This window comes from Hordeum vulgare, chromosome 6H, assembly GCF_904849725.1.
Source record: "Hordeum vulgare subsp. vulgare chromosome 6H, MorexV3_pseudomolecules_assembly, whole genome shotgun sequence".
Taxonomy (NCBI): Eukaryota; Viridiplantae; Streptophyta; class Magnoliopsida; order Poales; family Poaceae; genus Hordeum; species Hordeum vulgare.
Window position 1 is genome coordinate 185870757 of NC_058523.1, and position 72089 is coordinate 185942845.

The window sequence follows — 72089 nt, forward strand, 5'->3', positions numbered from 1 at the left end:
CCCTATAACTAACCTTGTGGCGAGATCGACTAGCTGTGGACGAGGCCTTATCTCAGGAAAGGAGCTCTTCTAGCATGCCTTGATCCCCGGGAGAGTGAGAGGACAACATATCAACCCATCTCCAACGGCTGTTGAGCTATGGGGCCTCCCGCCACCAGATATCATCACCAGCTCTGGATCCAAAGGTTCCTGGCTCGGGTTAAAGTCCTCCCCTTTCCTCGCCTTCCCCTCCTCCTTGTATCTCATGAGCTTGTTTTGGGAGGAGATGTTGGTGAACTTCTGTGGACGATTGAGGTCACACTCAGAGAATTCCTTGGCCTTCTTGTAGGAGGCAGTATGGGCCATGACATAGTGGTCGTACAACTCTGGCACCTCCCTGCTATTGTGATGTGCCTAAAAGAGAGGAACAAAGTATTAGTAAAGGGATCAAGCCAGCATGAAGAATGAATTGCTTGAATCATGAAGCAAACCACATACCCAGTCCCATCTGAACTGAGATAAGTTGGTGATGCCTTGATGGTGTGGCACACCAACCATTTGAGCACACCGGTCCTTCGCATTGTCGTGGATGGCTCGCCATTGGCCTGTGCACCACTCATCCACCAACGCCTCCCAAAAATCCATCTTATCCACACACCATCTCGAGGGCACCTATAAGTTAGTAAAGTGAAATTTGAGCGCTACGCCTACGAATCAAATCAAGAGAACTAAGTACAAGGCCTTAAGAATAGGTAATTAGCTTTCTTCATATACTTTCTATGACATGACGGCTTGTCCTTTTGATACCACGCATGGCGTAGTAGTCTTGAAGAGCGTGGGGCTGAGCCTCGTGGCGTAAGTTCTGTAATAGCCGCTTGCACTCAGTCTAGATAACATTGGCCGCCGCTGATACATCTCCAATGTATCTATAATTTTTGATAGTTTCAAGCTATTATATTATCTATTTTGGATGTTTTATATGCATTTATATGTTGTTTTATATTATTTTTGGGAGTAACCTATTAATCCAGAGCCTAGTGCCAATTTCTATTTTTTCCATGTTTTTGAGTATTGCAGATAAGGAATATTAAACTGATTCCAAACGGAATAAAATCTCCGCAAAGATTTTTCTTGGACCAGAAGACATGCAACAGGCTTGGAGTAGGGGCAAGGAAGTTTTCGGGAGCCCACAAGCCTGCACGGCGCGCCATGGGGGTGGCCACGCCCCCTAGCTTGAGGGCCCCGTGCAGGTCTCCTAACCCTAATTATTGGCCTATAAATTCCCAAATATTCGTGTATCGCGAAAAAGAGCCACGAAAATATTTTCGGTAATCTGTCGGAGAGGGAATTGATCACGGAGGGCATCTACATCAACTACATGCCCTCTCCGATGATGTGTGAGTACTTCACCATAGACCTACAAGTCCATATCTAGTAGCTAGATGGCTTCTTCTCTCTCTTTGATCTTCAATACCATGTTCTTCATGATCTTCATGGAGATCTATCCGATGTAATACTCTTTTGCGGTGTGTTTCTCGCGATCCGATGAATTGTGAGTTTATGTTCAGATTATGCATGAATATTATTTGAGTCTCTTCTGAATTCTTATATGCATGATTTCATATATTTGCAAGTCTCTTTGAATTATTTGTTTGGTTTCGCCAACTAGATTGGTAATTCTTGCAATGGGAGAAGTGCTTAGTTTTTGGTTCAATCTTGCGGTGTCCTCACCCAGTGACATAGTATGGGTAGCAAGGCACATATTGTATTGTTGCCATCAAGGATAACAATATGGTGTTTTCATCATATTGCTTGAGTTTATCCATGTACATCATGTCATCTTACTTAATGTGTTAATCTGTTCTTCATGAACTTAATACTCTAGATGCATGCAGGAGTTGGTCGATGTGTGGAGTAATAGTAGTAGATGCAGAATCGTTTCAGTCTACTTCATATGGACGTGATGCCTATATGCATAATCATTGCCTTGGATATCTTGATAATTGTTCGCTTTTTTATCAATTGCTCGACAGTAATTTGTTCACCCACCGTATTATTATCCTTTATGAGATAAGCCTCTAGTGAAACCTATGGCCCCCAGGTCTATTTTCCAAACTATATTTTCAGATCTATAAACCAAAAATACCAAAAATACTTCGGTGCAATTTATTTAATTTTGTTTCACTTTCAGATCTATCACTATTTTATACCTATCTCCATCAGGTATCATCCTTGCAAATAACTCTAAAGGGATTGACAACCCCTTTATAGCATTGGGTGCAAGTGTTTGATTATTTGTGTAGGTACTACTATTGGAGCATTGCTTGTTCCTCCTAATGCAGTGATACCATGGTTCTCGACAAACAGAGGGAGATACTTATCTACATTGCTGCATTACCCTTTCCTCTTCAAGGCAAAACCAGCGCAAGATCAAGACGTAGAAAGAAGGATTTCTCGCGCCGTTGCCGGGGAGGATACATAGAAAGATCACCAAGTACCCATCACAAACTCATACCTTTAATTTACTTTATTTTCCATTTTCCACTGGTTTTCCTCTCCCCCACTTCTAAAACGATTTTCAGAAAATACCAAAAAGATTTGCCTTTTTATTCGCCCTTTTTCTGTTCGTCTTTTTGTTTGCTTGCTTGTGTGCTAGATTGCTTGCTTTGTCACGATGACTCAAGAGAATACCAAGTTATGTGATTTTTCCACTATTACTAATAATGATTTTATTATTAATCCAATTCCTCCCGCCACTAGTGCGGAATCTTGTGAAATTAATGTTGCTTTGCTCAATCTTGTTATGAAAGAAATAATTTCTGGCCTTCCTAGTGAAGATGCCGCATCCCATCTAAATAGTTTCGTTGAGTTGTGTGATATGCAAACTAAGAAAGATGTGGATAATGAGAATGTTAAACTAAAACTATTTCCTTTCTCATTACGAGATCGTGCCAAAACTTGGTTTTCATCTTTACCTAAAAATAGTATTGATTGATGGAATAAGTGTAAAGATGCTTTTATTTCCAAGTACTTTCCGCCAGCTAAGATCATCTCCCTTAGGAATGATATAATGAATTTTAAGCAAACTGATCATGAACATGTTGCAGAATCTTGGGAGATGATGAAACTAATGACTAGGAATTGCCCCGCGCATGGTTGAGCTTATGCATGATTATACAATTTTTATGCGGGATTGAATTTCCCTTCTAGAAATCTTTTAGATTCATCCGTGGGTGGTACCTTTATGGAAATCACATTAGGATTTGCTACTAAACTCCTAGATAATATTATGGAAAATTACTCTCAATGGCATACCGAAAGATCTCCTACTAGTAAAAAAAGTGCATGCTATGGAAGAAATAAATACTTTGAGTGGAAAGATGTATGAATTAATGAAACTTTTGCTAGTAAGAGTGCTCCTATTGATACTAATGATATGTCTTTCTCTTCTTTGATTGAAAATAATAATGAATCTATGGATGTCAATTTTGTTGGTAGGAACAATTTTGGCAATAACTCGTATAGAGGTAATTTTAATCCTAGGTCGTTTCCTAGTAATTCCTCTAATAATCATGACAATTCCTACAAAAATTCTTATGGAAATAATAATAATATGCCCTCTGATCTTGAGAATAATATTAAAGAATTCATTTGTTCTCAAAAAGGTTTCAATGCTATGATTGAAGAAAAATTGCTCAAGGTTGATGATTTGGCAAGGAACATTGATAGAATTTCTCTTGAGATTGATTCTTTGAAAATTAGATCTATTCCATACAAGCATGATAATAATGAGTCTTTAAAATCTATGAGAATTTCTATCAATGAGTGTAAGCAAAGAATAGCTAGAATACGCGCTAAGCGTGAATGGCTTGAAAAAGTGTTTTCTTGTGATAATATTGATGAAGATCTAGAAGTGATTGGTGTGACACCTAGTGAACCTTTGTTTTCTAGCATAAATCTTGAAAAAGATGGGACTGGAGATGATTCAACTTTAGCTAAAAGGTGTCCCAATGATTTGGAGTTCGTAGATCTTAGCGATAAGATTGATAAAAGTGGGATGGAAGAGGTCAAAACTTTAAATAACAATGAGCCCACTCTTTCGGATTTCAAGGATTTTAATTCTGATAGTTGCTCTTTAATTTATTGTGTTTCCTTGTTGCAATCCTTGTTGAATTCTCCACATGCTTATAGTCAAAATAAAGCCTTTACTAAACATATTGTGGATGCCATGATGAAATCTTTTGAAGAGAAACTTGAGTTGGAAGTCTCTCTACCTAGAAAACTTCATGATGAGTGGGAACCTACCATTAAGATAAAAGTTAAAGATTATGAGTGCTATGCTTTGTGTAATTTGGGTGCTAGCGTTTCCAGAATTTCGAAAACTTTATGTGATGTATTAGGATTATGTGAATTTGATGATTGTTCTCTAAATTTGCATCTAGCGGATTCTACAATTAATGAACCTGCGGGAAGGATTAATGATGTTCTTATTATTGCTAATAGGAATTATGTGCCCACAGATTTCATTGTTCTTGATATAGAATGCAATCCTACTTGTCCTATTATTATTGACATGAAAAAAGGTAATATTAGATTCCAATTTCCATTAAGGAAAGGCATGGGGCACTTACCTAGAAAGAAAATAAGATTACCTTATGAATCTATTATGAGAGCTACCTATGGATCATTAGGGAAGTAGTAATATTAAAAAAATTGCTACGTCACACAAGGATCTATCTAGGAGAAACCAGCAACAAGCAAAGGGGTAGAGCATCTTCATACCTTTGAAGATCGCTAAGCGGAAGCATTACTAGAACACGGTTGATGGAGTCATACTCGCAACGATTCAGATCGTGGAATATTCCGATCTAAGCGCCGAAGAACAGCGCCTCCGTGTTCAACACACGTGCATCCTGGTGACGTCTCCTACGCCTTGATCTAGCAAGGAGAGAGGAGGGGTTGAGGGAGAGCTCCGGCAGCACGATGGCGTGATGACGATGGAGCTGCGTGGTACTCCGGCAGGGCTTCACCAAGCGCTACGGAGGACGAGGAGGAGGAGAGGTAGGGTTGCGCCTTGGAGAGGTGAAATTTGTGTGTCTAGCAGCCCCAAACCCTTGGGTTTATATAGGAGGGGGAGGAGGAGGGTGCGCCACCCCTAGGGTTTCCCTAGGTGGTGCGGCAGCCCTTAGATGAGAGAGGGGCAGCACCCTAGGGTGGGCTTGGCGCCCATGGCAGCCCCCACGCCTAGGGTTTTCCCCCACTTAGCCCTATTTTGCGCCTTAGGGTGAGGTGGGTTGTAACGACTAAGATGCGGTCCTTTCCGATTTAGGGAACGAGGCCCCAAAATGGAAATAAGCGCATCTAAGCGTTCCGCAAGCACGTTAACATAGCACATACATAATAATAGAATGACAAATAGGGAATCATCTACCATCTCATAGAATATATCAGAGTTTACATCACACATTTATTCAGACAAGGTAGTTCCGCTACGGACTACATAACATGAGAAAAGGCTATGCTACCCTGCATGCTTGCCCACAATCACGACCAAGCCTCAGTCTTCGGGATAGTTCACGTACAAGCGGTCGTTCTCCTCATCGTACTGCCACGCCAGCTGCATGCCGTCGGGATCACCTGTGTCGGGCGTGCCTGTACCTGTTGGGGTGTGGAAGTAATCTATGAGCCACAGGGACTCAGCAATCTATGACCTCGGTGACAGAACTAGTCAAGTTATTTAGGTAAGGAAGGTTTAGTGTTTAGGTTGCATCATCCTAAGAATTTATGGTGGCTAACTTACGTAGAACAAGTTATGGTGGCGAAGACGAGCTGATCAATAAGTGATCCTGAACACCTACTTACGTCAATCATAACCCCACCGTGTTCCCGATCGAAGAGAGATCTTCGAAGGGGACAGTCACGGTTACGCACACAGTTGGCAGTTTTATTAGACTAGGTTCAAGTTATCTAGAACCAGATGTTAACAAATATTCCAAGTTGCCACATAACCGCGGTCACGGCTTTCCGAAAGATTAAACCCTGTAGGGGTGCTCCAACTTGTCCATCACAAACGGTCACGGGCCGCAAAGTAATCCCCTATCACGAATCTCGTGATCTCGTCGGATTCCTTAGAAGAAAACCTCAACTCTGGGGAGAATCAAAGCTTCACGGGATTCCTATACGCAAGATATATCGCTAAGGTAAGACAAGACTAGAAGGACCTCCTGACATGTCGACGACACCCATAAGAGCCGCGTATCTCAGTCTCAGGACACGCCGGATGAGCACAACGTACAGTGGCCTCATAGACATCTCCCGAGTTGCCCTGGGTTGTGTCGTGGTTTTGTCACGACATATGTCCTCGTGAAAGGACATAGTACTGGAGCCATCGCACCTTGGTGGCGACTCAAAGGGGTTGATCAGGAGAGACGCGGCGATTTACCCAGGTTCGGCCCCTCATGAGGAGGTAAAGGCCTACGTCCTGCTTTGAGTTGTATTGATGTAGTTTCGATTACAAGGAGGGTGTAACTCGCCAAACCTAGCACTCGATGATTTCTAACCTAGCCTCTGCTTCCCTGGAACTCGCCTTTATATACAGGTCGAATCCCTAGGGTTTACAAGGGTACTTTCCTTCCTACAAACCGTGACCTCTACGATCTCCAAATCGCCATCTTCCAAAGATCGGAGACCTTCCGGAGATTATAAACCGCCACATAACTTTGGGCCCTGCCAGGCCAAGGCCCGAATCACGCACAGATGAATCGCCTGATTCGGTGACCCGGCCCAACTAGGGCGGGTTATTAACAGGTAATATCCCCAACATTAGGCCCCAGATTGACTTGAATTCTCTTCACGCCAATATTTTCGCTCAGTTAAAGGCGATTCATCCTTCATCCTTCTCTATACGTCAGAAACTTTAACCCGCCATCTGTCGCGGAAGAACTTAAATCGCCAAACCATTTCTCGTTGGCATCTTCTTATCCCTTGGATTCCGGGAAGATTGACATAATCCAAACGGATCTTTTAATATCGTCATCCCAAAATTTTCGGAGCGCCATTATAGCGAATCTTTTATCCTCCGGCGGTTCCCGCTTACGGCGCCTCGATTCTAGCGCCTGCCCTGTTAAATAGGTAGGGGGGACAGCACTGGTGCTTTCCACCTACCAGTCTTGTCAATCTCCTCCCCATTATCATAGCGAGGAAACCTTACTGCCTTCCGAGGGCTTTGCCGCCGACCGCAGCTCCTACCGTCGCCCGAAAGCTTTGGCGCCGCCCCCAGATCTTTGTCGCCGTCAAGCTCCATACCACGGCCGAGCTGCTCGCCGCCATTGACCATCTCACCGCCGTCGACCACCTTGCTGTTGCTAGGCACTCCGTCGCCGCCGAAGATCTCCGCGCCCGACCAAGACTTTCGTGCTCCTTCAAAAGCCTCCGTCGCCGTCGACCACTTCTCACCGAACTCATCAGGTTAGGTCACCGCTCATTTAAGAACAGATCTCCATCCCTGTTCGAAGTTTCATCATTGCCATGTTATTGATGCCTTCGCGAATATCTTTTATCTGTCCTTGGCTGATTAGTATCAATGACGACAAGATAGCTAACGTTTGTAATACCTTCACTTATCCGCCCTTGATTTGCGTGTTTAGAGAAATATTTCATCAAACGAACAACATCATCTTATCCTCGTAGTGAGTTGCCGTGTCCAGTCATTTTTCTCATGTTTTTTCGGCTGTCCAGTAGATCCATAGTTTACCGCTCATTGTGTAAAAGCTGTTTGTAGTCTTCCCACTTCACCATTTTGAACAAATGTCTCCGATGCTTTAAGACACAACTCTCATGAGTAGCCAAACTTCGTAAGTCGCCATAGCAACCCGACCCGGATATTTATATGGCGGGTCAAGATTTTTCCTCAGTCCATGAACAAATTATTTGGCGAGCCAAATGAACTTATTTCACCTCTTACGGTAGATGTTCAAGCGTGTAAATTCACCCGTACTTTACTCCTTTGTAGCATGGGCACCATATTCAAAAGTGACTGGCTTCCCACCAAAGTCGACGATACCATACTAGCAGATTATGTGAAAACGGGTAATTTGGACCCTCAGGATGTTATCAGTTGGCGTACCGGGTTCAGTGAGGATCTCCCCAACCCCAAAGAAGGGGAGATAGTCGTTTTTGTCGAACACCTTGAGCGAGGTTTTAAGCCGCTCGGATCAAAGTTCCTTAGAGACGCCATGGCTTTCATGAACGTCCGCCTTCAGGATCTGGGACCTAATTCGATAAGTAACCTATGCCAGTTCCAAGTGTTCTGTGAGGCTTACCTGCGGATGGAACCCTCAGTTCCCTTATTCTGGTACTTTTTCCACTTAAATCGCCAAACGGAATTTCACAATGGCCCCAGCCTGGAACTTGGCGGTGTAAATGTTCAGCGCCGCAGGGATAGCCCGTTTCCCTCACTCTTGATGCCAAGCCATCCCAAAGGCTGGGGCGTGTCCTGGTTCTATTGTCGAGAGACCTCGCCTGCAGGCGAAAACAAGCTTCTGGGCTATAGGAAAGATCGCCTTCCAACGAATTTCAAGCTTCCGGACAAGCTCACCGAAGAGGAGGAATCAGATTTTATCCCAGTATTGTCTGAGTTAAGATCTTTGACAAACAACGGCCTTACTGGGGTCGACTTGATCCGCTGCTGGGTCGAATGGCGCATCCTCCCTTTGAGTCGCCGAGACGGGCTAATGTGCGAATTTGATGGCACCTTAGATCATCCTCAATGTTATTTCCGTACGGCTTTAACAGAAAAGGATATTGTCACCATCATCAAGAAGCTGACCGGCGAGCCTGCGGGAAAATGCGGCCAAATAGGCCTCAAACCCTTCTGCAAAATTAATCCGACCCCAAGGTAAGCAACTTTAACCCGCCTTTTGTCTTTACTTCGTATGTTTCATTCGAACTATGGCCTTTAATAACATATGCCATTCCAGAAAGGTAATAAATTTTGGTCCAAGAAACCCAAAAGGCCAGCCATGAAGCAAGCTAAGCCGCCCCCAAAGAAAACCAAAGGAAAGGGCAAAGCTGTTGTGGCCGAGCCATCCGAAGCCGATGAATCTCAAGTCGGCGACGCACCTTCAGAGGTAAAAACCTATCCTCTTTTCACTCGCCATCCGCTACTGTTAACTTTGTATTTATGTCTCTGCCTCTTTTGAATAGAATGAAGACAACAAAAGCCAGGAGGATTCTGTAAAAGTAATTTATGTTTCCTCCGATTCATCTCCTTCTCCACCTAAGCCGGCCAGGCGAATTTGTGGCAAAGTTCCCTTCTCACATCCAAATGCTTGTTTGGACCCAAATTTTCTACTGAACAAAGCACAACATACTTCAAATCAGAAGACCCGAAGTCATTCCGGTGATCGGGTGTCCGGCTTACCAGCAAAGAACAAGAGGAAACCAAATGAGGTACCCATGAACAACACTTCATGTTTCTTTGGATCACATCTGTAACCTGCCTATATCTTTGACGTATAATTCTTGCAGAATTCTCCTCCTACGTCTGGCGACTCAGTAATGTCGACACTTCTGCCCATGATTCGAGTCCCTGGGTAAGTCCTTTGATAATTTTACTTTGAATCTGAGGGTGATAAATTTTCAGTCCTTTAATGTGCCTCTCCCTTTTTTAGGGCACAGGCGAAGAAGAGGAAGACCAGCGGGTCAACTCCTATCATAATTTCAGAGACCATCAAAGAGTCAGCGCCGATCCAAGATAACCCGGATCAAGACGAGCCTGAGGATCAAATGGATCTTCCTAGCTCGCCCAGGGAAACAATGGATGCCCCTAAGCCGCCAAGCCCATTGACAACAGCAAAAGACCCGGATGCTGTCATTATCACTGGTACCAGCTTCTCTAAACCGGCCACCACGGTTTTGTCAAAGAATGTGCCATCATCCTCTCAAACCATTCCTGAGTCTGGACTCTCCAAGGCTTAGCTTTCTGAATATGAACATCTGGAATTCAAAGAACTCTGCTCTGGTTTTGCAAGTCTCCTGGAGGCGAGTTATGAGATGGAGAAAAGCCTGCTCCGGATGCTAAAAAATAAACATGAGGTAAGCTTTGTTATATATTATATTATCTCTATTAACCCCCAAGGGTCGGGTCATCAGTAAAAAGATGAGCCGGGACTTGAGAACTTCGAAAAACTTTCGACCAGTAACCCCCAAGGGCCGGGTCATCAGTAAAAAGATGAGCCGGGTCTTTATAACTTAGAAAAACTTTCGACCAGTAACCCCTAAGGGGCGGGTCATCAGTAAAAAGATGAGCCGGGTCTTTATGTTGTATAATTTTGTGAGAAAAAATTATACATTAGCCCCCAAGTGTCAGAGATATTGCTTGCAATAGTTCTGAGACTTTCCCTTTATCATGTATTTCAACAGGAAACTCTTATTCAGACTGAATCAGCACTTGGCGACTTGAAGAAAAACTTATCTGATCAGCAAGATGCCCGAACCAAGTCGGAGGAGAAGTATCAACTGGTCTTAGCTGAGATGGAAAAACTAAAAGCCGAGTTAAAAAGGGCTCAAGCTGACCAAGATGATGCAACAAGAAGAGCAGAGAAAGCTGAAGCCAAGCTGGCTACTGTGCAACAAGAGCTATCTAGCTTGAAACGTCATATCTCAAACATGGCGCAAGCCGTCTTTGGTAAGATACTCGAAATTTTGATCTTTGTTAAACCAATAACTCTTATCCTGAGTTGCTAATTATCATTACCCCTTGCACAGGTCCGAGAGCTGCCAACCTTCAAGATGATTGCGTGCTGATGCTGAAGGCAATTTACATGCTAACATAACAGCTGTATACCGGAAGTGTACTAACTGTAAAAGCAGTGATGGGCGCCAAGGAGCACATAACCTCCATAAAGAAGATGCTTGGCTGCCTATCCACGCTTCCTCCCCAGATTGGCGAGTTGACTCGGTCAGCCGCCCGGAAGGGAGTGCTGACAACATTAAGTCGCTGCTTAGCGTATGCTCCAGAGCTCAACCCGGAAGAAGTAGCGGCGGGCTTTCCTCAACTCAAGGATGACGGGTCAGAATTCATCGAAGCGGACTATCAGCGTGTCGTCAAGGACTCCCGGCTGGCGGCGACTCAACTTGCTGCAAGTCTGGACTTATCAAAGTATCAGGCTGCTTATGATAGCAAGAACAAGAAGGTCAACCCTCCAACTTTTGTGACGACCAGCTTAACTCCACGGCGACCCAAGAACCCTTTTGACTTGGACGCAGATCTTTCATCAATACTGACCGATGAAGATGACTTCCCGGCTTTGACCAAGTGTAATTGGGTACTGGGCGACTTGCAAATTGAGGTCGGCCAAAGCTCGCACCAAAACGAACCAAGGGCGCAAGCAGAATAAACTTCATTGATTTGGCCCTAAGAGTCATGTAATAGGTCTCCTTTAGGAATCAGTACTGCTTTTGTGATACTCCCGAAAAGAAACCTTATGTCGCCCTTAAGGCGATTCAAAATACTGGATCCGCCGTTTGAAAATTCTTTATAATGCATAATCTGCCATGGATGAATTGATTTTGATCATCAACCTGTTTTAAGCTTGAAAAACATATGTGAAATCAAATAAATAATAAATGATAACAAATATTTTCAAGATGAATCAGGAAAAATGTTTGGAAAAACTTGTGGCAGTGCCAGGAAGGAAAATAAAAAATAGCAATTTCGTCGGCTCATAAGGTCGCGACAGGATGGGGCGAGTCAGAAAACTCAAGCACCACCATAGATGATGGTTTCGTCGGCTCATAAGGTCGCGACAGGATGGGGCGAGTCAAAAAGCTCAAGAACACACCCTAAATGATGGTTTTGTTGGCTCATAAGGTCGCGACAGGATGGGGCGAGTCAGAAAGCTCAAGCACACACCCTAAATGATGGTTTCGTCGGCTCATAAGGCCACGCCAGGATGGGGCGAGTCAGAAAGCTGAAGAACACACCCTAAATGATGGTTTCGTCGGCTCATAAGGTCACGGCAGGATGGGGCGAGTCAGAAAGCTCAAGCACACACCCTAAATGATGGTTTCGTCGGCTCATAAGGTCGCGACAGGATGGGGCGAGTCAAAAAGCTCAAGCGCACACCCTAGATGATGGTTTCGTCGGCTCCTAAGGTCGCGACAAGATGGGGCGAGTCAGAAAGCTCAAGCGCCACCCTAAGATGATGGTTTCGTCGGCTCATAAGGTCGCGACAGGATGGGGCGAGTCAGAAAGCTCAAGCGCTACCCTAAGATAATAACTCTGTCGGCTCATAAGGTCGCAACAGGATGACAAAATTGAACTCAATGAGGAAGCCCCAAAGTCGGGAAGCATTTTAATTTTATTACTTCATAATGAAACTGAAAAACTTATAAAACGCAGAGCTTAAGAGCTCAAGTGTAATAAGGCCGCAAGTGGGCAATATTCCAGGGGCGAGTTGACTCAGCCTCCGTGGTCGGCCGGTTAGGCCGAAGTTCCACCAGATAATAAGAGCCGTTGCGAAGATTCTTGCTGACCACAAACGGTCCTTCCCATGGTGGTGACAACTTATGCATGCCAGCACGATCTTGTATCAACCGAAGAACTAAGTCACCTTTCTGAAAGGTCCGGCTCTTAACCCGGCGGTTGTGATAACGCCGTAGATCATGCTGATAGATGGCCGAACAGGCCGCTGCCAAGTCACGTGCCTCCTCTAAGGCATCCAAGGAGTCTTAACGCGCCAACTCTTGTCTTGCTCCACATATGCGGCGACTCTAGGTGAGTCATGCCTTATGTCAGTAGGAAGAACGGCTTCTGCTCCGTAGACCAAAAAGAAAGGTGTGAAACCCGTGGACCGGTTCGGGGTGGTCCAGATACTCCAGAGCACTGAAGGCAATTCTTCGACCCAACATCCTGGGGTTTTCTCCATGGGAACCATGAGTCGGGGCTTAATTCCTCGTAAAACCTCCTGATTCGCCCGTTCCGCCTGCCCATTAGATTGTGGGTGAGCGACCGCGGAAACATGAAGCCGGATATGTTCTCGACGGCAAGACTCCTGCATCGCCCTTGGGACAGGTTAGTACCATTATCAGTAATGATATTGTGTGGGTATCCAAACCGGAAGATCAGTTTCTTCAAGAACTTGACCGCTGTCTCCGCATCGCTAGTTCCAATAGGTTCTGCCTCAACCCACTTGGTGAACTTATCAACCGCCACCAGCAAATGGGTTTTCTTGTTGGATGACATTTTAAAGGGGCCGACCATGTCTAACCCACAGACCGCAAAAGGCCAAGTGATGGGAATCATTCTTAATTCTTGAGCCGGCACATGAGCCTGTCGTCCATAACACTGGCATCCCTCGCACCGACGAACTATATCTTCTGCATCTGCATGAGTCATCAACCAAAAGAAACCATGACGGAATGCTTTTTACACCAAAGAGCGTGACCCGGCATGATGCCCACAATCTCCGGAATGAATGTCATTTAAGATTATGCATCCTTCTTCGAAGGAAACGCATCTTTGAAAAACTCCAGAGGCGCTCCGCTTATATAACTCGCCATTGATGATCACCATGGATTTGCTGCGCCGAACGATTTGACGGGCCGAAACTTCGTCTGTTGGTAACTCGCCTCGGGTGAGATAAGCCAGATAGGGAAGAACCCAATCCGGCGTGACGTGGAGAGCCGCCACGAGCTGAGACTCAGGATCTGGTATTGCCAACTCCTCCTCCGATGGTAAAATCACGGATGGTTTATGCAAAATATCCAAAAAAACATTGGGAGGAAATGGCTTTCGCTGGGAACCAAGACGTGAAAGGGCGACAACCGCCTCTTTGAGGCGCCGATCAATGTGGTCAACCTAATAACCATGAAAATGACCCGCCACGTCAGACACAGCTCTTCTGTAAGCCGCCATCATGGGGTCCCGAGAATCCCAGGTACCCGAAACTTGCTGCGCCACCAAATCAGAGTCGCCAAAACACGTGACTCGCGTTAGCTTCATCTCCTTGGCGAGTCGCAAGCCGTGAAGCAAAGCTTCGTATTCCGCAGCATTGTTAGTGCATGGAAACATGAGTCGGAGGACATAACAAAATTTATCTCCTTGAGGGGATACCAATACCACACCAGCCCCCGAGCCTTCCAGCTGCCTAGATCCATCAAAATAAATAGTCCAGTAAGTAAGATCAGGCATGTCTTCCGAAGCATGCAACTCCGTCCAGTCATTGACGAAATCAACTAAGGCCTGAGATTTGATGGCTGTGCGGGGGGTGTACTGCACGTGATGCGGCCCAAGTTCAATCACCCACTTGGCAATCCACCCTGTTGCCTCCCGATTCTGGATGATGTCCCCAAGGGGGGCAGAGCTAACCACTGTGATAGGGTGTTCTTGGAAATAATGCTTAAGTTTCCGACTCGCCATAAACACCCCATACACTAACTTCTGCCAATGTGGGTACCGTTGCTTGGAAAGGCTTAGCACTTCGCTGATAAAATATACCGGGCGTTGCACTGGGTACTCCTTCCCTTCCTCCTTTCTTTCAACGACCACTGCCACACTTACTGCTTTGGAATTTTCCGCAACATACAGAAGCATGGGCTCTTTCTCAGTCGGGGCGGCCAGGACCGACGGGTTAACCAGTTGCCGTTTCAAGGCTTCGAGCGCTTCGTCCGCCTCATTTGTCCAAACAAACTGGTCAGATTTCTTTAGTAGCTGATAAAGAGGAATCGCCTTTTCACCCAGGCGACTTACAAAGCGACTTAGAGCCGCGATGCGACCCGCCAGCCATTCAACTTGATTAACGTTTGTCGGCTTTCCAAGGGATGTAACTGCTTCGATTTTGTCCGGGTTAGCTTCAATGCCACGCTCAGACACCAGGAAGCCCAACAATTTCCCTGCAGGAACACCAAAAACACACTTGGTGGGATTCAGCTTCATCTGATATACCCGCAGATTGTCGAAAGTTTCCTTGAGATCCTCCAGTAGCGTCTCCCACTGGCGGGTTTTGATCACAATATCGTCGACATAGGTGTGGACGTTGCGACCAATCTGGCTGCGAAGGCAATTATGGATGCAGCGCTGATAAGTTGCCCCCGCACTCTTGAGTCCAAAAGGCATGGAGACATAGCAAAAAGCCCCAAAGGGGGTTATAAAAGCCGTTTTCTCTTGATCCTCCACGGCCTTCTTGATCTGGTGGTATCCTGAGTAGGCGTCCAAAAAGCACAATCGTTCGCATCCCGCCGGCGAGTCAATGATCTGGTCGATGAGGGGAAGAGCGAAAGGATCTTTCGGACAAGCTCTGTTGAGGTCCATGTAATCAATGCACATACGGAAGGTACCGTTCTTCTTGAGTACCAAAACCGGGTTAGCCAGCCATTTGGGGTGAAAAACTTCCATGATGAATCTAGCGGCTAAGAGACGGGCGACCTCTTCCCCGATCGCCTTGCGTCGCTCCTCGTTAAACCTGCGAAGATACTGCTGGATGGGTTTTGCCTTTGGATCAACATTAAGATGGTGCTCAGCGAATTCTCTCGGCACACCAGGCATGTCAGAAGGTTTCCATGCGAAGATGTCCCGATTCTCACGGATGAATTTGATTAGTGCGCTTTCCTATTTGGGATCCAGACCCGTCCCGATGGTGAACTTCTTGGATGAATCGCCGGGAACGAAATCGATTGTTTTAGTGTCATCCATTGGTTTAAACTTGAGGGGCGACTCAGCATCTGTCGTTGGCTTCTTTAGGGGTGACATGTCCGCCGGGTCAACATTGGCCCGATGGTGTTTGAGCTCCTCTGCAGCGCAGGCGACTTCCGCATAAGCCGCGTCCCCCTCTTCACATTCCTTTGCAATCCTTCTATCCCCATCAACCGTGATGGGTCCCTTGGGACCGGGCATCTTGAGCTTAAGGTAAACATAGCATGGGCGAGCCATGAAACGGGCATAAGCCGTCCGCCCAAATAACGCATGGTAGGGGCTTTTCAATTTGACCACCTCGAATATCAGTGACTCGGACCTGTAATTCTGCGCCGTTCCAAACGCCACTGTGACTCTGACTCGGCCTATGGGGTACGCCGACTTGCCCGGGACGATTCCGTGGAAAACCGTGGTTGTGGGCATCAGCTCCTTTTCCAATAGGTTCATCCTTTGGAAAGTGTCAAAATACAAGATATTAATGTTGTTGCCACCATCCATTAGCACTTTGGACAGGGTGTAACCCCCAACTTGGGGAGCCACGACCAACGCTAAATCGCCAGGATTGTCAACTCTTGGCGGGTGATCCTCTCTACTCCACGATATGGTCTGTTCAGACCAGTGCAGGTACCTGGGAAGCGCTGGCTCAGACACACTGTACGCCGGGTGACTCACCTTCTTATCACGTCTGCAAGCATTGGTGGTGAAAACGTGATACTACCCATTGCTTAACTGTTTGGGATTGTTGCGGAAACCTCCGTTGTCATCCTGACCCTGCGGAGCCCCGTGTGGGGGCGGCTGCTGAAAGGCTCCTGGCGGGTTATACCGTCGCTGGTGGTGCACCGGATACTGTCCGCTACTTGGCTGCGGGCTTCCTTGAGCCCCCTGTTCACGAAAACCGCCAAAGGGGTTCTGTCGCTGGTTGGGTGCAGCAAACTGCTCCTGCCGTTGGTTCGGGTCATCGTTTTGGCTTTTCTTGATCGCCTCCGCCCGAAACTCCCGCATTACGAAACAGTTCTCCCAGGAGTGAGTCGTCGGACCGTCTGCCGTGCCATGGTGCGGGCAAGGGCCCTTGAGTAGATCTTCATAGTTACGCGGCCTCTTCCCACTAATTCCCCTGTTTTTCTTCTGGCGTTGGTTGCCACTATTGGCGTTGGTATTGGCGACTAAATCCGAGGGTTCCTCTAGCGGCCTTCGCTTGCCATTGGCTCCTTGATTGTGGCGGTTACGTCCCTAGAACCGGGTATGATTTTTGGATGACTCACCCTTCTTGGGCGAATTAGCTTTACCGTCCTCACCGGGATCTTTGGTGTCATCCGCTTCGGCATACCTAGTGAGGGTGTCCATCAGCTCTCCCATGTCTTGGACCTTTTGCTTGAGTCGCCCCAATTTTTGCACCAAGGGTTCGTAATGGCAATTCTGCTCGAGGATCAACACATCCTGAGCCGCCGTAATACCATCTGACGAATGGATAATTTTCGCAACACGCCGTGACCAATGGTGGGCCGACTCATCAGGGCGCTGAACGCAGTGCTGCAGATCGACGATCGTCATCGGACGTTTGCACGTTCCTCGGAAGTTTTTGATGAATCGCTCTTTCAACTCGGCCCAGGTCTGGATGGAGTTGGGAGGTAAGTTTTTCAACCAAGTACGTGCTGACCCCTCGAGCATCATCGTGAAGTATCTGGCGCAAACTGCCTCGTTTACGTCGAGCATGTCCATGGAGATTTCATAACTCTCGACCCACGATGCCGGCTCAAGGTCCGGGGTGTAGTTAGGCACCTTTCTTGGTCCCTTAAAATCTTTGGGCATCCTTTCGTTATGAAGGGCGGGGGCCAAGCATGGCACCCCCACTCGCCCACCGCTCCCGGCGAGAGGGGCCGGGGCGACTTGGATGTTTGGGAGATCCTGGTCCGGCGGGTTCTGATGATCAGGCGGGTTGTCCTGAGGGACAGGTCGCGGCACGCTGTTCACGGCGGGCTGGTCCTCTGGCCGACTCCGGGTGTAACTCGCCTGGGAGTGGAATGCAGCCTATCTAGGCTATGTGAGAACTGGGCATTTTGAACACCGCCATCTTCAACATCTCAATGGCGTTCCTTGCTTCTACCTCGGCAGGAGTGTTGTCGTGAATCGGCAGAGATTCCAGATGGCGAGTTGCAGCAAGGACGTTGTCCACTGGGTTGGAAAAGTAGCCTTGAGGCGTCCGGAATCGGGGAATGCGATCCTCAATTGTCTGAACCGGTGGGTTAGGCGGTTGACCCGGTCCTCCCCCCGGGGCGGCTCCCGCCCCAGGGGTCCGCGGAGTATCGAACAGGCGGGTCGGGTTGAGATCATGGGGCAGGCGAACTTGGTGTCTCTGTTGATGGACGGCGTCGGATGCGCGGTGGTGTCTTTCGAGACGCCAGTTGTCAGTATTCAAGCGAATCCTTTCGGCCGCAATTTGAGCTTGTCGAGTCTCGATCCTGGCGGACTCCACCTCGGCATCCCGATGAGCCTTTGCCACCGCCTCTCTGAGTTTTGCCAGCTCCGCGTTTATCTCCTCCTGGTTTTCTGGCGTGAGGGGAGTCGCCATCAGCCTTGTGATTTCCACCGCTAATTCCACCAGGACAGCGGTCAGGCTTATAGACGTCTCGCCGGTTCCATCGCCTCCTGTAGGGTTTTGCGAGGGTTGAGTCGCCCCCGCCATATAAATGGCGATCTGGCGGCGGGTTTGGTCAAGGACTTCGGGGTCCATGGCCAGCGACAAGCCCCCAAGACAATCCCCATGTAGAGACCGGATTGAATCTGAATCGCCCACGGATGATTCGTCATGAGTCTTGACTGGTGTAGTTTCCTGGGTCGCCGAGCGTTCTGGTTCCTCCGATCCCTGCATGAACCCAACAAAGACCGGGCGAGTCAGATTTGGCATCGCTACTGGGTGGACGTACCTGGCCGGCTCGACGATGTCGGTGGAGATGTCCGGCTCAGGCACGGATGATCCGATCATGCTGATGAAGATGTTGATCTTGCCGAAGGGGACCCTGTAACCAGATTCGGTCGAATCCGCCTCGGGCCCCCATTGCTGGTTGTCGATGTAGGTCTTCCCGCAGCGGCTCCGGGTAATGAGCCCCGTCGCGTAACTCCCAAACCCTGGTAGGGCTCCCTTTGAGAACTCAACTCCACCGTGCGTAGGCCCCACGGTGGGCGCCAACTGTCGTGGTTTTGTCACGGCAGATGTCCTCGTGAAAGGACTTAGTACTGGAGCCATCGCACCTTGGTGGCAGCTCAAAGGGGTTGAGCAGGAGAGACGCGGCGATTTACCCAGGTTCGGCCCCTCGTGAGGAGGTAAAAGCCTACGTCCTGCTTTGAGTTGTATTGATGTAGTTTCGATTACAAGGAGGGCGTAACTCGCCAAACCTAGCACTCGATGATTTCTAACCTAGCCTCTGCTTCCCTGGGACTCGCCTTTATATACAGGTCGAATCCCTAGGGTTTACAAGGGTACTTTCCTTCCTACAAACCGTGACCTCTGTGATCTCCAAATCGCCATCTTCCAAAGCTCGGAGACCTTCCGGAGATTATAAACCGCCACTCAACTTTGGGCCCTGCCAGGCCAAGGCCCGAATCACGCACAGATGAATCGCCTGATTCGGTGACCCGGCCCAACTAGGGCGGGTTATTAACATGTAATATCCCCAACAGGTTGGCCCCGCACACGACTCCAGTTTGGACCAACACTCATGAGGAGCACTGGCCCGGGTTGTTGATTAATTCCTCGGTGTAGCTATTCCCTATGCAGATTAAAATTAAGTGATTAGCAAATTAACACCAATGTTGGGTCCTGTCGGACAAGTCTTAACACTACACGACTTATCAAGGGGGTCCTCATAACAACCCCGAACGTGGTAGGAGCGATCAGTTATGGAATCAAACACCGGTAGCCGGTAACTATGGTGGCAATAACGGAACAAAACACCCGGAAAAAGGCTAGGCCTTCCTTTTTTACCAAGTATATAGGTCCATTAAATAAATATCAGATTTAACATAATGATATCAAACTCATGTTATCACATGAGACAAGGCACCTGCAACTAGCAACACTAACATTAGAAGATGAGCAAAGCCTACTTAGCCATTCAATATTTGCTAGGAGGGGAAAAGTGTTTGGGTTTCATGGCAATATCAGGAGGCAATTATTTCAGTGGAAGGAAGCGAGGATATGACAAAGGAAACATGAATCTAGCATAACAAGTCTAGAGATGGAATCAAGGTCATATCATCTTGCCTGTGATGTCCTGAGCTTGGAACTGCTCTTGTTCATCCTGCACGTACTCTCCCGTATCCACATACTCGTTCTCCGATCCCGGTGCTACCCAACATAAAAATAGCATCCAATGAACAACAACACAACAATATGCAACAAGCACATGATGCATGAGATGAAGATGAACATGCATCTCTATTCTAGCTACTTGCACATGCATGAGAAGAAAATGCAAGCTACTGGACAGAACTGCACTCTAAACTATTTTCACATGCATGAGGATGACATGAACAGATGCGCGAAAACAATGCAAAAACATATAAAGAACGTTACGAACGGAGCTATGGATCAAACGAAAACAACGAAACAAGAAATGGAGTCCTACGGAACAAATCCAACACAACACACTCCAATGGCATTCTTTTCGTATTCCCAGGTTGCCAAATCACAAATCAAAAAAGTATGGATGGGGTGGTGCAAGGAATATCACCACACCATCAACTATGCACTCACAAGCATCAAAACATCAAAACTATACAATCTGCCATAAACAGCATCATAGTAGTTTGACAGCTACATGAAATGCACCTACAGCCACACAAATCTGCCTAATAAGATATGTGGGAGAAGCTATTCAAAAGCTCTACAAGAATGAGCAAAAAGATAATACAAAGGAGTTTCACACAGAAAGTCCTACAGCTGCTAACTTGGACAAAAATATCAGTTTTGAGGGACTTAGTGAAAATTCCAGATTCTCACTAGCTGTTTATGCTCTGAAGCATTTTGACATCACCCAAAACAATATCTACAGGACAACAAATGAAATGAAAATTGACAGAGGGCTAGACAAACACAAAAGCTACAACTTTCTAGTAAATAGCAAAGGCTGATTCCTAACACATGGACTTCTACACGCACTACAACAGGAGAAGAAAATATAAGCAGATTCTCACACTTAGTGGATTTTCACTAAACTGGAATTTTCAGCCACATGCCTACTTTGACTAAGCACCACTTGCACATATGAATTCCTAAGCATGAAAAAAAACCAAGATGCTATAGAGGGGGTCACCCTCTACTGCCACAACAAGGAAACAACCTCTTGGGATCACCACATCTCATGGAACCAAGCTCCAAACATTGAACAAAATAGAAATATGAAATTCCCAGAAAGTGTTCCAAAGTGGAATCTGAACCCACCATTGGATTCCTGGGATGATTCTACCCCAAAAACATATATAATACATAGGCACTTGCATAGAACAAATGGGCACAAAGCTAAGAAGAAAAAATATACATGGAATCACATGAGGTGAATAGTGCATCATCACATGTGCTACTCACTAGAACACCACCTACACATGCACTTGCATACTCTCATAAACCCAATGGTTACATGAGTGTTTAGACCTCATGTATTTGTGCCATAGCACATCACCATTCACACACACATACATCAAGCACATGCATAAAGCACCTACACATGCTAATTATCACACACACCTTAGCTTACACTCATATATGCATTCCTACACCTACACATACAACTTGCACATGTGATCATCAAGGCACTCCATGCCTTGGGCATGTGTGTGGCACACACACACACAAGCACACACAACATCAGACACACACATGATCAACTATACACACACACAAAGTATGTGGGGGGGAACCCACACACACTCACATACACTCACTTGCACTAACTAGTGCTCAAGATCATCACCCATGAGCACAAGTATCACACACACATAATAACTACACTACACACATGCTAAACACACTCACATACATGTGATCTTGATCCACCTACACTAGCACAAAAAATCTCTACACATGCACTTCTACCAAACTAGCAAAAATAACTAGGCACACCTATTGTTTGAGAGCTAAAAAATACCACATGAAGTGCCCAGCTTACCACAGCAAGTATGCAAGTGAACAAAGCAAAACAGAAAAGAAAGGGACAAAAAATATAAATGGCTTGGGGTGGGTTTCGAACCCTAAACCCCCTGTATCACCACACAGGAGCACACCACCCTGCTACTGCCATCATATCGACAGAACAGAGGGGTTAACAGGGTAAGACACTCCCTGCAGCTACTGTGCCAATAAATCCACAAAACAAAAGGGTGCGTCGAGGGGATTCGAACCCCCGACCTGTCCACTACACCAAAACGCCACTACCACTCTGCTACTGCTTTGGATCTTAACAGAGTAGGGGAATAATCTCTTTTGAGCAACCCCCTTCCACATCTGCTCTCCCCGACGGTGGCTGGAATAGGGGAAGTACCTCGCCAGCGTTATGCACCAAATCAAACTACGGCTCGTCGATGGAAGGAAGTATAGACTCCCACAGTTACATCCTAAACTTAGATCGCCTCGGGGTAGTCTACAGCAACGGCTCGACGTTGCGCGGCGGCGCCGACGAGAGAGAGAAGAACACAGCACGCTACGGGCTCCTAGGCGCAAGATCTAACTACGGGGAAGGGTAAGAAGCTTGTGCTCACCCCCTAGACGAAGTCGTCGCTCCTGCCGGAGGGCAGGTAGAGGAAGAAGACGCGGCGGAGGGGATCGACAGAGAGGAAGCAGGCCGCCATCGATGAAGGGGAAGCAGTGCCGATCCGCCTCTCCTAGCTGCGGGAATGGGATCCTTGAAGGTCCCGCGTGCTCGCCGAGGGGTTGGAGAGGACGCAGGTGTACGGCAGCGACGGCGAGGACCTCCATAGCTTGCGGCCATGGCGGAGGAGCTCGATCCCTTACCTGATGTCGTCGACAAAGAGGGAGGAGGAGATGGGAAAGAGGTGGCGGCGCAAGGGGAGGAACCCTAGGCTTGCACGGACGACAAGGGGTTTTATATGGAGGAGAAGGAGGTGAGGGACGCGCGCCTCGATGTCCGTGAGACGGTGTCTGCTTGCTGGCGTGCTGTCTCTGTCTCACTGACAAACTGACGGAGGAGGAGGAAGAGGGACGCCGTCTACAGGAGAAAGGCCACGCGCGAGAGGAGCTGGGCCAGCTCGTGGGAGGAAGCCCACTAGGTGGCGCCAGATAAGAGAGAAATAAAACCTCCCGGGGTTTCTAATTACAAAATAAACAAAGAAGAGAAATAAAGCAAAGGCAAATCTGTTGGAGTTAAAAATAAAACAAAATACCCCTGTTCATAAGGGAATTATGACATGTTTAAATAAAATGGAAAAGAAATATTTGGAGCAAATAAATATTTACAAAACAGAATTTGTTTGATCTATTTTGTGAATATTTGCACCTTTAAAACATAGTTTCAAAATAGCAAATTCCTAGCATCACAACCACCACAAATAATACTAAAGCTTGGGCATATTTGAAATAGGGCTGGAGCAAGTGAATATTGGGCTTGAGATAAATGAGAGGAAGAGGGTTTTGAATCCTTTGCAATCCACATAGTGCTTCCTACTTTCAAACAACACCCACATCATCTCACATATCAACAACACATCATCACATCACATACCCTACATCACATGGATTCACAAGGCAACAACACAACTAGGCACGGAATGAATTGGATGCATGCATTTAAAGGAAAGCAAAAACAAGGTGACACATGAAATAACACATGCATTGAACTCTTATGGCAATGACAAGATGGACCCACATAGAGAAGGTTCCAAATATGGCAAGTTACACCCTTGGGGCATTACATGGGTGGCGCACCAGCCCACCTAGGGGCTGGTCCCCAACCACTTTTGGCCCATATTTCCTCTTGGGGCTGGTGGCCCCTCCCGGTGGGACCCTGGAACCCTTCTGGTGGTCCCGGTACAATACCGACAATCCCCGGAACACTTCCGGTGATCAAATCTCCACATCGCATATATGAATCTGTACCTCCAGACCATTCCGAAACTCCTCGTGACGTCCGGGATCTCATCCGGGACTCCGAACAACCTTCATTAACCACGTACACTATTACCATAACAACTCTAGCGTCATTGAACCTTAAGTGTGTAGACCCTATGAGTTCGGGAACCATGCAGACATGACCGAGACACCTCTCCGGTCAATAACCAATAGCGGAAACTGGATATCCATGTTGGTTCCCACATGTTCCACGATGATCTCATCGAATGAACCACGATGTCGGGGATTCAATCAATCCCTTATGCAATTCCCTTTGTCTACCGGTATGACACTTGCCCGAGATTCGATCGTTGGTATCCCTATACCTTTTTCAATATCGTTACCAACAAGTCTCTTTACTCATTCCGTAACACATCATCTGGTGGCTAACTCCTTAGTCACATTGAGGTCAGTATGATGATGCATTACCGAGTGGGCCCGGAGATACCTCTCTGTCACACGGAGTGACAAATACCAGTCTCGATTCGTACCAACCCAACAAACACCTTCGGAGATACCTGTAGTGCACCTTTATAATCACCGAGTTACATTGTGACGTTTGATACACCCAAAGCACTCCTACGGTATTCGGGAGTTGTACAATCTCATGGTCTAAGGAAAATGATACTTCACACTAGAAAAGCTTTAGCAGACGAACAATATGGTGTAGTGCTATGCTTAGGATTGGGTCTTATCCATCACATCATTCTCCTAATGATGTGATCCCGTTATCAATGACATCCGGTGTCCATTATCATAAAACCATGATCATCTATTGATCAACGAGCTGGCCAACTAGAAGTCACTAGGGACACATTCTGATATATTTATTCACACATGTATTACGGTTTCTGGTTAATACAATTATAGCATGAATAATAGACAATTATCATGAACAAGGAAATACAGTAATAACCACTTTATTATTGCCTCTAGGGCATATTTCCAAGAGTCTCCCACTTGCACTAGAGTTAGTAATCTAGTTACATTGTGATGAATCGAACACCCATAGAGTTCTGGTGTTGATCATGTTTCGCTCGTGGAAGAGGTTTAGTCAACGGGTCTGCGACATTCAGATCTGTATGTACTTTATAAATATCTATATCTCCATCGTGATGTATCCACGAATGTAGTTGAAGCGGCGCTTGATGTGCTTGGTCTTCTTGTGAAACCTAGGCTCCTTCGCAATGACAATAGCTCCAGTGTTGTCACAAAAGAGAGTCATCGGGCCCGGCGCACTGGGAATCACTCCAAGGTCGGTGATGAACTCCTTCATCCAAAATCCTTCATGTGCTCCTTCTGAAGCAGCTATGTACTCCGCTTCACATGTAGATGCCACCATGATGCTTTGCTTGCAACTGCACCAGCTTACTACCCCACCATTCAAAATGTACATGTATCCGGTTTGTGACTTGGTGTCATCCGGATCTATGTCGAAGCTAGCATCGATGTAACCCCTTACGACGAGCTCTTCGACACCTCCATAAACGAGAAACATATCTTTAGTCCTTTTCAGGTACTTAAGGATATTCTTGACCGCTATTCAGTGATCCACTCCTGGATCACTTTGGTACCTCCCTACCAAATTTATGGCAAGGTTCACATTAGGTTTGGTACACAGCATGGCACACATAATAGAGGCTATGGCTGAAGCATAGGGGGCGGTACTCATCTTTTCTCTATCTTCTGCCGTGGTCTGTCGTTGAGCCGTGCTCAACCTCACACCTTGTAATACAGGCAAGAATCCCTTCTCAGCCTTATCCATATAGAACTTCTTCCATACCTTATCAAGGTATGTGCTTTGTGAAAGACCAATGAGGCGTCTCGATCCATCTCTATAGATCTTAATGCCTAATATGTAAGTAGCTTCTCCAAGGTCCTTCATTGAAAAACTCATATTCAAATAGGCCTTTATGCCTTCCAAAAGTTCTATATCATTTCCCATCAACAACATGTCATCCACATATAATATGAGAAATGCTACAGAGCTCCCACTCACTTTCTTGTAAATACAGGCTTCTCCATAAGTCTGTACAAACCCAAATGATTTGATCACCTCATCAAATAGCATGTTCCAACTCTGAGATGCTTGCACCAGCCCATAGATGGAGCGTTGGAGCTTGCATACCTTGTTAACATTATTAGGATCGACAAAACCTTCCAGTTGTGTCATATACAATTCTTCCTTAAGAAAGTTGTTCAGATGTGCCGCTTTGACGTCCATTTGCCAGATTTCGTATTCATAAAATGCGGCAACTGCTAACATGATACGGACCGACTTCAGCATCCCTACGGGTGAGAAGGTCTCATCATAGTCAATCCCTTGAACTTGTCAATAATCCTTAGCGACAAGTAAAGCCTTATAGATGGTCACATTACCATCCGCGTCAGTCTTCTTCTTAAATATCCATTTATTTTCTATGGCTCGCCGATCATCGGGCAAGTTCACCAAAGTCCATACTTTGTTCTCATACAGGGATCATGTCTCAGATTTCATGGCTTCAAGCCATTTGTTGGAATCCGGGCCCGCCATTGCTTCTTCATAGTTCGAAGGTTCACTATTGTCGAACAACATGATTTCCATGATAGGGCTGCCATACCACTATGGTGCGGAACGTGTCCTTGTGGACCTTCGAGGTTCCGTAGCAGCTTGATCTGAAGTTTCATGATCATCATCATTAACTTCTTCTCAAGGCGGTGCAGGCACCTCAGAAACATTTTCTTGTGTTGCGCTACTCTCTGGTTCGAGAGGAGGTACAATTACCTCATCAAGTTCTATTTTCCACCCACTTACTTCTTTCGAGAGAAACTCTTTCTCTACAAAGGATCCATTCTTGGCAACAAAGATTTTTCCTTCGGAACTAAGATAGAAGGTATACCCAATAGTTTCCTTAGGGTATCCTATGGAGACGCAAATTTCCGCTTTGGGTTCGAGCTTCTCAGGTTGAAGTTTCTTCACATAAGCATGGCAGCCCCAAACTTTCAGAAACAACAGCTTAGGTTGCTGGCTCCATTTTTCTAGAGAACGGAGTCTTGGTCATCTTGCCCATGAGGCATGGTTCGCATGTGTCAAATGATAAAAAATCAAGAGACTCCAAAAGTCCATCTGTATGGAGTTTCTTCATGCGCTTGACACTGATATGACCAAAGCGGCATTGCCACAAGTATGTAGGACCATCATTATCAACCTTACATCTTTTGGTACTCACACTATGAATATGTGTAACATCACGTTTGAGATTCATCAAGAATAAACCATTGACCAGCGGGGCATGACCATAAAACATATCACTCATATAAATGGAACAACCATAATTCTCATATTTAAATGAGTAGCCATCTCGCATCAAACAAGATCCCAATACAATGTTCATGCTCAAAGCTGGTAATAAATAGCAATTATTAAGGTTTAAAACTAACCCCGAAGGTAGATGTAGAGGTAGCGTGCCGACGGCGATCACATCGACCTTGGAACCATTCCCGATGCGCATCATCACCTCGTCCTTTGCCAGCCTCCGCTTATTCCGTAGTTCCTGTTTTGAGTTGCAAATGTGAGCAACAGCACCGGTATCAAATACCAGGAGTTACTACGAGCGCTGGTAAGGTACACATCAATAACATGTATATCATATATACCTTTGATGTTGCCGACCTTCTTATCCGCTAAGTTCTTGGGGCAGTTCCGCTTCCAGTGATCGGTTCCCTTGCAATAATAGCACTCAGTCTCAGGCTTGGGTCCATTCTTTTTCTTCTTCTTCCCGGCAACAGGTTTACCGGGTGCAGCAACTTCTTTGCCGTCCTTCTTGAAGTTCTTTTTACCCTTGCCATTCTTGAAATTGGTGGTCTTATTCACCATCAACACTTCATGTTCTTTCTTGATTTCCACCTCCGCTGATTTCAGCATTGAATACAACTCGGGAATGGTCTTCTCCATCCCTTGCATGTTGTAGTTCATCACAAAGATCTTATAGCTAGGTGGAAGCGACTGGAGGATTCTGTCAATGACCGCGTCATCCGGAAGTTCAACTCCCAGCTGAGTCAGATGGCCGTGCAACCTAGACATTCTGAGTATGTGCTCACTGACAGAACCATTTCCCTCCATCTTACAGCTAAAGAACTTGTCAAAGACCTCATATCTCTCGGCCTGGGCATGAGCTTGGAAAACCAGTTTCAGCTCTAGGAACATATCATATGCTCCATGTAGCTCAAAACGCCTTTGAAGCCCCAGTTCTCATCTATAAAGCATGCCGCATTGAATCATGTAGTAATCATCACTGTGCGACTGTCAGGCGTTCAGAACGTCCTGGGCTGCCGCGGGAACTGGAGGGTCACCTACAGGCGCATCAAGGACATATGCCTTCTTGGAGGCAATGAGGATGAGGTCTAAGTAACGGACCCAGTCCACATAGTTGCATCCATCATCTTTCAGCTTGGTTTTCTCTAGGAACGCGTTGAAATTGAGGTTAACATTTGTGTTGGCCATTGGATCTACAAAAGTTGTAAAGACAATTTTAGACTAAGTTCATGATAATTACGTTCATCTAATCAAATTATTTAATGAACTCACACTCAGATAGACATCCCTCTAGTCATGGATGATGAGCATCTCCATGCTGATCGTATGATCCGTACGACTCATGTTCGACCTTTCGGTCTCCCGTATTACGAGGCTATGTCTGTACATGCTAGGCTCATCGAGTCAACCTAAGTGTTTTGCGTGTGTAAATCTGGCTTATACCTGTTTTATTCGAACGTTAGAATCTATCCCACCCGATCATCACGTGGTGCTTCGAGACAACGATCCTTCGCAACGGTGCACACTTAGGGGAATACATATTGTTGCGGCAACAAAAGTCCTTCCCTGGCGCGTAGGAATTCTTCTTGTTACTTCTCTGGTTTGCGTCGTTTTTTCCCTTGAAGAGGAAAGGGTGATGCAGCACAGGAGCAGTAAGTATTTCCCTTAGTTTGAGAACCAAGGTATCGATCCAGAAGGAGGGCCTCATCAAGTCCAAAGTACCTGCGCAAACACAAACAAGCTTGCACCAAACGCTTCAAAGGGGTTGTCAATCCCTTCAAGATTGTGTGCAAAGTGAGATCTTGTCACATCCCTGACACCTTAAGCAAGTTAGTCTTATGCTCATGTCTTCTTTGCATTGCATCTAAGAAATTCTCCAACAAGAACAAGAAAGTGGCAAAGGAAAAACTCAAAACCCTAGCCACTACTTTAAATAAAGGAAATCTCAAACTAGTTAAAATCAATGAATCCAAAATGGCCTCAAGAAAAGTTCAAACTTTCTGATAAATCATGAAAGTAAATGAGCAATGAAGAAAACATTTTCATTGACACTTCAAGCTTTTAAATTAATGCAAAAAGCTACTGGTTTCAAATTTTAAATTTGAAATCAGAAACTTTAAACTTTCAAAAATGGAAAACTCTTACCTGTCGCCCGTGCAGGCCCAGCCCACCAGGGGCACGGCTGTCTTCTTCCTCCTGCCAGGAGGAGAAGCAGCTGCGCGCCGACGCGCCGGCGAGCGCGGCCACGTTCCCTGGCCACCTCCTGCTTGCCCGAGCCACGCAGACGGCGGGGATGAGTACCCCGTGCACGTCTCTCCCTTCTCCACCCATCTCTGGCTCCCCTCCATCTCTCTCTCGCCCTCTCCCACCATGGCCGAGCCTCCTTGTCGCCGTCGATCGTCGTAGCCGTGGCCACGAGCCCCCTCCAGCCCAGCTGCTGTGCCCCAAAGCCCCGCCGTGCTCCTCCTCGTCCCCTGGAAGAAGGAATCAAGCCCGGAGGCCCCCTGTCATCGCATCGCCGCCATCTTCTCCACCTCCGGCTGCCGGACATCTCCCGTCGATTCGCTCCCTCCGGCGCACCCCCGAGCCCTACAACAACACTATCGGAACCGCCGTGAGCTCGTCATCATTTCCCCTCTCACCCCACGCTCTTACGCGCACCGTAGCCCCGTTCCCCACCAAGGCCGAGAGCTCCTCGCCGCCGGTCATGTCGTCGTCGTTGCTGTGGTGTCTCTTCCACGCGCTCGAGCTAGGGATCGAGCTCCTGGAGCCGCCAGGAATGTGATAAGACCATCAGCTGCCCTCCCCGTGCCCTGGAGCCATCACCCGCGGAAGGCCGAGCTTCGGCCGCCGCTTCGGCTCGTCGCCGGCGCCTCTCCCGGCGACCCTAGCTTCTCCTGATGCCCCTGCCAGATCGGCTGCTTCGCCAGCGTCCCGTAGCACCGTTTAGGTCGTCTCCGGCGAGCCCTCCGTCGCGGGCTTGGTCGCCGGCGACCACCCTCCGGTGGGCGTCGACGTGGCCGACCATTAGGGCGTAATTATCCTTCCCTCAGTCACTGCCAGAGGGCCCCACGCCTGGTCAAACCCCAATTAGGGGCTGGTCAGCGCGGGGTTAGCCCCTGGGTCACTGACCAGTGGACCCCACTGGTCAGGTTTGACCTGGCCCAGGCGCAGTTGACCTGCTGACGTCAGTAGTGATGCAATATTAGTATTTCTGTTTATAAAATAAATCCAGGAAATTGCTAAAACTTGTAAAAATCATAGAAATTAAAATATAACTCGGATGAAAATAATTTATATATGAAAAAGTATCAGAAAAATCCAAGGAATCTGATTATGGCATTTTCATGCATGTTTGAAAAAGTTACAGAACCCAAACATGTAGATTAATGAATAAGTCAATTCTTATAATTACTTTATAAATGGAATTTGGAAAATATTCAAATTTCATTATGAATGACATGATCACACACTGTCCTAATTACAAATCAGTACCTTAACATGACATCTCGTGCATGTTAACATCAAGTTGATCTGAGCATCAGGTCGAATCAATTAAATCGGTATCCGAGAATACCTCGTTTGAATTGATATTTGAGTGTGATTCAAATCAACTCTAAACCTAATACATGTTGATTATATTAGTTTGTCACCTTGCATTCTCATGCCATGCTCATGCATCATCTTGCTTGCATATGATTGTTATTGATTGTTGCCATTCATTTCGGTAGGCTCCGCACCCCCGGATTCCACCGAATATCCGGCTGACGGATATTGTCCCTCCTCTGAGCAACAAGGCAAGCAACCCTTTTGATCATCCCGATAAATCCCATGTTCTTGCTCCTGCACTTATTTATTGCATTAGGATCAAATGCTTCAAATGCTTTTGCCACGTTAGTTGAACCCACTTCCTTTGCATGACCTAACCTTGTCGCAGTAAATAGCCGAACCTTGCAACCTAGCATACCTGATAGTTGCTTGAGCTATGTTGTGCCTTATCCTGCTATGCATGCTATGCTTAGAGTTGTGTATGGTCTGCCAGCTGGGAGATGAACAGAATTGTGAGAATGTGTTCGGTAAGCAAAGGTTGTGGGTTGAACCTGATTTGGTAAAGGTACCGGTGAAAGGCTGTGTAGACACGGCGGGTTGTTTCATTGGAACCGTCCTTAGGAACTGAGTTTCGTGTATGTAATCCAAGACTAGATACTACCGCATGCTGGGCCCTGAAACATGACCCCGCTCGGCCTATTAATCGTTTAGTACTCGGTCCAGGAGTTGCAAGTAGTTTCTCGTGTTTATAGTAATGCTGGAGGCCGTGCATGGTGCTGACCTGAGAGGTGGACCGTGATGCGGTAGGCAGTGGCACGGTGTACCAAGTGGCACCCGGATGGTGGTCTTGGGAACCCTGCGCACATCGTTTGAGGCCGTCGCGGAAACCTCGGCCGGACTTCCGTACGGGTTACTCTCAGATAGGTGATAGACCTGGACTAGGTACTAGTGTGGTTAACGGTCATGGCCGACTCCCTCGCTAGGCTTCCGCTTGAAGGTTGCCGAGGTGCATGACGTGCACATGGCGATAAGTGGTGAGAGCGTGTGTGACGAAGTACACCCCTGCAGGGTTATGATCTATTCGAATAGCCGCGTCCGCGGATATGGACTACTTGGAAACATATGTCGTTCATAGATAACTTCAATGGCTACTCATAAAATTGTCAAGATAAGCGTGAGTGTCGTGGACGGCAATTCCGTATGGAGACGGAATGATTCCACGATAGTGTATTGTTGTGGTATTAGTGGACTCGTGTGCGAGAAATCAAGTTGTCAAAAATTATTTAAAAATGCAAGTTGTTTAGCCACGAGTCAAATGCTGGCTTTCCGCATGAAACCCCACAATACCCTTTTGATACCTTGCATGAGTAGTTAGTTATCCTAAAGTCTTGCTGAGTACCTTCGTACTCATGTTTGCTTAATAACTGTTGCAGAGGTTGCCAATGACCCTAATGGAGGGTTCTTCGTAGACATCGACGACGACGAGTAGCTGGTGTCCCAGCTACGATCTGGCCCTACGTTGGATCTGTAGTATAGTCAGGCCATGTGCCTTCTAGTTGCCCTGTCTGTACTCGGACAGTTTAAACTCTTCCGCTGGCTTTTATCTGAATGACTGCTATTATGGGTCGTGAGACCCTTAATGTGTAATATTATGTGTGTGGCTCTTCTGAGCCTCCTAAATAAAGCTTGTATGTTTATGGTTATGTTGTGATGCCATCGATGTATCTATACATATCGGTATGCCATGCGTACGTGTGTCGTACCTGATATGTATGGGGTTCGATTACCTAGTCGTGAACTTTAGTAGCACTCCTTACAAGGAAATGCCCCTTTGTGATCCAACGAGCCTTGGTAGTTCGCTACTGCTCCGAACACATTGGTTGACCGGCATGTGTCCTTCTTAGCTGTTGTGTCTGTCCCCTTTGGGAAATGTCACGCGATGTAATGGAGTCCTTGTAGCTTGCTACGACTCGTCTACATTCGCTGTTGACCGACACCGGCTTTGTTGGGTCATGTATGCCTGTCCTTGTGCGGTACTGCCACTTTGGTTTATGACTAGACATGTCGATCCGGGTTCTTTGACATTGGAATGCTAGCGACACTATTGCATACGTGAGTCAAAAGACGCAAACGGTCCCGGCTAAGGTAACGCTGCCGTCGTGGAGTTAACCGTGCGTGAGACCGCAAAGGGATGCGATGTGTTACATGCTGGATTCCTATGGCTTAGGATCGGGGTCCCGACAGATCTGAAGGCGGAAAGTGCAACGAAGTAAAAAGTGTAAGGCTAAAAATATGGTGTGGAGTAGACCCTGGGGGCCATAGTGTTCACTAGAGGCTTCTCTCATAATAGCAAATATCACGGTGGGTGAACAAATTACTGTCGAGCAATTGATAGAACCGCGCAAAGTCATGACGATATCTAAGGCAATGATCTAGTATATAGGCATCACGTCCGAGACAAGTAGACCAATACTTTCTGCATCTACTACTATTACTCCACACATTGACCGCTATCCAGCATGCATCTAGTGTATTGAGTTCATGACGAACAGAGTAACACTTTAAGCAAGATGACATGATGTAGAGGGATAATCTCAAACCAATGATGAAAATCCCATCTTTTTACCCTTGATGGCAACAACACGATACGTGCCTCGCTACCCCTTCTGACACTCGGTGAGGTCACCGCACGGTATGAACCCAAAACCAAGCACTTCTCCCATTGCAAGAATCATAGATCTAGTTGGCCAAACAAAACCCACAACTCGAAGAGAATTACAAGGATATGAAATCTTGCATAGGAAAGATCAGAAGAAACTCAAATAAGATTCATAGATAATCTGATCATAAATCCACAATTCATCGGATCTCGACAAACACACCGCAAAAGAAGATTACATCAGATAGATCTCCATGAAGATCATGGAGAACTTTGTATTGAAGATCCAAGAGAGAGAAGAAGCCATCTAGTTACTAGCTATGGACCCGTATGTCTATGGTGAACTACTCACGCATCATCGGACAGGTCATGGTTTTGATGAAGAAGCTCTTCGTGTCCGAATCTCCCCTCCGACAGGGCACCAGGACGTGCCCCAAATGGGATCTTGCGGAGACAGAAGCTTGCGGCGGCGGTAAAGTAATTGCGATTGTCTCTAGATTTTTTGGGAATATTTGGGAATTTATAGGCGCGAGATCTAGGTTAGGGGACCTCCAGGGGGCCAACAAGCCTGCATGGCGCCCCCCTGGCCGCGGGGTGGGGGCATGTGGGGCCCGTGGGGCTCTTCTGGCTTGGCTCCCAAGTCCTCCGATCTTCTTCCGTTCCGGAAAAAAAATTGGGGATTTTCTTTAGTTTGGACTCCGTTTCAAAATCTCCTCTGAAAGGGGTCGAAAACATGGAAAAAACAGGAACTGACAATTGGCACTGAGTTAATAAGTTAGTCTGAGAAAATAAATAAAAGGCATGGAAAACATCCAATGTTTGACAAGATAATAGCATGAAACCATCAAAAATTATGGATACGTTGGAGACGTATCACATATCTCAAAATTTAATGAGGGATCATCTTATCTTTGCTACCATCTTTCTAAGCAATAAGATGAAAAACATAATAAACATCACATGCAATCATATAGTGACATGATATGGCCAATATCATATTGCTCCTTTGATCTCCATCTTCGGGGCATGGCATGATCATCATTGCCACTGGCATGACACCATGATCTCCATCATCATGATTTCCCTCATTGTGCCTCCATGAAGTCGTCTCGCCAACAATTACTTCTACTACTATAGCTAACGGTTAGCAATAAAGTAAAGTACCACATGGCGTTGCATCTCGAACAATAAATTAAGACAACTCATATGGCTCCTGCCGGTTGTCATACTCATCGACATGCAAGTCGTGAATCCTATTACAAGAACATGGTCAATCTCATACATCACATATATAACATCACATCCTTTTGGCCATATCACATCACATAGCATACCCTGCAAAAACAAGTTAGACGTCCTCTAATTGTTGTTGCAAGTTTTACGTGGCTGATTTGCGTTTCTAGCAAGAACGTTTCATACCTACGTGACAGCCACAACATTGTTACGCCAATGCTATTTACCCTTCATAAGGACCCTTTTCATCGAATCCAATTCGATTAAAGTGGGAGAGACAGACACCCACTAGCCACCTTATGCACCAAGTGCATGTCATGCGGTGGAAATAGTCTCACGTAAGCGTACGTGTAAAGTCGGTCCGGGCCACTTCATCCCACAATACCACCGAAAAAAGATAGGACTAGTAAGGGCAAGCAATTGAGAAAATCATCGCCCACAACTTTTGTGGTCTACCCATGCATAGAATCTACGCATAGAACCTGGCTCGGATGCCACTGTCAGGGAACATAGTAATATTCAAAAATTTCCAACGTCACACAAGGATATATCTAGGACAAACCAGCAACGAGCAAAGGGGTAGAGCATCTTCATACCTTTGAAGATTGCTAAGCTGAAGCGTTACTAGAACGCGATTGATGGAGTCGTACTCGCAGCGATTCAGATCACAGAAGATTCCGAGCTAAGCACCGAACAATGGTGCCTCCGCGTTCAACACACGTGTAGCCCGGTGACGTCTCCTACACCTTGATCCAGCAAAGAGAGAGGAGGAGTTGAGGGAGCGCTCCGACAGCACGACGGCGTGGTGACGATGGAGCTGCGTGGTAGTCCGGCAGGGCTTCGCCAAGCGCTACGGAGGATGAGGAAGAGGAGAGGTAGGGTTGCGCCTTGGAGAGGTGAAACTTGTGTGTCTAGCAGCCCCAAACCCTTGGGTTTATAGAGGAGGAGGACGAGGGTGCGCCACCCCTAGGGTTTCCCTAGGTGGTGCGGAAACCCTTAGATGGGAGAGGGGCGGCGCCCTAGGGTGGACTTGGCACCCAAGGCAGCCCCCACGCCTAGGGTTTGGCCCCCTTAGCCCTCTTTTGCGCTTTGGACTGAGGTGGGTGGCGCACCAGTCCACCTAGAGGCTGGTCCCCATCCACTTTCGGCCCATGTTGCCTCTCGGGTCTGCTGCCCCCTCCCGGTGGTCCCGGTACAATACCGACAATCCTCGAAACACTTCCGGTGATCAAATGTCCACTTCCTATATACGAATCATTACCTATGGACCATTGCGGAACTCCTCGTGACGTCCGGGATCTCATGCGGGACTCCGAACAACCTACGGTAACCACATACACTATTCCCATAACAAGTCTAGCGTCATCAAAACTTAAGTGTGTAGACCATACGGGTTTGGGAACCATGCAGACATGACCGAGACACCTCTTTGGTCAATAACCAACAGCGAGATCTGGATATCCATGTTGGTTCCCACATGTTCCACGATGATCTCATCGGATGAACCACGTGTGATAGCCTGGCTTATTAGGGATGATAGACTACTCATATCAATAAGGAATTCCTTCTTTTCCGAGAGCCCATTCGAATAGAACTCCCAGGTTAAGCGTGCTTGGCTTGGAGTAGTTCTAGGATGGGTGACCGTTCGGGAAGCTGATCCCGGGTGCGCATGAGTGAGGACAAAGTGCGCGGAAAAGACTAGTATTGATATGTGGGGCCAGTCTAGATCCCGCCAGGAGTAACGACCGCCGGCGGGTGTGTCCGAGGCGTTAGAAGTTTGGTATCAGAGCCGACCCTCGCGGTCACACGGATGTTTGCAGACAGGTGTGCGGTCATGTTGTTCATGACGTTTGTGACCCGTCGTGGCACACGACATGGTACATGTACTGGACTAGATGCACAAACGTTTGTACCAAGAGGGAACGCTCCTATGGCCCTAGCCTGGCTTATTAGGGATGATAGACTACTCATATCAATAAGGAATTCCTTCTTTTCCGGGAGCCCATTCGAACAGAACTCCCGGGTTAAGCGTGCTTGGCTTGGAGTAGTTCTAGGATGGGTGACCGTCTGGGAAGTTGATCCCGGGTGAGCATGAGTGAGGACAAAGTGCGCGGAAAATACTAGTATTGATATGTGGTACCAGTCTAGATCCCGCCAGGAGTAACGACCGCCGGCGGGTGTGTCCTGGGCGTTACACCACGATGTCGGGGATTCAATCAATCCCGTACGAAATTTCCTTTGTCTACCGGTATGACACTTGCCCGAGATTCGATCGTCGGTATCCCTATACCTTTTTCAATCTCGTTACCGGCAAGTCTCTTTACTCATTCCGTAACACATCATCCCATGGCTAACTCCTTAGTCACATTGAGCTCAGTATGATGATGTATTACCGAGTGGGCCCATAGATACCTCTCCATCACACGGAGTGACAAATCCCAGTGTGGATTGGTACCAACCCAAAAGACACTTTCGGAGATACCTGTAGTGCACCTTTATAATCACCATGTTACGTTGTGACATTTGATACACCCAAATTACTCCTACGGTATTCGGGACTTGTACAATCTCATGGTCTAAGGAAATGATACTTGACATTAGAAAAGCTTTAGCAGATGTACAATACGATCTAGTGCTATGCTTAGGATTGGGTCTTGTCCATCAAATCATTCTCCTAATGATGTGATCCCGTTATCAATGACATCCAATGTCCATGATCGGAAAACCATGATCATATATTGATCAACGAGCTGGCTAACTCGAAACTTACTAAGGACACATTGCGATATATATATTCACACATGGATTACTCTTTCCGGTTAATACAGGTATAGCATGAATAATAGAAAATTATCATGAACAAGGAAATATAATAATAACCACTTTATTATTGCCTCTAGGGCATATTTACAACATGGATTGCATACCAAAGATGATAATACCTAGATCTATTGCATTATATCTAGCTAGGGTCGTTAAAGAATAGCGCTTTTGGGAGGCAACCCAATTTTATTTGTTTTTGTTTCTGTTTTTAAGTGCTGCACATATTATTACCATTGCAATAATTGTGTTTTCTTGTTTTAATTAGTGTTTTATCCAAGTAAGACCTTTGGGACAGTCAATGGTGTTTGCACGTTGATTTTGCTGAAAAATAGAAACTTTTGCTCTCAGTCCAGGAATTTTATAAACTCACTCGAACGTTATTTTGATCTGAGTTGCTAGCACTATATTGGTTTACAAATTTCCCATATTGTCCTACTTTTTCAGAAATTTTGGAGTTACAAAAGTATTCGAAGTAAACTGATTGCTACACACTTTTCTGTTTTTGACAGATTCTGTTTTTCTTTGTGTTGTTTGCTTATTTTGATGAATCTATGGGTTGTATCGAGTGGTATGAACCATGGAGAAGTTGGAATAAACTAAATATTACATCAATATAAATAAATAATGTGTTCACAACAGTACCTAAAGTGGTGACTTATTTTTCTTATACTAATGGATCTCATGAGTTTTTTGTCGAATTTTTTGTTGTGAAGTTTTCAAGTTTTTGGTAAAGATTTGATGGACTGTGGAATAAAGAGTGGCAAAAGCCTCAGCTTGGCCTGCCCAAGGCACCCCAAGTCATATTCAATGATACCAAAGAGCCTAATCTTGGGGATGCCCCGGAAGGCATCCCCTCTTTCGTCTTCAATCCATTGGTAAAATTACTTGAGGCTATATTTTTTCAACACATGATATGTGTTTTGCTTGGAGCGTCTTGTATGATATGAGTCTTTAATTTTTAGTTTTACACAATCATCCTTTCTGCACACATATTTTGATAGAGAGAGACACACTGAATTGTGAATTTATTAGAATACTCTTTATGCTTCACTTATATCTTTTGAGCTAGGCAATGTTGCTTTAGTACTTCACTTATATCTTTTAGAGCATGACGGTGCTGTGGAATTATTAAACTTTCATACCTCACTTATAATATTTTGAGAGTTCTTTAAACAACATGATAATTGGTTTAGGTTATGAATTTAGTCTTAATAAAATAGGCATCAAAAGGAATGTAATAAAAACTTTCATATTAAGTGCATTGAATATGATGAGAAGTTTGATTCCTTGCATATAGTTTTGAGATGTGAAGATGGTAATATGAGAGTCATGCTAGTAAGTAATAATGAATTAGAAAAAATACTTGTGTTGAATCTTGTGATTCTCGTAGCATGCAAGTAAGGTGAACCGTTATGTAATGAAGTCGGGGAGTGACTTTTTTAATGATTGTCAACCTTTATGTGGAGGTCGGGATCGTGCGACTGTTAACTCCTACTAACCCTTCCCCTAGGAGCATGCGTCTAATACTTTGCTTCGATAACTAATAGGATTTTGCAATAAGTATGTGAGTTATTTATGACTAATGTTGAGTTCATGGATTATACGCACTCTCACCCTTCCACATTTGCTAGCCTCTCTAGTACCGCGCAACTCTCGCCGGTACACTAAACCCACCTTCCTCAAAACAGCCACCATATATTTTCCTCAAAACAGCCACCATACCTACCCATTATGGCATTTTCATAGACATTTCGAGATATCACTAGTAGAAAAGAGGGCTTTGGTCCACTTGATGAAATCCCATTAGTCCCGGTTCACTTACGAACCGGGACCCATGGGGGCATCGGTCCCGGTTCGGGAGGCCAGGGCGCCGGCCAGGCCTCGTGGGCCATTGGTCCCAGTTCGTCTGGCCCCTTTGGTCCCAGTTCCAGACACGAACCGGGACGAATGTGCCTCGCTCCTGGCCCACAACAATTGGTACCGGTTTTTGGCTGGAACCTGGACCAAATGTTATCCTTCACTCCCGGTGCCGTCCACAAACCGGGCCCAATGCTTGGCCTATATATACCGCCCGACCGCGAGCTCGAAGCTTCTTGTCCAAGCTCCATTTTCCTCTAGTTTTGTGTAGCTTTGGCGGTTCGTCCGTGTCCCGTCCTCATCCTCACCGGCGTCGATCGCCCGCCCCCATCTCGGCGTCGGCACGATCGTGGTTAGTCTCTTCTTCTTATCTTCTTTCTAAAATAAAAAAGTTCTTACTTGTATGATTTAGATAGATACTTGTGTAATTTTCTTACTTCTATTATTGTTTGTTATTATATAGTGCGATGGTTTTGGTATCCGCCTCCGTCGGCCCTCGTCCTGTCTATGATTCGGATAAGGTATATATTATCTTTTATAACTATTTGTTTTATTTAGTGTTTATGACAATTATGCCGACCAACGTGACACGGATTTTTTAATCTAGGAGGTATGTGAACCGGAATTCGTAACGACATACAAATTCTTGCCTAGAAGTTAAATTTGGTTGAAAAAGAAAACAGTTACTTGAAAGAAAAATTACAAAGAGTTGAAGAGGAGAAGATGATATTGGAGTTGGATGTTGCCGATGTGCGTGACGATCACAAGATCAAGATGAATGCAATGCGCTTGAAGATTAGGAACATTAGAAAATATGTCATTCATACTGAGGCTTGGTATCATTATGTCGTTGGATCAATTTGTACCTTAGTTGCGGTTATGATCGCATTTGTTGTTGCATTTAAATTTAATAGTTTCAATGTATGTTCTAATTAGATGCTCTAGAGAGCTATATGTTGTTCAATAATGAGAACTATGTAAGTACGTTGCGTATTTAGTTTGGTCACTATTGTACTTTGGCTTTAATGTGATGATGAATTTCTTTAAATTTGGTCACTTCTCTATTCATGATATGTTGTAATGGTTTTTAATACACGCACCCATGTGGAAAAAATGAAATAAGTTTGAAAAAATGAAATGCCTTTTGTAACAGATGAGTTTTCCTATGAAACCCTAATACTTCGAAAGAGATTGTCCGATTTGTACACGAAGTGCATCCATTTTTTACGGCAACCCTCTCAACTCTTTAGCACATGCTATGTGGGTGAAATGATGATACCATGCCAATGTTCAACCTGTTAAGAGTTCATTTGTAGTGCTTTCCAATTCTGGGTCATTTAGCTCCAAAAAATCAGTAAAAGCATGAAAAATACCAAATGAAGTCAGAAAGTCTTGAAAATTGATGATGTGGCCTTGGATGGTTCATTTTGAACACACAAAAAGTCCGGAGTTCAAATAAGTTCGAAAAATGAAATGCCTTTTGTAATAGATGAGTTTTGTATGAAAACCTCAAACTTTGAAAGAGATTGTCTGATTTGTACACGAAGTGCATCCAGTTTTTGCAGCAAACCTCTCAACTTTTTAGCACACGCTATGTGGGTGAAATGATGATACCATGCCAACTTTCAACCTATTAAGAGTTCGTTTGTAGTTCTTTTCAGTTTCTGGGTCATTTAGCTCCAAAAAATCAGTAAAAGCATGAAAAATACCAAATGAAGTCAAAAAGTGTTGAAAATTGATGATGTGGCCTTGGATGGTTCATTTTGAACACACAAAAAGTCTGGAGTTCAAATAAGTTCGAAAAAATGAAATGATTTTTGTAACAGATGAGTTTTTGTATGAAACTCTCATACTTCGAAAGAGATTGTCTGATTTGTACACGAAGTGCATCCAGTTTTTGCGGCAACCATCTCAACTTTTTAGCACATGCTATGTGGGTGAAATGATGGTACCATGCCAATTTCAACCTATTAAGAGTTCATTTGTAGTGCTTTTCAATTTCTAGGTCATTTAGCTCCAAAAAATCAGTAAAAGCATGAAAAATACCAAATGATGTCAGAAAGTGTTGAATATTGATGATGTGGCCTGGAATGGTTCATTTTGAACACACAAAAAGTCTAGACTTCAAATAAGTGCTTCAGATGTCATGTTTTGGTACTGCCCATGAAGACTCTGTTTTTAGTGTGGATCTATATGAGAGTGTATGTTTGATGTGTCGAATCATGTGAAGAATAGATCTTGTTGTAATTTCTTGAATCATGTCGAATCATGTGAAGAATAGATATTGTTGGCATTTCTTGAATCATGTCGAATCATGTGAAGAATAGATCTTGTTGGAATTTCTTGAATCATGTCGAATCATGTGAAGAATAGATCTTGTGGGAATTTCTTGAATCATGTGGAATCATGTGGAATCATATCGAACCATGTGAAGAATGGATCTTGATGGCATTTCTTGAATCATGTCGAATCATGTGAATAATAGATCTTGTTGGCATTTCTTGAATCATGTCGAATCATGTGAAGAATAGATCTTGTTAGAATTTCTTGAATCATGTTGAATCATGTCGAATCATGTCAAGTCATGTGAAGAATAGATATTTTTGGAATTTCTTCAATCATGTCGAATCTTGTGAAGAATAGATCTTGTCGGCATTTCTTGAATCATGTCGAATCATGCGGAGCTTGGTGAAGAACCACATGTTCTTGCCGGTCTTGAACCTCTCCTCGAGCTTGGCCTTGGCGGACTTGGCGGCGGTGAGCTTCTTGTCCTTGGTGGTGAGGGAGTTGGGGGCGCCGGAGACCACCTCCTTGAGGTCGACGTCGAGGGTGTAGCGGGTGGGCATGATGTGGGTGAAGTTGACGAGCTTGAGGAAGACCTTGATGCGGGACTTCTTGGCCGTCTTCTTGGCCGAGTCCTTGTGGATCACCTTCTTTGGGTATTTGGCCAGGCCGGCGACCAGGCAGTGCCCATAGGGGCAGTCGCGGGTGCCCTCCTCGAACACACGCATGATCACCGCCTTCTTCCCGGTGTACCTGCCCTGCAGCAGGATCACCGCCTTGCCGAGCTTCAGGAACTTCACCATCTTCCTTCTCCTCTCCTCGCGTTGCGCCGCCGCCGGTGGGTTTCGGGTTGGGGGAGGGGTTGGAGGTTGTGGGCGGGGGAAAGCTGGCGGTGTGGGTGGGGAGGAGTTTATATAGGGTTGGCAATGCTAGGGTTTCATCGAATCATGTGAAGAATAGATCTTGTTTTTGGTGGTTCTTCACCAAGCACCTCGGCCGTGGCACGCACACGCCATTCGTGTAAGTTGTTGGCACCAACCGGGACCAAAGACATCCTTTCGTGTCGGTTGGTGGAACAAACCGGTACCAAAGACTCCCTTTAGTGTCGGTTTGCGGCACAAACCGGGACTAAAGGTCTCTTCTTCCCGCCCGTTAGACTGCTGAAAATAGACCTTTAATCTCGGTTTGTGGATCCAACCGGGACGAAAGGGCAACATTGGTCCGAGTTTGTTCCTCGAACCAGGACAACATTTTTTCGCATATAAGGCCGGAGTTATCGAATTTTCCCCAACCTCTCCCATTTTCCCTGCGCCGCTGTCGCCGATCCATTCCTCCTCCTCCTCGTCGCTGTCCCCGAGCCAGTCGTCGTCGCCGCCCCCGCCCCGAGCCCGTTGATAACCCACATGTATAGGGGATCGCAACAGTTTTCGAGTGTAGAGTATTCAACCCAAATTTGTTTATTTGACACAAGGGGAAGCCAACGAATATTCTCGAGTATTAGCAGTTGAGTTGTCAATTCAACCACACCTGAAAGACTTAGTATCTGCAGCAAAGTTTCAGTAGCAAAGTAGTGTGATAGTAATGGTAGCAGCGGTAACAGTTGCAGTAGGGACTTGTATAGCAATTGTGACAGCAGTAGCAGTAAAGTAACTTCGCAAGGACCAGTAGGAAAAGACTCGTAGCCATTGGATCGGTGATGGATAATTATGTTGGATGACATTCATCATGTAACAGTTATAACATAGGGTGATACGTAACTAGCTCCAGTTCGTCAATGTAATGTAGGCATGTATTCCGTATTTAGTCATACATGGTTATGGAAAAGAACTTGCATGCCATCTATTGTCCATCCCTCCCGTGGCAGCGGGGTCCTAATGGAAACTAAGGGATATTAAGGTCTCCTTTTAATAGAGAACCGGAACAAAGCATTAGCACTTAGTGAATACATGACCTCCTCATACTATGGTCATCTCCAGGAGTGGTTCCGGTTATTGTCACTCCGGGGTTGCCGGGTCATAACACATAGTAGGTGGCTACAACTTGCAAGATAGGATCAAGAACACACATATATTGATGAAAACATAATAGGTTGAGATCTGAAATCATGGCACTCGGGCCCTAGTGACAAGCATTAAGCATAGCAAAGTAGTAGCAACATCAATCTTAGAACATAGTGGATACTAGGGATCAAACCTCATCAAAACTAAGTCGATTACATGATAGATCTCATCCAACCCACCACCGTCCAGCAAGCCTACAATGATATTACTCACGAACGGTGAAGAGCATCATGGAATTGGCGATGAAGGATGGTTGGTGATGACGACGGCGTCGATTTGCCCTCTCCGGAGCCCAGAACGGACTCCAGATCTTCCCTCGAGAGGAAGAACAGGTGGTGGCGGTGGCTCCGTATCATGAAACGCGATGAACTCTTATCTCTTATTTTTTTCCGGGCGATAGAGAATATATAGAGCTGGAGTTGGACGCTGCGGAGCCACGAGGGCCTCACAACCCTGTCGGGCGCGACCTAGGGGGGGTCGCGCCTCCTGGGCTTGTGGGCTCCTGGCTCCACGTCTCCAGGTAATTCTTGCGCTCGTATTTTTTATATATTCTACAAAAAATCCTGGTAAATTTCTAGGTCATTCCGAGAACTTTTATTTCTGCGCAAAAACAACACCATGGCAATTCTGTTGAAAACAGCGCCAGTCCGGGTTAGTTCCATTGAAATCATGCAAATTAGAGTCCAAAACAAGGGCAAAAGATTTTGGAAAAGTAAATACGATGGAGACGTATCAACTCCCCAAGCTTAAAGCCTTGCTTGTCCTCATGCAATTCAGTTGACAGTTGACAAATTGAAAGAGACAAAAGAAGAACTTTTACGAACTCTGTTTGATCTTGTTGTTGTAATTATGTCTAACTCATATTCGGATTTTCAGCAAGATCATAAGCTAACCACATAAGCAATGACATTTAGGTCTCATGGTGTACTCATATCAATGGCATAATCAACTAGCGAGCAATAATAATAAGTTTCAAACGTCAACACGTCAACGAAAACAATCATAAAACAATATGAACAGGTGGTATCTCGCTAGCCCTTTCTGAGACCGCAAAACATAAATGTCGAGCACCTTCAAAGACCAAGGGTTGACTGAACATTGTAATTCATGGCAAAGAAGATCCAGTCACAGTCATACTCAATATCAATTAATAGCAAAGCATAAAAATGATGGAGGTGCTCTCTAATTGGTGCCTTTTATAAGAAGAGGGTGACTCCACAGAAACGTAAATAGATAGGCCCTTCGCAGAGGGAAGCATTGATTTGCAGAGATGCCAGAGCTCAAGCTTTTAAAACAAAGATAAATAATTTTGGGTGGCATGCTTTCATTGTCAACGCGATGACGAAGAGTTTTCACCATCTTCCATGCTAAACATATTATAGGCGGTCCCCAAACAAAAAAGTAAAGTTTTGACTCCCCCACCACCGATCAATCACACTCCACGACTAGCCGAATCCTTGGGTGTCGTCCATACCAACAACAATCCAGGGGGTTTTGTTTGCAATTATATTTTCGATTTGAGCACGGAACTGGGCATTCCGATTACTGGCCCCTTTCTCGTGAGTGATAGTGAATAAACACGTATCGAGGATAACACGCCTAGCATGGAAGACACTGACCACCCCTTGTCACCACATGAGCAGTTAGGGCATACAAAACAGATTATTACTTGCAGATTTAGAGAGTGGCACATGCAAATTTACTTGGAACGGCAGGTAGATACCGCATATAGGTAGGTATGGTGGACTCATATGGAACAACTTTGGGTTTATGGAAGTGGATGCACAAGCAATATTCCCGCTTAGTACAAGTGAAGGCTAGCAAAAGACTGGGAAACAACCAACTAGAGAGGGACAACAGTCATCAATATGCATTGAAATTAACCAACATTGAGTGCAAGCATGAGTCGGACATAAATCACCATAGACATGAATATCATTGAGGCTATGTTGATTTTGTTTCAACTATGTGTGTGAACATGTGCCAAGTGAAGCCACTTGAATCATTCAAAGGAGGATACCATCCTATCATACTACATCATAATCGTCTTGAAATTCATGTTGGCATCCAAGACAAACCATTATAAGCTCCTAGCTAATTAAGCATGGCATCAGAAACTATGATCTCTAAGTTGTCATTGCAAACATGTTTCTCTCATAACAATGTTGAATTAGGACCAATGAGCTAGTCATATTTACAAAAACAAAATAGGTCGCGTTCATACCAGCTTTTCCAGGCTCAGTCACTTCATCATATATCATCATTATTTCCTTTCACATGCACGGCCGAATGATGTGAATAATAATGAGAGTGTTCGTGCATTGGACTAAGCTGGAATCTGCAAGCAAACACAGAGGAGAAGACAAAGTAATATGGCTCTTGGAAGGATAAACAATTATGCATGTGAGAGCCACTGAACATTTTAATCATGGTCTTCTACCTTGACCCAAAGAAAAAGAAAACTATTTACACGGGAAAGCTCCCAACAAGCAAAAGAAGAACGGGAAATCTTTTTGGGTTTTCTTTTTGAATTACCACTAAGCAAGCTGGAAAGTAAACTTACAACTAATTTTTTTTGTTTTTCTCAATTTAAACATACACACGAGAAGAAAGCGAGAAAAAGAAATAAACTAGCAAGGATGATACAATGGCAAGGTGTGAACACCGACTATCAAAGTGAATGTGTAAGCATGAATATGAAGTCGGTGAGAAACACGTACTCCCCCAAGCTTAGGCTTTTGGCCAAAGTTGGTCTACTCCCACGGCTGGTCCGGCCGATATCCAAAATCATAATTGGGGTTGTACGGTAACGCGGCAGCTACCGCCTGAATAGCTTCCTCACGGAGGCGAGCAGCCTTCACCTCCCTCTCATACTCCTCTATCTCTCCTCTGGTTATGTAATATCTCCGTTTTACCTGAAAGTCAAAGAAGGCAGGAGCAGGAAGGGTAATATGGAAAACACGCTGTCGGTTAAATATTAGCCGGTATAGGAGGGATTCATTATCCCTCTCAAGGAACTGATAACGTGTCATAGCGGCACGATCAAGGAAAGTTGTATGGAGCGGGGGATCTCCTGTGCGGATGGGTATTCCAAGAAAATTTGCTATGCGGGTGGCATAGATCCCACCAAAGAAATCCCCTTCATTAGCATTATTATTCAGCCTCCTCGCGATTATAACTCCCATGTTGAAACTTCTATCACCTGTTACTGCGCTCTTAAGAATACTAAGGTCAGGTACGCAGAGGTGACAATGCTCAGTCTTGCCGTTAATGCATCTACCTATGAAGAGGGAAAAATAATGTAAGGCAGGGAAATGAATGCTCCCCATGGTAGCGTGTGTAATATCTCTAGTTTCTCCAACAGTTATACTAGAAATAAAATCTCTAACCGAAGACTTAGGAGGATCATTAGGACTGCCCCAATCAGGTATCTTGCAAATTCTATGAAAATCCTCTAAATCCATGGTATACGATTTGTCATAAAGATCAAACAGTATGGATGAGTCACGGCCAACTGAAAATTTGAATCTACGAACAAAAGAGGCAGTGAGTGTAGTGTACAGTTCGCATTTGTTGGAGATGAATTCTTCGAGCCCGGCGTTGTGAACAAATGTATCAAACTCGTCCTTGAAACCTGCATCAATCATCAATTCATCGAAAGGCCATTCACATGGTTGTACCTGTGCGTTCATCGGCTGATAAGGATCGGTCTCCCGAATCGAGAGACGGGGACTCTTTTTGCTTGAGGAACCACCATGATAGTTTCTCCTGAACATCTTCTTTTTCTGAAATTTTTAGTGACTCAAAAGAAAAGTGAACAAGGCTCAACAAAACTCATAGCAACTACTCCTACAAGTGCCTAGAGGCCATATCATGCATCAAAACTACTTGGGACCGACTAAAATTAACATGCAAAGCTCAAGAACAGGGTCACCAAGACAGCAAAAATACGCAACGAATAAAGCACTAGAGAAAAAACTAATTGGACCAATGGAGGAGTCACATACCAAGGAACAATTCCCCAAAACAGTTTGGTGAATGGGGATTTACACAAGGAGATCGAAAAATGCAGCAAGAAAAGCAAGAACACGGGTTTGAGCTATGGAATGATTTTTTCTGGAGGTAGAAGAAGGAGATGGGAGCTGGAATAAGTGGAGGGGGGCACGTGGGACCCACAAGCCTGCCAGGCACGGCCAGGGGGGTGCCCGCGCCTCCTGGGCTTGTGGCCCACTGGTGCATCCCCCTGACTAGCTTTCTATCTCATAAATTTTCAAATATTCCTGAAAAAATCAAACTTGAATTTCAGGGCATTTGAAGAAGTTTTATTTTCGGGACACTTTTCTAAGGAACGAAAAACGCACAAAACAGGAAAAATAAAGCTAAATTTATCATTTTTCTTCTAAACAACAGAAAGTAAAAGTTGGGAACACAAGGTTGTGACTTCTAGATTCATCCGTCTCATGATCATCAAAAGAAATCCGTCAATGAGGTTGATCAAGTATCCTTGACAAACTTTTTTTGAATCACATAAAACCGGAGAATTTTCGAATAATCACTAGGTTACCTCAACGGGGATGTGCATATCCCCAACAAGTAAATCATACTTCATCTTGACAATAGGTATAGGGCATTCAAAGCTTCCAATAAGAATTGATGAAGATTTTTCGATAGCATTGATGCAATGTACTCGATATTGTTTCTTCGGAAAGTGCACCGTATGCTCATTACCGTTAACATGAAAAGTGACATTGCCTTTGTTGCAATCAATAACAGCCCCTGCAGTGTTTAAAAAGGGTCTTCCAAGGATGACCGCCATGGCATCATCCTCGGGAATATCCAGAATAACAAAGCCCATTAAGATAGTAACGTTAGCAACCACAACAGGCACATCCTCGCAAATGTCGATAGAAAAAGCAGTTGATTTGTCGGCCATTTGCAAAGACATTTTAATGGGTGTCAACTTATGCAATTCAAGTCTATGATATACAGAGAGAGGCATAACACTAACACCAGCTCCAAGATCGCATGAAGCGGTTCTAACATAACTTCCTTTAATGGCGCAAGGTATAGTGGGCACTCGGGGATCACCTAGTTTCTTAGGAGTCCCACCCTTGAAGGTGTAATTGGCAAGCATGGTGGAAATCTCAACCTTAGGTATCTTCCTTTTATTAGTCACAATATCTTTCATGTACTTGGCATAAGGAGACATTTTGAGCATATCTGTCAAACGCATTTGCAAAAAGACAGGTCTAATCATTTCAACAAAGCGCTCAAAATCCTCATCATCCTTTTTCTTGGATGGTTTGGGAGGAAAGGGCATGGGTTTCTGAACCCATGGTTCTCTTTCTTTACCATGCTTCCTAGCAATAAAGTCATTCTTATCATATCTCTTGTTCTTAGGTTGTGGGTTATCAAGATCAACAGCAGGATCAATCTCCACATCCTTATCATTACTAGGTTGAGCATCAACATGAACACCACTATCAATAGTATCACTAGGCTCATGCTCATCACCAGATTGTGTTTCAGAATCAGAAACAGACACATCATTTGGATTCTCTGGTGTAACAGCAACAGGTTTGCTAGCATGAAAGTTCCTATCATCTTTCTTTTTCTTACTAATACCAGGATGACTAGGTGCATCAGTGCTAACTCCTTGAGAATCTTGTTCAATTCTCTTAGGATGGCCCTCGGGATACAAAGGTTCCTGAGTCATTCTACCACCTCTAGTGACAACTCTAACAGAATTGTCATTCAACTCATTGAGCAAGTCATTTTGAGCCTTAAGTACTTGTTCTACTTGAGTAGTGACCATAGAGGCATGTTTACTCAAAAGATTAAGATCATTGACATTTCTATCCACACAAGCACTTATATGATTAATAATACGAGCATTTTGTTCCAATTGTCTGCTAACATAATCATTGAAACTTTGTTGTTTGGCAACGAAGTTATCAAATTCATCTAAGCATAAGCTAGCAGGTTTATCATAAGGAATATCACTCTCATTGCATATACAAGGAGAATTTACCTCTACTACCTGTGTCGGGTTATCAAGACCATGTATTTCTTTGATAGGTGGTAGATTCTTAACATCTTCAGATTTAATACCTTTCTCTTGCATAGATTTATTGGCTTCTTGCATATCTTCAAGATTGAGGAATAGAATACCTCTTTTCTTCGAAGTTGGCTTCGGAGGTGGTTCGGGAATATTCCAAGCATTATCATTGCTCAAGATATTATTCAATAGAATTTCAGCTTGTTCCACGGTTCTTTCCCTGAAAACACAACCAGCACAACTATCGAGGTGGTCCCTAGAAGCATCGGTTAGTCCATTATAAAAGATATCAAGTATTTCATTTTTCTCAAGATGGTGATCAGGCAAAGCATTAAGTAACTGGACAAGCCTCCCCCAAGCTTGTGGGAGAATCTCTTCTTCAACTTGCACAAAGTTATATATATCCTGCAAGGCACCTTGTTTCTTATGGGCGGGAATATATTTCTCACAGAAGTAGTATATCATATCCTGGGGACTACGCACACAACCAGGAGCAAGAGAAGTAAACCAAGTTTTAGCATCACCCTTTAGTGAGAAAGGAAACAACTTAAGGATATAGTAATGGCGAATTTTTTCCTCATTAGTGAATAGGGTGGCTATATCATTCAGCTTAGAAAGCTGTGCTACAACCGTTTCAAAGTCATAACCATGAAAAGGATCAGATTCAACCAAAGTGATTAACTCAGAATCGACAAAGAATTCATAATCCTTATCGGTAACAAAGATGGGTGCAGAAGCAAACTTAGGATCGTATTTCATTCTAGCATTCAGAGATTTTTTTTCCACTTGCATAATAAATTCTCAAGATCATAGCTATCCTTACAAGCAAGAAAGTCTTCAGCTACCTCTCCCTCCATAACATAACCCTCAGGTATATTAGGCAATTCATATCTAGGAGAGCTAGTTCTAACAGGTGAAACAGCAGGTTCTACTTCAATAATTTCATTAGTTTCAGAAGTATCATCACATTTAGCAGCAACTCTAGCAATTTGTGCATCAAGAAATGCACCCAGTGGCAAATAATTATCAAGCAAAGCATCATGGATAGCAGAAGTAGCATCATCAAGCACAGGCGACATATCAGAATTTCTAGTCGGTGGTGGTGTCGCAAATTTACTCATAACTGAAGGTGAATCAAGTGCACAGCTAGATGGCAGTTCCTTACCTGTCCTCATAGTTGAGGGCAAGACTTTAGTTTTTGGATCTCTTGGATTCCTCATAGTGATCAACAGACGTAAATTCCAAGTGACTCAGAGAATAGAGCTATGCCTCCCTGGCAACGGTGCCAGAAAAAGGTCTTGATAACCCACAAGCATAGGGGATCGCAATAGTTTTCGAGGGTACAGTATTCAACCCAAATTTGTTGATTCAACACGAAAGGAAGCCAAAAATTATTCTCGAGTATTAGCAGTTGAGTTGTTAATTCGACCACACCTGAAAGACTTAGTATCTGCAGCAAAGTTTCAGTACCAAAGTAGTGTGATAGTAACGGTAGCAGCGGTAACAGTAGCAGTAGTGACTTGTATAGCAATTGTGACAGCAGTAGCGGTAAAGTAATTTGCAAGGACCAGTAGGAAATGACTCATAGGCATTGGATCGGTGATGGATAATTATGTCGCATGACATTCATCATGTAACAGTTATAACATAGGGTGATATGTAACTAGCTCCAGTTCTTCAATGTAATGTAGGCATGTATTCCGTATTTAGTCATACGTGCTTATGGAAAAGAACTTGCATGACATCTATTGTCCATCCCTCCCGTGGCAGCGGGGTCCTAATGGAAACTAAGGGATATAAGGTCTCCTTTTAATAGAGAACCGGAACAAAGCATTAGCACTTAGTGAATACATGAACTCCTCATACTATGGTCATCTCCAGGAGTGGTTCCGGTTATTGTCACTCCGGGGTTGCCGGGTCATAACACATAGTAGGTGGCTACAACTTGCAAGATAGGATCAAGAACACACATAGATTGATGAAAACATAATAGGTTGAGATCTGAAATCATGGCACTCGGGCCCTAGTGACAAGCATTAAGCATAGAAAAGTAGTAGCAACATCAATCTTAGAACATAGTGGATACTAGGGATCAAACCCCATCAAAACTAAGTCGATAACATGATAGATCTCATCCAACCCATCACCGTCCAGCAAGCCTATGATGAGATTACTCACGAACGGTGAAGAGCATCATGGAATGGGCGATGAAGGATGGTTGGTGATGACGACGTCGTCGATTTCCCATCTCCGCAGCCCAAAATGGACTCCAGTTCTGCCCTCCAGAGGAAGAACAGGTGGTGGCGGCGGGTCTGTATCGTGAAACGCGATGAATTCTTCTCCCTTAATTTTTTCCGGGCAAGAGAGAATATATAGAGCTGCAGTTGGAGGCTGCGGAGCCATGAGGGCCTCACAAGCCTGTCACGCGCGACCTGGGGGCGCGCCTCCTGGGCTTGTGGGCTCCTGGCTCCGCGTCTCCAGGTAATTCTTGCGCCAGTCTTTTTTATATATTCTACAAACAATCCTTGTAAATTTCCAGGTCATTCCGAGAACTTTTATGTCTACGCAAAAACAACACCATGGCAATTCTGCTGAAAACAACGTCAGTCCGGGTTAGTTCCATTCAAATCATGCAAATTAGAGTCCAAAACAAGGGCAAAAGAGTTTGGAAAAGTAGATACGATGGAGACGTATCACCCGTCAGCGTCGCCGCCGCCGCCCCGGGCATGTCGCCGTCGGTGCCCCCGCCCCAAGCATGTCGCCTGCGGTGCCCCCGAGCCCGTCGTCGTCGTCGCCCCCGCCCCGAGGCTGTCATTGTCGCCGCCCCTGATCCCGTCGCCGTTGCCGCCCCCGAGCCCATCGCCGTAACCGCCATTGCCCTGATCCCGTCGCCCTCGAGCCCGTCGTCGTCGCCGCCCCTGCCCCGAGCCCGTCGTCGTTGTCGCCCCCGTCCCGAGCCCGTCGACGACCTCGACCCCGGCCTCGACCCCGACACCGACCCAAACCTCTAGTGAGACATCCCAATGCCTACGCTTCTTGCTAGGATATGATTCTTGTATATTTGCAAAATATTTTCTCAAACCCCGAATGGTGTTGCGGAAATATTTGCAAAATATGTATATTGTGTTTTATTATTGTATATTTGGTGTCATACTTGCATGTTGAGAAAAAATAGGTAGTGGGCGCTAGCTAAATTCAAATGAGATGATTATTGTATAAATGATAACTAGAAAGTAAAACATTAAACAATAAGAAAATTTTCTCAGAGGAATTTGTCTCGACGCCGATGATGCCCGGCCCGCATCCTCGTCGTCGAGTGGTCAGCGAGAGCCTACTTGATAGGCTCCATGTCCGGGTCTGGGCTCCACCGGGCTGGCACTCGGAGGTGCTACCTTTCGGAGGGGGGCACCTTGGTGAGGAATCCGGGTCTCATCGTTGACCCGGAGCTTCTTTGGTGGCGGTCGCATGGGCCATTATCGGTGCCAAGGGAGATGGCACCCACGGAGGTGGTACGTCGCCGTGTCAGGGGGGAGGACGAGCACATCTCTCGCTACATGGCTGCGTTGGATGCCAGGTTCTCCAACACCTGGCAGGTTCTCTAGGGACATCACCCGAGCTATGATCCGGTGATGGTTCCTTATCTTTGGGTTGCCACCGCCTGTACCGTGAGACGTCAACTGGATTTTTATTAGTGATATTGTATGATAATATTCGAGATGTATTAGTGATAATATCAGTTATGTTTCGGTTTGTCGTTGCTCCTTGTATGACTTTCATGACTTGTTAAATGACTAAGATGATGATGAGTTATATGTCATTTATTTGATGTGTGTATGTTATTGCACGGAACACCTCCTAGTGCGTATGTAGAGCATGATTAATGACCCACAAGTATAGGGGATCAATCGTAGTCCTTTCGATAAGTAAGAGTGTCGAACCCAACGAGGAGAAGAAGGCTCTGATAAACAGTTTTCAGCAAGGTAATAACTGCAAGCACTGGAAGTAGCGGTAACAAGTGATGGTGTAGTGAGGTGAAACGTAGCAAGCGAAAAGTAACAAGTAACAAGTAGTAGCAACGGTGGAGAAAAGTGGCCCAATCCCTTTTGTAGCAAGGGACAAGCCTGAACAAAGTCTTATAAGAGGAAAAACGCTCCCGAGGACACACAGGAATTTCTGACATGCTAGTTTCATCATGTTCATATGATTCGCGTTCGTTACTTTGATAGTTTGATATGTGGGTGGACCGGCGCTTGGGTACTGCCCTTACTTGGACAAGCACCCCACTTATGATTAACCCCTCTCGCAAGAATCCGCAACTACGAAAGAAGAATTAAGACAACGTCTAACCATAGCATTAAACTAGTGGATCCAAATCAGCCCCTTACGAAGCAACGCATAGACTGGGGTTTAAGCTTCTGTCACTCTAGCAACCCATCATCTACTTACTACTCCCGAATTCCTTCCTCTAGGCTCAAATATGGTGAACTGTTATGTAGTCGACGTTGACATAACACCACTAGAGGAAAAGACAACATACAGCATATCAAAATACCGAACGAATACCAAATTCACATGACTATTATCAGCATGACTTATCCCATGTCCTCAGGAACAAAAGTAACTACTCACAAAGCATAATCATAATCATGATCAGAGGTGTAATGAGTAGCATCAAGGATCTGAACATAAACTCTTCCACCAAGTAATCCAACTAGCATCAACTACAAAGAGTAATCAACACTACTAGCAACCTTACAAGTACCAATCGGAGTTGCGAGACGGAGATTGGTTACAAGAGATGAACTAGGGTTTGGAGAGGAGATGGTGCTGATGAAGATGTTGATGGAGATGACTCCCCTCCGACGAGAGGAGTGTTGGTGATGACGAAGGTGACGATTTCCCCCTCCGGGAGGGAAGTTTCCCCGGCAGGATCGTCCTGCCAAAGCTCTAGATTGGATCTGCTCAAGTTCCGCCTCGTGGCGGCGGCGAATCCACGAAAAAGATCCACCCTTATTTTTTCTCGGACGAAACCCTTCATATAGCAAAAGAGGGGGGCCAGTGGGCCACCAGGGTGCCCACAAGCCCTGTTGCCGCGGCCAGGGGGGTAGGCCGCGGCAACCAGGCTTGTGGGCCCCTGGCTGCTCCCCTCTGACTCTTCTTTCGCCCAGTATTTTTTATATATTCCCAAAAAAATCCACGTTGATTTTTAGGGCATTTGGAGTTGCGCAGAATAGAGAACTCAGACTTGCTCCTTTTCCAGTCCAGAATTCCAGCTGCCGGTAATCTCCCTCTTCAAATAAACCTTGCAAAATAAGAGAGAAAAGGCATAAGTAAGGTTCCACATAGTAACAGTCCATAAAGCGATAAATATCAACATGAAAGCATGATGCAAAATGGACGTTTCAACTCTCCCAAGCTTAGACCTCGCTTGTCCTCAAGCGAAATCCAAGACCCAAAACATGTCCACATGTTTAGGGATGAAGGTGTCGATAAAACATAATACGGACATGAGGGCATCATGATCACACATAGAACAGCAATACATCAAAGAGATTCTTATGGGAAAGTAACAATTCCTTCACAATGCAAAGTATGAAACAAAAACCTTACCAAGAAGGAGCCAAGAACAGTCCATAGTCATTGAAGCAATTGCAATTTATCATAACATCAGAAAGAGTCAAATAAGAGATTGTAAGGCAAATCCACATACTCAATCATCTCTTTTGTTTTCCACAATTGTTACAACTCACGTCGTACTCATGATATCAAAGTTTGTGTTGGACACACAAAAAGATAGGGGCTTATAATTTTGCCTCCCAACCATTTACCTCAAGGGTAAAGTCAACAATAATAAAGCATAAGTACTCTGCTCCAAGTTGATATATGAATATAGATCTTTCCCAAGCATATGACGTTCACCAAGAAAAAGGCTAAAAAAGGAATTGGTGAAGATCACCATGACTCTTACAAGGGCAAAAAGTAAAGGTACAAGATAGGCCCTTCGCAGAGGGAAGCAGAGGTTGTCATGCGCTTTTGAGGTTTGGATGCGTGTCCTCTTAGTGCGGAGGAACGTCACTCTATATTGCCTCCTGTGATAAAGAATTTTATTATGCAGTCTGTCACTTTTATGTCTTCCTCATCACAGGTTCGTACAAAGCTAATTTTCCACACACTAATAGATCATACATATTAGGGAGCATTTTTTGTTGCTTGCACCGATGACAACTTACTTGAGGGATCTTATTCAATCCATAGGTAGGTATGGTGGACACTCATGGCAAAACTGGTTTGATGGTTTATGGATGCACAAGTAGTATCTCTACTTGGTGCGGGAGTTTTGGCTAATGTGAGGTGGAAGCAATCATCACATGCTAAGGGATCTCTAATCATGTAACATTGTTTAGAACCGAGCAAACACAATTCATTATGGTGTCTTCCTTGTCCAACATCTACTTCTAAGCATGTAATAGTTTGGTGAGTGCTCACAATTTATAGAAAGTGTCTAAGATGATATATTTATATGTGAACCTCTCTTTCCTTATTACTTATTATTAATTGCAACAATGACCGAGGTCTATGTTGGTCACTCTCAACAAGTTTCAATCATCATACTTGTTATATGTGAAGCTATCACTTTCCATAAGATCATCTCATGTTCTTTCATGCTATCGTTCTTTTCATACTTTTGATCACGGCACAAAGCAAAGCCCTTGACTAAGATACTCTTTATTTTATAGCTCGCAAGCTCGAATACATCGGGGGAGACACAAGGCAAAAGACTCAAACTAAAACACTAAAGCCTTATTCCACTAAGAGAAGAAATAAAAACTGAAAAAGGAAAGAACTAAAACAAAGGTAAAAGCAAAAGATATAAAGGTGATACGATACCAGGGCAACTCCCCCAAGCTTGGATAAGCCAAGGGAGTTGCCCATACCAATGCTTAGTTGTCTTCCTTTGGTGGTGATGGAGGTGAAATTGCAGCATGAGTTTGATCCTCCGTCTTCCAAGGCATAGGTGCTCCATCATGGCAGGATGAACGAGTCGCCGGAATCCTCAAACCTGGAGCCAACCGTATTGATTTAAATCTATACTCATACTCACAGTTTTGGTTCTGCAGGTCATAGATCTGGCCCTGGAGTTGATCAGCCTTGTCATAGAGCCTGGAGAGGTGCTTCCCAATGTCAATGGCATCCATCTTGTGATTGTTGGTGAACTCCGTGATCATCATGTGGTTGGCATTGAGTCCACGCTCCACCATCCCTTGGCACTTGAAGACTTGTTGCTCCATTGCTCCGAGCCTCGTCTCCACGCTTCCGGTCTTCTTAGGCCCCTCAACATCATGGATGTGCAACATCCCCTCGCTCATCTTCATAGATTTGGGGTGCTGCAATACTTCCGTGAGGTAGGGATTGATGACCTTCTCGAAGATCTTGTCCTTAGGAACTTTTGGGGAAGTCATGACGATCTAGATCTGCAACAGAAACAAGCTCGAAACGAAAACAGAGGAAAACTACGCGATACAGAGATCAAAACCCTCGGGCGTATATATAATGATTTTTTCTGCACCAGAAGGAGTGCTCCGCAAGAAAATGGAGTCCGGGAGGCACACGAGGTGCCCACAAGCCATGTTGCCGCGGCCAGGGGAGGCCACGGCAACCAAGCTTGTGGTCGCCTCGTGCACTCTCCGGACTGCTTTTTATTTTTCTAATTTTCCATAAATTCCAAAACAAAGAAAATTTCCTATTGGAAAAGTTTCGGAGTCCAATTACTTACCGAAACACATACCTCTTCGTTTTCAGGGTCTGAAAGAGGCTGATAAACATCCCTTATGTACTCCTCTGGAGTTATGATATTGATGATATTGGTCTCAACATTTATGGGAGTACTAGAGATGTAATGCTTGATTCTTTGCCCATTTACCACTCTAGGAAAATTACCTTCCGTGTTATTGATTTTGATGGCACCGGAACGATATACTTCCTCGACAACGTAGGGACCTTCCCATTTAGAGAGAAGCTTGCCTGCGAAGAATCTTAAACGAGAATTGTATAGCAGGACATAATCACCTACATTGAACTCTCATTTTTGTATTCTTTTATCGTGCCATCTCTTAACCTTTTCCTTGAACAACTTGGCATTCTCATATGCCTGGGCCCTCCATTCATCTAATGAGCTGATATCAAACAACCACTTCTCACCGGCAAGTTTGAAATCGAAGTTGAGCTCTTTGATTGCCTAATAAGCTTTGTGTTCCAGCTCAAGAGGTAAATGACAGGCCTTACCGTAAACCATTTTATATGGCGACATGCCCATGGGATTCTTATAAGCAGTCCTATAAGCCCATAGTGCATCGTCAAGTTTGCTAGACCAATTCTTTCGATATCTATTGATGGTCATTTGTAAGATCAATTTGATCTCCCTATTAATCAACTCCACTTGACCACTAGACTAAGGATGATAAGGAGATGCAACTCTATGGTTGACATCATACTTAGCGAGCATCTTACGGAAAACACAATGAATGAAGTGTGAACCGCCATCAGTCATCAGATATCTAGGGACTCCAAATCTTGGGAAATGACTTCTTTAAGCATCTTAATAGAGGTGCGGTGATCAGCATTTTTAGTGGGGATAGCTTCTACCCACTTAGTGACATAATCCACAGCAACTAATATGTGAGTATACCCATTGGAACTCGGGAAAGGTCCCATATAATCAAAGCCCCAGACATTAAATGGTTCAATGACAAGTGAATAGTTCATAGGCATTTCCTGACGCTTACTGATATTCCCTATTCTTTGGCATTCGTCACAACACAAGACAAACTTACGGGCATCCTTGAAGAGAGTGGGTCAATAAAAACCTGATTGCAATACCTTATGAGCAGTTCTGTCTCCAGCATGGTGTCCTCCGTAGGCCTCGGAATGACACTTCTGCAGGATCTGTCCCTGTTCATGTTCAGGCACACAACGTATAATAACACCATCTACGCCTTCCTTATAATGGTGAGGATCATCCCAAAAGTAGTGTCTCTAATCAAAGAAGAATTTCTTCTTTTGCTGGTAGGTGAAACTGGGTGGTATGTATTTGGCTACGATATAGTTTGCGTAATCAGCATACCAAGGTGCACTATGTGAAGTGCGGATGACATTCAATTGCTCATCAGGAAAGTTGTCACCAATCAGTCGTGGGTCATCAAGGACATCCTCTAGCCTAGACAAGTTATCTGCTACACGGTTATCGCCACCCTTTCGGTCAACAACATGCAAACCAAATTCCTGTTGCAGGAGAACCCATCTGATTTGCCTAGGCTTAGCGTCCTTCTTCTCCATAAGGTACTTAATAGCAGCATGATCAGAGTGAATAGTGACTTTGGAGTCAACTATATAAGATCTGAACTTTTCACATGCAAACATGACTGCTAAAAACTCCTTCTCCATAGTGGCATAGTTTCTTTGGGCACTGTCTAGAGTTTTACTACCGTAGTGAATGACATTCAACTTCTTGTCAACTCTTTGTCCTAGAACAACACCAACAGCATAATCACTAGCATCGCACATGATTTCAAAGGGCAAGTTCCAATCAGGTGGTTGAACAATAGGTGCGGTTATCAAGGCCTTCTAAAGTATTTCGAAAGCTTCCTCACAATCCTCATCAAAAACAAAAGGAACATCCTTCTGCAAGATGTTGGTAAGAGGCCTAGAAATCTTAGAGAAGTCTTTAATGAACCTTCTATAGAAACCAGCATGACCTAGGAAACTTTGTATACCTCTGATATCTGTGGGGCAAGGCATTTTCTCAATTGCATCAACCTTACACATATCAACTTCAATGCCGTTCTGAGAGATTTTGTGTCCTAAGACGATGCCTTCATTAACCATGAAGTGGCACTTCTCCCAGTTCAAGACGAGGTTGGTATCTTTGCATCTCTGTAAGACTCGATCAAGGTTGCTGAGGCAATCGTGAAAGGAAGAACCGTAAACGGAGAAATCATCCATGAAAACCTCAACAATCTTTTCGCAGAAGTCCGAGAATATAGCCATCATACATCTTTGAAAGGTGGCAGGTGCATTGCACAAGCCAAAAGGCATACGTCTATAAGCAAAGGTACCGAAGGGGCAGGTGAAAGTGGTTTTCTCCTGATCAGATTGTGCAACAGGTATTTGCGAGAAACCTGAATAACCGTCTATAAAGCAGAAGTGTGTGTGTTTAGATAGCCTTTCTAGCATTTTGTCGATAAATGGCAAAGGATAATGGTCTTTCCTAGTTGCCTTGTTCAGTTTCCGGAAATCTATCACCATCCTATAGCCAGTAATAATCCTCTGTGGGATTAGTTCATTCTTATCATTAGGAACAACGGTGATACCTCCCTTCTTAGGTACGCAATGTACTGGACTTACCCGATCACTATGAGCAACAGGATAAATGATTCCTGCTTCCAGAAGCTTTAATATTTCTTTTCTCACGACCTCTTTCATCCTCGGATTTAGTCTCCGTTGATGATCAGCAACTAGTTTAAAATTAGGATCGATTTTAATCTTGTGCTCACATAGAGTGGGAGTAATACCCTTTAGATAATCAAGAGTATATCCAATAGCAGCATGGTGCTTCCTCAAAGTTTTTAATAACTTCTTCTCTTCGTGATTCGAGAGGTGAGCACTAATAATAACAGGATATATCTCCTTCTCATCAAGATAGGCATACTTAAGAGTATCTGGTAACTGTTTTAGCTTGAACACAGGATCACCCTTTGGTGGGGGAGGATCCCCAAGCAGTTCAACTGGCAGATTATTCTTGAGAATAGGATATTGTTCTAAAACAATTTTATCTATCTCATCTCTTTCATCCATATGCATATCATTTTCATGCTCAAGCAGATATTGCTCTAAAGGATCCGTAGGAGGTACGGCAATAGAGGCAAGAGCAATGATTTCATCCCTACCAGACGAATCTTTTTCATGGGGTTGTCTTCCAAACTTGGAGAAGTTAAATTCATGAGACACACCCTTGAAACTAACAGTGACACTCTGTTTAACGCAATCAATGTGAGCATTGACAGTGTTGAGAAATGGTCTACCAAATATGATGGGACAAAAGCTATGTTGTGCAGTAGCAAGGACGAGGAAATCAGTAGGATACTTCGTCTTACCACACACGACTTCTACGTCTCTCACAATTCCCACACGGCAGATAGTGTCTCTATTAGCTAGCGTAATAGTGACATCAATGGGTTCTAACTCAGCAGGTGCAATCTCATCTTTTATTTCATCATATAGGGACCGGGGTATTGCACTAACACTAGCACCCATATCACATAAACCATGATAACAGTGATCTCCTATCTTGACAGAAACAACGGACAGGCCAACTACAGGTCCGTATTTGTCTTTCGCGTGAGGTTTAGCTATTCTAGCGGAGTCCTCACATAATTTGATAACATGCCCATCTATGTCTTCGGCTAAGAGATCTTTGATAATAGCAACACTGGGTTCAACTCTAATTTCCTCAGGGGGTGCTAGTGGTCTAATGTAACCCCTACGTATCACAGTTGGAGCTTTAGAATACTCCTTTTTCCTAGCAGGGTAAGGTGGTTTCTCGGCGTAGGCACAAGGAACAATAGGATCACTAAAGGCAATGACTTTCTCTTCAACTAGATTGGGTTTAACTATGTTGACTTCTACAGGAGGATGATACTTAAACCACTTTTCTTTGGGAAGATCAACATGAGCAGCAAAAGATTCACATAGAGAAGCTACTATCTGAGAGTCAAGTCCATACTTAGAGCTAAAATCTCTAGAAGTGTTTGTTTCAACAAAAGATTTAACGCAATCAAACTGGAAATTAATACCTGACTCCTTACCTTCTTCAAGCTCCCAATCTTCAGAGTTACGTTTGATTTTTTCCAATAAATTCCACTTGTGGTCAATATCCTTCTTCATAAAAGAACCGGTACAAGAAGTGTCAAGCATGGTACGATCTTCATGAGAAAGCCGAGCATAAACGTTTTGAGTGATAATTTCTCTTGAGAGCTCATGATTGGGGCATGAATATAGCATTGATTTAAGCCCCCCCCCCCAAGCTTGAGCTATGCTTTCCCTGTCACGAGGCCAAAAGTTATAAATATAATTCCGATCACGATGTACCAAATGCATAGGATAAAACTTTTGATGAAATTCCAATTTCAACCGATTGTAGTCCCATGATCCAGTATCATCACATAGCCTATACCATGTCAACGCCTTATCCTTCAAAGATAAAGGAAAGACTTTCTTCTTTACCTCATCCTCGGGCAAACCTGCAAGCTTAAATAAACCACAAACTTCATCTACATAGATCATATGCAAGTCTGGATGTGATGATCCATCTCCTGTAAAAGGATTAGCCAGCAGTTTCTCAAGCATACCCGAAGGAATTTCATAAAAGATATTTTCAGTAGGTACCTCAGGTTGAGGAACAACTCCTCATGCTTCCGTTTGTGCAGAATATACCCCAAACAAACTGTTGGGGAACGTCGCATGGGAAACAAAAAAATTCCTACGCGCACGAAGACCTATCATGGTGATGTCCATCTACGAGAGGGGATGAGTGATCTACGTACCCTTGTAGATCGTACAGCAGAAGCGTTAGTGAACGCGGTTGATGTAGTGGAACATCCTCACGTCCCTCGATCCGCCCCGCGAACAATCCCGCGATCAGTCCCACGATCTAGTACCGAACGGACGGCACCTCCGCGTTCAGCACACGTACAGCTCGAAGATGATCTCGGCCTTCTTGATCCAGCAAGAGAGACGGAGAGGTACAAGAGTTCTCCGGCAGCGTGACGGCGCTCCGGAGGTTGGTGATGATCTTGTCTCGGCAGGGCTCCGCCCGAGCTCCGCAGAAACGCGATCTAGAGGAAAAACCGTGGAGGTATGTGGTCGGGCTGCCGTGGAAAAGTCGTCTCAAATCAGCCCTAAAACCTCCGTATATATAGGTGGGAGGGAGGGGAGGAGGCAGCCTCAAAACCTAAAGGTTTTGCCGAAATTGGAGGTGGAGGAGTCCTACTCCAATCCTACTTGGAGTAGGATTCCACCTTCCCACTTGGAAACTCTTTCCACCTTGTGTTTTTTCCTTCTCAAACCTTATGGGCCTTAGTGGGAACTTATTCCAGCCCACTAGGGGCTGGTTTATCTCTTCCCATAGCCCATGAGACCCCTTGGGGCGTGACATCCCTCCTGATGGTCCCCGGCACCCCTCCCGGCACTCCCGGTACACTACCGATGAGCCCGAAACTTTTCCGGTAATGCACGAAAACCTTCCGGTAACCAAATGAGGTCATCCTATATATCAATCTTCGTTTCCGGACCATTCCGGAAACCCTCGTGACGTCTGTGATCTCATCCGGGACTCCGAACAACATTCGGTAACCAACCATATAACTCAAATACGCATAAAACAACGTCGAACCTTAAGTGTGCAGACCCTGCGGGTTCGAGAACTATGTAGACATGACCCGAGAGACTCCTCGGTCAATATCCAATAGCGGGACCTGGATGCCCATATTGGATCCTACATATTCTACGAAGATCTTATCGTTTGAACCTCAGTGCCAAGGATTCATATAATCCCGTATGTCATTCCCTTTGTCCTTCGGTATGTTACTTGCCCGAGATTCGATCGTTAGTATCCGCATACCTATTTCAATCTCGTTTACCGGCAAGTCTCTTTACTCGTTCCGTAATACAAGATCCCGTAACTTACACTAAGTCACATTGCTTGCAAGGCTTGTGTGTGATGTTGTATTACCGAGTGGGCCCCCGAGATACCTCTCCGTCACACGGAGTGACAAATCCCAGTCTCGATCTATACTAACTCAACGAACACCTTCGGAGATACCTGTAGAGCATCTTTATAGTCACCCAGTTACGTTGCGACGTTTGATACACACAAAGCATTCCTCTGGTGTCCGTGAGTTATATGATCTCATGGTCATAGGAACAAATACTTGACACGCAGAAAACAGTAGCAACAAAATGACACGATCAACATGCTACGTCTATTAGTTTGGGCCTAGTCTATCACATGATTCTCCTAATGATGCGATCCCGTTATCAAGTGACAACACTTGCCTATGGCCAGGAAACCTTGACCATCTTTGATCAACGAGCTAGTCAACTAGAGGCTTACTAGGGACAGTGTTTTGTCTATGTATCCACACAAGTATTGTGTTTCCAATCCATACAATTATAACCTGGATAATAAATGATTATCATGAACTAAGAAATATAATAATAACTAATTTATTATTGCCTCTAGGGCATATTTCCAACAGTCTCCCACTTGCACTAGAGTCAATAATCTAGTTCACATTACCATGTGATTCCAACGAATCCAACACCCATATAGTTATGGGGTCTGATCACGTCTTGCTCGTGAGAGAGGTTTTAGTCAACGGTTCTGAAACTTTCAGATTCGTGCGTTCTTTACAAATCTTTATGTCATCTTATAGATGCGGCTACTACGTGCTATTCGGAAATGCTCCAAATATCTACTCTACTATACGAATCCATTTCACTACTCATAGTTATCCGGATTAGTGTCAAACCTTGCATTGACGTAACCTCTTTACGACAAACTCTTTAACCACCTCCATAATCAAGAAAAATTCCTTAGTCCATTAGTTACTAAGGATAAATTTCGCCCGCTGCTAGTGATTCAATCATGGATCACTCTCTGTACCTCTCAACATACTTTGAGTCAAGGCACACTTCAGGTGCGGTACACAGCATGGCATACTTTAGTTTCTACGGCTAAGGCATAGAAGACGACCTTCGTCTATTCTCTTTATTCTGCCGTGGTCGGGTTTTGAGTCTTACTCAAATTCACACCTCACAACGCAACCAAGAACTCCTTCTTTGCTGGTCTATTTTGAACTCTTTCAAAAACTTGTCAAGGCATGCATCTTGTTGAAACTTCTATTAAGCGCTTTCGATCTATCTCCATAGATCTTTGATGCTCAACGTTCAAGTAGCGTAATCCAGGTACTCCTTTGAAAACTTCTTTCAAACAACCTTGTATGCTTTACAGAAATTCTACATTACTTCTGATCCACAATATGTCAACCACATATACCTATCAGAAATTCTATAGTGCTCCCACTCACTTCTTTGGAAATACAAGTTTCTCATAAACCTTGTACAAACCCAAAATCTTTGATCATCTCATCAAAGTGTATATTCCAACTCCGAGATGATTGCACCAGTCCATTGAAGGATCACTGGAGCTTGCATACTTGCTAGTATCTTTAGGATCGACAAAACCTTCTGGTTGTATCACATACAATGTTTGCTCAAGGAAACCATCGAGAAAACAATGTTTTGACATCCTACGTGCAATATTTCATAAATAATGCATCAACAACTAACATAATTCTAACAGACTTTTAGCATCACTACGAGTGAGAAAGTCTCATCATAGTCAACTGTTTGATCTTATCGAAAACATCTTTGCGACAAGTCGAGCTTTTCTTAATAGTGACTTATCACCATCATCGTCTGTCTTCTTTTAAAGATCCATTTTTACTCAATAGTCCTATGACCATCAAGTAGTTCTACCAAAGTCTACACTTTGTTTTCACACATGGATCCTCTCTCGGATTTCATGGCTTCCAGCCATTTGTCGGAATCTGGGCCCACCATCGCTTTCTCCATAACTCGTAGGTTCATTGTTGCTTAACAACATGACCTCCAAGACAGGGTTACCGTACCACTCTGCAGTAGTACGCGACCTTGTCAACCTACGAGGCTTGTAGTAACTTGATCCTGATGCTCGATGATCACCATCATCAGCTTCCACTTCAATTGGTGTAGGCGCCACGGGAACAACTTCCTGCGCCCTGCTACACACTGGTTGAAGTGATGGTTCAATAACCTCATCAAGTTCTACTACCCTCCCACTCAATTCTTTCGAGAGAAACCTTTCCTCGAGAAAGGATCCGTTTCTAGAAACAAACACTTTGCTTTCGGATCTGAGATAGGAGATGTACCCAACTGTTTTGGATATCCTATGAAGATGCATTTATCCGCTTTGGGTTCGAGCTTATCAGACTGAAACTTTTTCACATAAGTGTCGAAGCCCCAAACTTTCAAGAAACGACAGTTTAGATTTCTCTAAACCTCAGTCTATACTGTGTCATCTCAACGGAAATACGTGGTGCCCTATTTAAAGTGAATGTGGTTGTCTCTAATGCATAACCCATAAACGATAGTGGTAATTTGATAAGAGACATCATAGCATGCACCATACCAAATAGTGCGTGGCTATGACGTTCAGACACATCATCACACTATGATGTTCCAGGTGGCATGAACTGCGAAACAATTTCCACATTGTCTTAACTGCATACCAAAACTCGTAACTCAGATATTCATTTCTATGATCATATCGTAGACAGTTTATCCTCTTGTTACGACGAACTTCACTCTGAAACGGAATTGAACTTTTCAACATTTCAGACTTGTGATTCATTAAGCAAATACTCCTGTATCTACTCAAATCGTCAGTGAAGTAAGAACATAATGATATCCACTGCGTGCCTCAGCACCCATTGGACTGCATACATCAAAATGTATCACTTCCAACAAGTTACTATCTTATTTCATCTCAATGAAAACAAGGCCTTTCTCATGTGGTATGATTTGCATGTCACTAGTGATTCGAAATCAGGTGAGTACAAAGATCCATCAGCATGGAGCCTCTTCATGCAATTTATACTAACATGACTCAAGCGGCAGTGCCACAAGTAAGTGGTACTATCATCATTAACTCGTATCTTTTGGCACCAATATTATGAACATGTGTAACACTACGATCGAGATTCAATAAACCATTGAAGGTGATTATTCAAGAAAATAGAGTAACCATTATTCTCTTTAAATGAATAATCGTATTGCAATAAACACGATCCAATCATGTTCATGCTTAACTCAAGCACCAAATAACAATTATTTATGTTTAACACCAATCCCGATGGTAGAGGGAGCGTGCGACGTTTGATCATATCTACCTTGGAAACACTTCCAACACGTATCGTCACCTCGCCTTTAGCTAGTCTCCGTTTATGTCGTAGCTTTCATTTCGTGTTACTAATCACTTAGCAACCGAACCGGTATCCAATACCCTCATGCTACTAGGAGTACTAGTAAAGTACACATCAACATCATGTATATCAAATATACTTCTTTCGACTTTTGCCAGCCTTCTTATCTACCAAGTATCTAGAGTTGCTCTGCTTCAGTGACTGTTCCCCTCATTACAGAAGCACTTAGTCTCGGGTTTGGGTTTAATCTTGGGTCTCTTCATTAGTGCAGCAACTGTTTTGCCGTTTCACGAAGTATCCCTTCTAGCCCTTGCCTTTCTTGAAACTTAGTGGTTTTACAAACCATCAACTATTGATGCTCCTTCTTGATTTCTACTTTCGCAGTGTCAAACATCGTGAATCGCTCAAGGATCATTCTATGTATCCTTGATATGTTATAGTTCATCACGAAGCTCTCACAGCTTGGTGGCAGTGACTTTGGAGAACTATCACTATCTCATCTGGAAGATTAACTCCCACTTGATTCAAGCGATTGTCGTACTCAGACAATCTGAGCACATGCTCAACGATTGAGCCTTTTCTCCTGTGCTTTGTGGACAAAGAATCTTGTCGGAGGTCTCATACCTCTTAACAAGGGCACAAGCATGAAATCACAATTTCATCTCTTTAGAACATCACTTATGTTCCGTGACGTTTTACAACGTTTTAGGCGCCTTGCTTCTAAGCCATTAAGTATTTTTGTACTGAACTATCGTGTAGTCATCAGAAACGTGTATGTCGGATGTTCACAGCATCCACAGACGACGCTCGAGGTGCAGCACACCGAGTGGTGCATTAAGGACATAAGCCTTCTGTGCAGCAACGAGGACAATCCTCGGTTTTACAGACCCAGTCTGCAAAGTTTGCTACTATCAACTTTCAACTAAATTTTCTCTAGGAACATATAAAACAGTAGAGCTATAGCGCAAGCTACATCGCAATTCGCAAAGACCATTAGACTATGTTCATGACAATTAGTTCAATTAATCATATTACTTAAGAACTCCCACTCAAAAAGTACATCTCTCTAGTCATTTGAGTGGTACATGATCCAAATCCACTATCTCAAGTCCGATCATCACGTGAGTCGAGAATAGTTTCAGTGGTAAGCATCTCTATGCTAATCATATCAACTATACGATTCATGCTCGACCTTTCGGTCTCATGTGTTCCGAGGCCATGTCTGCACATGCTAGGCTCGTCAAGCTTAACCCGAGTGTTCCGCGTGCGCAACTGTTTTGCACCCGTTGTATGTGAACGTTGAGTCTATCACACCCGATCATCACGTGGTGTCTCGAAACGACGAACTGTAGCAACGGTGCACAGTCGGGGAGAACAAAATTTCGTCTTGAAATTTTAGTGAGAGATCACCTCATAATGCTACCGTCGTTCTAAGCAAAATAAGGTGCATAAAAGGATTAACATCACATGCAATTTATAAGTGACATGATATGGCCATCATCACGTGCTTCTTGATCTCCATCACCAAAGCACCGGCACGATCTTCTTGTCACCGGCGTCCCACCATGATCTCCATCATCATGATCTCCATCAACGTGCCGCCATCGGGGTTGTTGTGCTACTCATGCTATTACTACTAAAGCTACGTCCCAGCAAAATAGTAAACGCATCTGCAAGCACAAACGTTAGTTATAAAGACAACCCTATGGCTCCTGCCGATTGCCGTACCATTGACGTGCAAGTCAATATTATCTATTACAACATGATCATCTCATACATCCAATATATCACATCAAATCGTTGGCCATATCACATCACAAGCATACCCTGCAAAAACAAGTTAGACGTCCTCTAATTTTGTTGTTGCATGTTTTACGTGGTGACCATGGGTATCTAGTAGGATCGCATCTTACTTACGCAAACACCACAACGGAGATATATGAGTTGCTATTTAACCTCATCCAAGGACCTCCTCGGTCAAATACGATTCAACTAAAGTTGGAGAAACCGACACTTGCCAGTCATCTTTGAGCAACGGGGTTACTCGTAGCGATGAAACCAGTCTCTCGTAAGCGTACGAGTAATGTCGGTCCAAGCCGCTTCAATCCAACAATACCGCGGAATCAAGAAAAGACTAAGGAGGGCAGCAAAACGCACATCACCGCCCACAAAAACTTTTCTGTTCTACTCGAGAAGACATCTACGCATGAACCTAGCTCATGATGCCACTGTTGGGGAACGTCGCATGGGAAACAAAAATTTTCCTACGCGCACGAAGACCTATCATGGTGATGTCCATCTACGAGAGGGGCTGAGTGATCTATGTACCCTTGTAGATCGTACAGCAGAAGCGTTAGTGAACGCGGTTGATGTAGTGGAACATCCTCACGTCCCTCGATCCGCCCCGCGAACAATCCTGCGATCAGTCCCACGATCTAGTACCGAACGGACGGCACCTCCGCGTTCAGCACACGTACAGCTCGACGATGATCTCGGCCTTCTTGATCCAGCAAGAGAGACGGAGAGGTAGAAGAGTTCTCCGGCAGCGTGACGGCGCTCCGGAGGTTGGTGATGATCTTGTCTCGGCAGGGCTCCGCCCGAGCTCCGCAGAAACGCGATCTAGAGGAAAAACCGTGGAGGTATGTGGTCGGGCTGCCGTGGAAAAGTCGTCTCAAATCAGCCCTAAAACCTCCGTATATATAGGTGGGAGGGAGGGGAGGAGGCAGCCTCAAAACCTAAAGGTTTTGCCGAAATTGGAGGTGGAGGAGTCCTACTCCAATCCTACTTGGAGTAGGATTCCACCTTCCCACTTGGAAACTCTTTCCACCTTGTGTTTTTTCCTTCTCAAACCTTATGGGCCTTAGTGGGAACTTATTACAGCCCACTAGGGGCTGGTTAATCTCTTCCCATAGCCCATGAGACCCCTTGTGGCGTGACACCCCTCCCGATGGTCCCCGGCACCCCTCCCGGCACTCCCGGTACACTACCGATGAGCCCGAAACTTTTCCGGTAATGCACGAAAACCTTCCGGTAACCAAATGAGGTCATCCTATATATCAATCTTCGTTTCTGGACCATTCCGGAAACCCTTGTGACGTCCGTGATCTCATCCGGGACTCCGAACAACATTCGGTAACCAACCATATAACTCAAATACGCATAAAACAACGTCGAACCTTAAGTGTGCAGTCCCTGCGGGTTCGAGAACTATGTAGACATGACCCGAGAGACTCCTCGGTCAATATCCAATAGCGGGACCTGGATGCCCATATTGGATCATACATATTCTATGAAGATCTTATCGTTTGAACCTCAGTGCCAAGGATTCATATAATCCCGTATGTCATTCCCTTTGTCCTTCGGTATGTTACTTGCCCGAGATTCGATCGTTAGTATCCGCATACCTATTTCAATCTCGTTTACCGGCAAGTCTCTTTACTCGTTCCATAATACAAGATCCCGTAACTTACACTAAGTCACATTGCTTCCAAGGCTTGTGTGTGATGTTGTATTACCGAGTGGGCCCCCGAGATACCTCTCCGTCACACGGAGTGACAAATCCCAGTCTCGATCTATACTAACTCAACGAACACCTTCGGAGATACCTGTAGAGCATCTTTATAGTCACCCAGTTACGTTGCGACGTTTGATACACACAAAGCATTCCTCCGGTGTCCGTGAGTTATATGATCTCATGGTCATAGGAACAAATACTTGACACGCAGAAAACAGTAGCAACAAAATGACACGATCAACATGCTACGTCTATTAGTTTGGGCCTAGTCCATCACATGATTCTCCTAATGATGTGATCCCGTTATCAAGTGACAACACTTGCCTATGGCCAGGAAACCTTGACCATCTTTGATCAACGAGCTAGTCAACTAGAGGCTTACTAGGGACAGTGTTTTGTCTATGTATCCACACAAGTATTGTGTTTCCAATCAATACAATTATAGCATGGATAATAAATGATTATCATGAACTAAGAAATATAATAATAACTAATTTATTATTGCCTCTAGGGCATATTTCCAACACAAACTTCTCAAACGAACAGTTTCCATAGTGACAAGTGACAATAAATTTCAGCACAGTATATAAATGTTTCCTTACCAAATTCCACTTACCAAAGGCGCTTCCCTCCCCGGCAACGGCGCCAGAAAAGAGTCTTGATGACCCACAAGTATAGGGGATCAATCATAGTCCTTTCGATAAGTAAGAGTGTCAAACCCAACGAGGAGAAGAAGGCTCTGATAAACGGTTTTCAGCAAGGTAATAACTCCAAGGACTGAAAGTAGCGGTAACAAGTGATGGTGTAGTGAGGTGAAATGTAGCAAGCGAAAAGTAACAAGTAACAAGTAGTAGCAACGGTGCAGCAAAGTGGCTCAATCCCTTTTGTAGCAAGGGACAAGCCTGAACAAAGTCCTATAAGAGGAAAAACACTCCCGAGAACACACGGGAATTTCTGTCACGCTAGTTTCATCATGTTCATATGATTCGCGTTCGTTACTTTGATAGTTTGATATGTGGGTGGACCGGCGCTTGGGTACTGCCCTTACTTGGACAAGCATCCCACTTATGATTAACCCCTCTCGCAAGCATCCGCAACTACGGAAGAAGAATTAAGACAACGTCTAACCATATTATTAAACTAGAGGATCCAAATCAGCCCCTTACGAAGCAACGCATAGACTGAGGTTTAAGCTTCTGTCACTCTAGCAACCCATCATCTTCTTACTACTCCCCAATGCCTTCCTCTAGGCCCAAATATGTTGAAGTGTTATGTAGTCGACGTTGACATAACACCACTAGAGGAAAAGACAACATACAGCATATCAAAATACCAAACGAATACCAAATTCACATGACTATTATCAGCATGACTTATCCCATGTCCTCAGGAACAAAAGTAACTACTCACAAAGCATAATCATAATCATGATCAGAGGTGTAATGACTAGCATCAAGGATCTGAACATAAACTCTTCCACCAAGTAATCCAACTAGCATCAACTACAAAGAGTAATCAACACTACTAGCAACCTTACAAGTACCAATCGGAGTCGCGAGACGGAGATTGGTTACAAGAGATGAACTAGGGTTTGGAGAGGAGATGGTGCTGATGAAGATGTTGATGGAGATGACTTACCTCTGACGAGAGGAGTGTTGGTGATGACGAAGCCGACGATTTCCCCCTCCGGGAGGGAAGTTTCCCCGGCAGGATCGTCTTGCCGGAGCTCTAGATTGGATCTGCTCAAGTTCCGCCTCGTGGCGGCGTCGAATCCACGAAAAAGCTCCACCCTGATTTTTTCTCGGACGAAACCCTTCATATAGCAAAAGAGGGGGGCCAGTGGGCCACCAGGGTGCCCACAAGTCCTGTTGCCGTGGCCAGGGGGGTA

The 72089-nt window shown here is 44.8% G+C and overlaps 1 protein-coding gene across 1 annotated transcript; it reads right to left on the reverse strand.

The window, feature by feature from the left end:
* Nucleotides 1-7102: 7102 nt before the first annotated feature.
* Nucleotides 7103-42294, reverse strand: LOC123405279 (60S ribosomal protein L27-3-like). Its single transcript, XM_045099029.1, has 3 exons — nucleotides 41889-42294; nucleotides 7582-7607; nucleotides 7103-7426 (listed from the first exon to the last, which is right to left on the reverse strand). Exons 1-3 carry the CDS (start codon nucleotides 42292-42294, stop codon nucleotides 7103-7105), a joined length of 756 nt encoding a protein of 251 aa, XP_044954964.1.
* Between the last annotated feature and the right edge of the window lie 29795 nt (nucleotides 42295-72089).

Excerpts from the sequence above, each read along its gene's own strand:
- LOC123405279 (XM_045099029.1), bottom strand. The coding sequence starts at position 42,294 with ATGGTGAAGTTCCTGAAGCTCGGCAAGGCGGTGATCCTGCTGCAGGGC. Across the intron at positions 7,608-41,888 it reads GTGGTTCTTCACCAAGCTCC|GGCGGATAAGTGAAGGTATT; the intron begins GCATGATTCGAC and ends ACGCAAATCAAG. Across the intron at positions 7,427-7,581 it reads TAAGTGAAGGTATTACAAAC|TGGTCGACGGCGACGGAGGC; the intron begins GTTAGCTATCTT and ends TTCGGTGAGAAG.